Genomic DNA, 60286 nt, shown 5'->3' with positions numbered 1-60286 from the left:
TGCGGGAAAATGTGACAGGGGCAAGTCAAGGTTTGATGTTGTTTTAACTGATTTGTTTAACGCAAGGTGAATTCGCTTGGCTATTATTTCTATAACTTGTTTACACATAGAAGCTTGGTTGATCAATAAACCATCCACGTTCAATATTACAATATAAGCAAGGTAGTACTTAGTCTCTTTGTTAGTACCACAGGCAGCAGAATCATAAATTTGCACACCCCCCCCCCGGGGCCCTACCTCCCCCCCGAGCTTACCCCAGGGGTTCCAGATTGTTAAATGTACACCTATTGTGTATGGTTTGACTTTTCAACAACGAATATTGACAAAAATACACAGTTTGAAAAAATAACCCTCGTATAGGTATTATATACACAAGGTATGAAACGCACTATATGCCTATTGCTGAAAGATTGTGGAATAAAAGTTGATAATACAACAATAGCCTTCTCAAGACAACATCCGGTCTAATCCTTCTGCTTTGGAAAAAAACCTAAGTCTCATGTCCATGAAATAGAATTCAATCAACATAAAAAGATTGTAACAAACACAAATACATGTTAATCAGCGCTTTCCACCGGATTTTTTTCAGGCGCCCCGGTGCTGATAGGGGTGGCTTCGGGAGGGGTTTCCCCTTCCGACGTTGATTAAAAAAAAAAATTAACGTGTAAATTGACGTTCTGTGCTGCATTATAACTCGAAGAAAACATTGTCAAAAGACGTCATTTGGCGCGCTATGTCTCTTCAAGAAAACACCCCTCCAGCCATAAAGTCATTTATAAAGATAAATGTTTTAATTGTTTTAAAACTTTCCAGCATAGATAGTAAAATCCCGACTCGAACGATTCCCCAATACATCCGTATCAATCCGACTCTATTACTGCATACTAACTACTTTTCAAGTTTTTATTCATCACTCGATAATCCCGTTTATTCCATTTTTAAAAGAGCTTTCTGGTAAATATTGACAATAATTAAAGTTCTCAATAAGTTTTGTAACACAAACATTGCTATTTTTCTAAAGTATCAAATAAATTTCAGCGTAAGTGACTATTTCAAGTTTTGATAGAACATTGCCACTGAACATGTGTAAATCCCCTGCTGTGATGTATGCTTATTTATACAACGATCAATACACCCACGATTTCTATGCAAATGACGCGACGTTGTACATGCTGCATACTTTTCGCGCCGGTCAACTCAAAATAAATTTTCACTGTTATTTAAAGCAAGAATCTGTTAATGTTGAGTTAACATTAACCTTCAAAAATGTGTTTCGGATTACAAACATGTCGACATTAACGTTCTGGAGTGGGTTTCGGATTACAAATTTAATTATGCTCATTTGAGATTTTAACAAAACATTAACTGTTGCGTAATGAATTCAACAATAATTTGTTAAAACGCCTAACAAGTCGAGTATATGTTTTGACAGTATTATGTATGAAATGCACAACTTCCATGAGAATTACCGCCGGCTGCCATCATCAGTCTTCTAAGAAACTGGCCAAGATTTCTGTGGTAATTACATGTATGCCGCGAGTCGTCTGCTTGATTTAACTGCAGGTAGTGCCTGCTTACGAGTGCCTTCCCTCATACAATGCGTGCGCTCTCATTGGCCAATATTGATTTTCCAATACAGCGACGCTCCGCCTTTATAGTTGGGTAAAGAGATACATGACGTAATTGACAGAGGATCGTAAATCGGCTCTCAAAATTTTCGGCGAAGTCGATATTGCTTTGATCTTAAGAATGGCTAATTGCAGTAACTGAAAAATGTACACTGATCGGAAAATTTTTAGGCGCCCCGCAGACTCTGGTTTTGAAATTTAAGCGCCCCGGTGAGGGACCATTAAATGCAGGGCAACAGATAATATTTTTGGTCAATTAGTTTTCACTGCTAGCATTTTGTAACAATTACCGGTAGTTTTTTCCCTCAAAACTATTTGTCAATTAGTTTTTTTACAATTTGATCAAAACGTATATATATTTGTGGATCAGATTAGCGCTTCATGTTTGGATATTGATAATTCTCAGCATTTCTTATTCAAATTAAGTCATTATATATTCACACAGACAATGGTTGTTTGTAAATATTAGTACTAATTGTATATTGACAAATGGATGATGGAGTCATTTTGTTTAAACCAGTTACAACATTCCTGCCTTGCAGTCTCAGATCATACTCACATTGCCAAACCCTCTCAATCGATGACAAGCCAGTGGAAATCACGATGTTGTTAGTTTTTGAGACAGGGAATCGCAGCCGTGTTTAGTTTTTGAGAAAGGGAATCGCAGCCGTGTTTTGAGCAGAATATTTCAGAATATGTCACCTGCCCTATTAAATGCGATAGTATACTCTTCACAATGTCTTTTCCCGACGATTAAGGTCTCGTAACGAATTGTAAAATATTTGGCGCGCACGGCGTTAATGAAAGTTTCCTAACCTGACTGCGTTTAACAGAGAACCTTTTCCCGAACTTATTTCGGCAGAAGTAACTTTTTACATTGACACCGGCCCAAAACGGTGTTTAAATGAACTAACTGTAAATATTACGGCCGCACTAAAGGTTATAATACACTAATTATAATTAAACGCGGTATGGCGGAAAACGGAATAAATAAAACGACGAAGAATCAATATCAATTTGTTTTCCATTTTCATAATTGTTTTCTGTACGATTGATTTTTAATTTCAATTCGTTCTCTGTCAAATACAAATCGTAAAAACGATAAAATGAACCTTATCTGTTGCCCTGTAAATGGCCTGTGGAAAGCACTGGTTAATAACATCGACTACATAAAATTTGCGTGTTGTTTGTGTAGATAAATGCTCAAAACAAAAGGTTGATAAAAAACCCTTATCAAACCGAAAGCTGAAGTTTTGAATTTACAATTCAATCTATATTATAGAGGTTCCAGTGATATGACTTGTAGCATGATAGCTTAATTAGATACGAGATATATCTTGCTGAAGATTCCTTAGATAGTCGATGTAAAAATTAGCATAGTTTAAAATTAAGATAACTCTGCTTTTCCCATTTTAAAAACTTACACATTTTCATGAAATGTTGATGTGTTTAAAACTTGCATAAATATCATTATTCTGCTAGCACACCATTTAAAGTAAGTTGTTTTAATTTGCGCATTAGGGATATATTTATGATCTGTTTGTGTTTATGCCAGAAAATAGTTTATGATGCTCATTTGATCTATATGTAAGAGTTTCCATGAAAAATGCCATTTCCAGTTGCAACTCCCAGAGGGTTTCATTGGTGCATCCAGCAATTATTGGTTCATTTGTAATGACTTAAGTCTAAACCTGGCCTGGCTTTTTTTTCTACTGCATGCAAGTTAAGAACCATATCTTTAAAACTTCAATGATGTCATTTCCTGGAATTTTGTGAATCCCAAAGATCCAAGAGATAAATAAGACTTCCTTAAGCTGAATAATTCACTGCGATTGATTTCAAGATGGTAGTGTTGAATTGGGTAATTGTCAGAATGTTTTTGCAAGGACTTCCCTGTGTCTTCAACACGCCTGACATCATTTTGATATTGACCCGCTTTGGGCTAAGTTCTTTATTCTATGTTAATCCAAAATAATGGGTTTTGTCTTACATCATAACTGCGTGCTGGACCTTTGATATGTGTATGGATGTGTTTGCTATGAACACTATCAACATACCAACATCACCTCACCTCATTTTGAACTTGGGTTTGACTTTTATTGGACTTAAACTTATTTAAATCTGCCCATTATTCAATATTCTTAAGGTCTTAACTGTGGGTATATGTGTTTATTAAATGCAGCATCTTGTTTTCAGATAGAAATATCCAGGCATATTATCCAGCAGCTTGACTTGACTAAACCTCAAGTCCTAGAGAGGAGAAGAACTATTCAATTATATCTTATCAGTAGAAATGAGGCTACAAATATGCAAGCCTAGCTGGTATATAAGTGTATGGAAAAACCGGAGTTTATGGAACATCAGAGGTCAGTGTGTGTCATCCTTTACACATCTTGAAGAGTCGACAAGTATCAGCATTCAAACAAGATTTGTTATTGGAAGAAAACCCAACGTTTGGAATTCACGAGTTTGCACCAAAGGTGGATTGCATTTGATTCAGGTAAAAATATAATTGTGTGAAAACAGTTGATGTTTCAGCTTTAACACTTTTAGAAAGAAACATTAAAAATGATATTATTAAATGCCTGCAAACAATTATCACCAGGGGGCTGTTTCATAAACGACCGTACGACAATTTTAACTTACGAGAGAATTGTGTATCTTAATAAGTCGACGAACTAGCTTGCAATGCTCGTCAAATATATACGGCGCTTGAGATGCCAATGTAATTCATAAAGTACTGAACATTTATAAGCATATGATATGGACTTTATCAATTATCTTATCTTCGAAAAATGAATCGTATCGTAAATGTGTACTACGATGTTTATTGAAACGGTCCCCAGGGAGATAAGCCAGGGTATAAAAAAGGCTGGGTTGAAGTATACAATCTGAATCTGTGTCTTCTGTGGCTATGCTGATAGTTTGCACTTCCACGTTGTCATTTTTATTTTCAGGCTTTTAAGCAGGGCTTGCACTAAGCGGCGTACGGCCGTATATTACGCCCGATAATTGTTTCCATACGCCGATAAAAAAAGCCATGACGTCCACTGTACTTCCTTAAAATTGGTCATACGCCGAAAATAGCAACCCGTGACGTAAGCTGTCGATTAAAATAACACTTCAATCAACACTTCTTTCTGCCGACTCTATGTGTTTTGCACACGTCTCGATCAGTCTAAACTCCGCCTCCTTATATTTGCTACCGCCCGCAGGTGATTAGCATGTTTATTGTTTATCTAACGGTTACACAATTTACCCCCCGCGCGGATCGCAAATTGACCGTGTCAAAGCAGTCGCTTAAAATTGGTTGCTTTAACAACACACTCGTGTCTCTTCGCGTGCCATATGTTGTCTAATGATTAGGAGATAATTGCTGGTTTTGGGCAGACGGTACGGTAAAAGAAAGACGGCAAAAATAATTAAAGAAAAATAAAATTGATCAAAGTTTAATTAATTACGTAGATTCACTACCGTAGGTCCCGCGAGTTTTCACAGTTTGTTAATCCACCGATAATTACGAGTAATAACCATCTTATATAAACTGGAATCACAGTTCATTTTCTATACTAACAAGTCATTTTACTAGTAAGAAACATTCAGAAAACACATTTCCTTGATTAGATATAAATTATCCGAGTAGAATTAAATTGCTACGTCATGATTTTCGACATTGCAAATGGCTGACCTGTTGTAACATTCAACCCGCGTTCAGTTCAAAGCTGGCGATTCAAATTACAAGTAATGTTGGTTCAATAATGGAGAAAACATTAAATGGATTTACAAAATGTAACAAATAGTTGATAAGGTTTGTTAAACCAGATAACAACAAGGAAAGTTTGGATTATTGAAGTTTAACTGGTAAGGCATTTATTAAGTGTACATATTTCGGACATATATAGTATTCGGATAAACAGTAATTGATATACTCATTACTAGATGCTCCATCATGACCATTCATTAAGATTCATCATTGTGTTTTGTTGCAAATGCAGTCATAGGAATGAGGATAATAAAATGACAATAAATATGTGATGAAAATGTGCAACCGCACATATCTCAAATTACTTAAATGTGTTGAATGACTTAAATGTGTTATGATTACATAGATTTTAATGAGAATTTATTGTTTTTACAAATGAACATAGTAAAATGATGGAAATAATCAAAGTTTTGAAATTAACATGTTTTGTTTTTTAAGTCGATATTGTTTGCACAAACTTATACCCTGATTTTCCAAACTTCTCCCTATTTTTAAAGCCTAGGGTAGTCTCCGCCTTGTTGTAAGATATACATGTATCTAGTTACTTTCACAGATGTACAGTGACCCAAAATGGATGGGAAGAGTTTGTGATCATTTACGCAGTTGACATTCCGTTAACATCAACATTAAAGTTGTTTGGACTTCCAACATTTTTGAGTGGGACTTCCATAATTAAAGGGCAGGAAGTCAGGACTTCCAAAATTTATTTCTTAGTGCAAGCCCTGTTTTAAGTTTTTGCAAAAACCAAAATAAACTGCATTTCTTGTGTGTATGTCTTTAATATGACACATTATTGTAATATCATTTCTTTGTTAAAATCACACATTCATAAATAAATAGCCATGTCAGTATAAATGGCAGCGGGAACATCAATATTTAAAACGGGTGCTCAACCCTGCTATTTATTGCTAGCTGGAACACTAAGGGTGTATATTTGGGTCACTTGTGTATATTCGTTGTTCGGTTGATCAGTTGGGTGGTTGGCCTGCATTTGATGTTGTAAGTTTGTAAAACTCTTGAATATTTCTTAAGTGATTAAATTGAAACTTGGATTATGACGTCACCAGTAATTGTCAATGTGCAAGACACTCTTTTCATGTGCAGTGATCCACATATTTCTGAATAATGTGCCCTTGAGCTCAGCAATGGCCATGGTTATCGTAGAACATAGAATAAGTTTGTGGAGTGAACTACTTCTGCATTTCAAATAAGTCGCTTTGTGTGTTGGTCAGGTAGATAATATTATCATGTGCATGTCTTCAAGCAACAGCCCCCATATACTTACCTAAAGTTTTTCAGATTTTCTCATCAAAACAACAAACAAAAGTGAATAGCAATAGGTAAGATGCATTAGTTCAGTACATGATAGCCGCCTGTGCTGCCTGGTTAGTGTATCCGCATGTACTTTTACAAAACATTTGTATATTATAATTTTACAACTATATGTTTGATCATAAAGCTTCTTAGAGAAAATGACTTTTTGTGTATTAAAGCAGGGGTTTTTTTACTAAGAAAGTGACGCCGATATTCGGCGTCTTCCCCTACCAGAATTTTTCCCCTTAAAATACAATTTCCCCACCAAAAATATCATTTTTCACCAAAATATAATATTTTCTCTCAAAGAAATGTTTATTTTTCCTTGGGGCATTCGACAATTATCCAATTTGCACCATGTACAACGAATTCGCGCTCTCTCTCTCCAGACGAACACACAACATCTGGGAATCCCAGTTATTCTAAATATAGCTCTTAAATAACGTCATGTAAACTGGGCAACTAATCGTAATAATCATGTGACTATTTTACTGGATACCGGTCTTGCGCGAGAAGGGTGTTTCGTCAATTAATTACCGGAAACCAGTCGAATTTTCATCCGGGCCATGTGCAAGCCGAGGTATAAACGTGAAAACAGAAAAAAATGTCTCACAATTAGCGTTCTTACACAAACAAAATAAAACATTCGAACTCAAACGATACTGAACGCATCGAGGCATTTTTTAAGTAAGAATCATCGAAAACCGTTATAACCCAGCAGGATTCCGAGGTAATCAACATCGAACATTGTGAAAGTGAAAGTAGACAATCGGCAGCTGCCTCTCCTTTCCCTTCCAATACTGTAGCAAATCAAGATCGTCAACCCATTCATCATGAAATTGAAATCACAAAATTGACATCGTCCCCCGGCCCCAGTACAAAAATATAGTTGAAAACATTTCCCATTATTAGATCTACACCTGCAACTTTATTAAGGACTTTGACTTTAATACCTGTTAAATGTGTTTAAGAACAAAAAGGACAGAGACAAGTCTCTTTTGATGAGTTATAGACATTGAAATGAACAGTTTTTATTTTTTCCCTTAATATCTCTCTTTCGCACTCTTTTTTCCCCTTTCACCCAGCGTCAAGCGTCTTCCCCTTTCTCTAAAAAAAACCCCTGATTAAAGTTATTTACATTCAATAAATTTACAATGTAATGAACTTTTTTAATGGCTTGTAGCCGAAATCAGGCATGAAACTCAGAAACTGTATTTTTTGTATTTCACAAATACGAAGTTTGATACATGTATGAACCCAAACATAGTGAAAAGTATGTTATTGCCTTTAATACAATTCAACATGATTCCATTAATAATTTTTATTAGATATATATAATTAAATTCGTAAAAATATTTTGACTGTATTTATTATGCCCCCCTTCAAAAAAGAGGGGATATATTGTTTTGCACATGTCTGTAGGTCGGTTGGTCTGTCTGTCCACCAGATAGTTTCCGGATGATAACTCAAGAACGCTTAGGCCTAGGATCATGAAACTTCATAGGTGCATTGATCATGACTGGCAGATGACCCCTATTGATTTTGAGGTCAGTAGGTCAAAGGTCAAGGTCACAGTGACTCGAAATAGTAAAATGGTTTCCGAATAATAACTCAAGAACGCTTACGCCTAGGATCATGAAACTTCATATGTACATTGATCATGACTGGCAAATGACCCCTATTGATTTTCAGGTCACTAGGTCAAAGGTCAAGGTCACGGTGATTCGAAACAGTAAAATGGTTTCCGGATGATAACTCAAAAACGCTTACGCCTAGAATCATGAAACTTCATAGGTACATTGATCTTGACTGGCAGATGACCCCTATTGTTTTTCAGGTCACTAGATCAAAGGTCAAGGTCACAGTGACAAAAAACTTATTCACACATGGCTGCCACTACAACTGACAGCCCATATGGGGGGCATGCATGTTTTACAAACAGCCCTTGTTGTTTTATGTTATTGATTTAATTATTTCCTGCTGATATATTTCAGAAAAGAGCAATGTCATCTGTGAATATTGATGTAACTGGCGTTTCTGATGTGTCCTTGATACGAAGGGACGCTTGCGACATTTTCACAGCTGCAGTAGCCTCTGTGTATCCACCACAGATGGTTAAAAATGCCATTAAAGTCTCTCCTGACGGTAAGAAACCTGACTTAAACAAAAATGCACATGATTCTGGTGATAATATCTTGGCAAAGTTATTTAAACCTTTCCCACTTAGATACGTATTTTGACGTGTTTGTAGTATCTTAGAAAGTCAAATTTAATTGAAGACCTTTTTTTACTAGATTCAAGGTTTAAAGGCTTCATTTCCAACCCTAAGATACTGATGAGCAGCAAACAGCATAAAACCTGAACTGACTGCAAGTTACTCCCAGGCTGTTCTGGTTTTATGCTGTTTGCACATAGCATTATCACTTTGCTTCTGAGTGGGAAAGGGTTAACAAACAAAACATGCATTAAATGCTTGCTTGGATCTTCCTTGACTTGCTATTGGCCAAATTACTGGATGCGATCATTAATGTATACTGGTATTTCTAAGCGGCAAAGGAAATATGACTTACATTTCAAGGGTTTTTCATGTTATAAAACAGGAGCTGATTAAAGGTCTCCTCTCAATTATGATTTTATTGTCTTTAAAAACATGCAATTTTCCCCATCATTCAAAACTTACACCAGCTTTTTAATTTTCAAAAATCACAAGGCTAGGGTCTCTTCTGAATGAGAAAACCTCAGTGTTTATGTTGAAATAACTGCAAAATACTGTGTTTTTTCACACCTTGTTTTAATTGTTTACAATGCATTAAATGCAAGAATGTCAGAAAATAAAATTCAACAGTTCTGTCATAAATTTAAATAATTTTAAAATATTTTAACTACATACGTTACTAAGATTGTTCGGAAACTGTATAACCAGAGCACCAGATAAAAATTTGGTCCAATTCTTATTTACTCCCTATTTTAAAAATTAATTCTTATTTTACCCCCTATGTATAAAATTAATTCTTAACAATATATTACCAAATAATTTTTTATTAATTGCTTCAATACACCGCTTCGGTCGGCCATTTTGATTTTTTATGTAAAACAGTCACTGACACTACGGCTTAGGTCATAATGGCCTTTTGGTTGCCGTTAAAGTCATATCAAAAACTATATTTAACATTTAAATTTAATGACATTTTGAATACCGTAGGTATACAGTATATTACTTGTGTATAAAAATTACGATAAGTGTAATTAAAAAGGTACAATAAACAGTAATGACTCCAGGGCCCTCGTTTTGCACTTTTTACCGCCAAATATCTGCGGCTTCCCCACTTTTTTCCCCTTTTTCAGCTAAAAATTCATCCTCCAAAAAAACAACATTATTTTTATTTTTATTTTACACCTATGTTGCCAGCTGGTATCGTGCTACTAACCTTTGATTTAATGAAAATTTATGTAAATCACTTTAAAATATAGCATTTTTAGGTGTTGAATGGTTGGTGAAAAGATCTAAAATTCCCCTTTTTGCCCAAAACGACGCAAAATTCCCTCTCATGAGGGGTGTGGGTGGCTTCCCCTGGCGGCAAGAGAGGGCCCTGGACTGGCCTGCAATACTAGAACAGAATCGAGACCGTTTGGCCTTTCGACCGATCTTAGGTGTGGCTCTTCCTCACAGCAAACGCTTGAGCGACGTCGACTTAAAGTTGTAGTTTTAATTGAGCGCCTAGACGAGTCAGAACTGGGATGAAATGTTTACCGCATTCTATACATAGATGGTGACGTCACTACGTTATTGTCACCTCTATACTAAGACGCATCACATTCCCCTGGTTTGTGGAATTATGCTTCCGCCAAAGTAGTTCTGCGCAGGAATGAAAATGTTAATAATGAAAGAAAAGTGGTTCTTTATTGTGTGATTAAAACGGAATGTTGTTTAAAAAAATGTTATTTAATTATGTTTAAATGTGATTTTGAATCTCTATTGAGACTGATATCGATTATCAGAAGCACGATTACCTGAACTTCTTTCGCTTTCACTTTTCACTCGTAAAAGAAGTGCTACCCACAATTCCTTTCGCGTTAGTACACAGGTCAGTAAGACCGGTGTGTACACAATGATGTTTACCGTATATAATTTGCTTCTGGAAGATTTACGCACGTTCGAAAATTTCGAATTCGTGTTTTATTTTTTCAATGTGTAACTTAACACAAAGATTTTAAATCTAAATCGTTATTTAAGAAATAAATTTCGTTTTTACGCCTTTACGCATGTTATCTGGAGCACTGTATATAACCCCTTTAGAACTTTGAAAGTAACATATATTTAGCCCATGATTGCTTTCTTGTAGATTACTGAAGTTATTGTATGAAAGTTAAAGGACATTGACAAGGTCGCCATGTCATAGTGGATATGGTGTCCACCTATAGTGACCATGAGGTCAAGGGTTCTATTCTCCACAGTTGAGTGATGTTTAGATCTACCATTTTAAGTACTGGTTTAACCCAGGAAACAGAATCAATGGTGTCTCATTAAGCCTTTCAATGCAGTTAAGCTACTATGAATAGTTTTAAACTAATTTAACCGAAGGACATATATTTACCGCCCGATAGCCTAGTGGTAGAGCGTCCGCTTCGAGTGCGGGAGGTCGTGGGTTCGATCCCCGGCCACGACATACCAAAGTCGTAAAAAAATAGGAAGTAAAAAACTCCCCCCAAAAGCTAAACGTTGCGAAAATTTCCCCTCATGAGGGTAGCGACCCCATTCCCCTAAAATGAATTGAGGGCCCTGAAAGGTCAAGGTCATTCTTCAAGGTCAAAGGTCAAATATATAGCTTCAAAGCGGCGCAAAAGGGGACATAGTGTTTCTGACAAACACATATCTTGTTTAAAATGAAAACATCACGTATTGCATCCTCTACACCCCTGTTATTAAGCATTGTCAAATACACAAGTTTAAGCCCTGACCCAGCAATATTTTCAGCGGCGTAGGCCTTTTCATTACACTTCATAAAATGAGTGCGCTCAATGTTGGACAGTTCTGGGCTTTAGCACTGTTAAAAGCAATTTTTGTGACACAGCCAATGGGGAAAAGCTGTGAGTCATTAGATCTTTTAAAGACAAATTCACAAATTGGAGCAACTTTCTAAGTGCTGCCACATCTGCCATAGCATCGTGTTCATTGTATGTTTCACCAAGCAATTGTAAAACTAAATCAACTTGCTTCAAGGACTGCTTTGGATCTTGTTATATTATCTCTTATATAAAAACAGATTTAACTGGTATTATTGTTCATCAATTTAATATCATTTATTCACACCACATCCGGGTAATACAAATCAAGGTTACACTACACTAAAATATACTGAATACACTACAACTTCTCTCTTTTTCAGATTTTAAATATCGTTTTTAAACAAGAAAGTTCCATTTCATGATTTAACAACATAAGAGTCCAAAATACAAATGCTTTCTTTAAATATCAAAGTTATCTAAATACTACAAGAGTCCTAAACTGAATAAGCAACATCATGAAAAGTAAACTGAATAAGCAGTATTCTTGAAAAGTAATTAAATTGAAATGTTAAACAATTAAAACATTCTAAGACATCAAAATCATAAACAAATCAATACCCAAATACAAACATCATATTGCAGTTTAATAATTATTCTTTAGATTCATACTTAAGAATGTCTTTGTAAAGAAAATATAATAACAGTTCAATGTTTTCTTACATTGTAAATTTATCTCTAAAAAATAAACATTTCTATAAGTGCCCTAGCATTATTTATGCTTCACTTAAACTAATATTTTAACTATTCATCACACGCACTGTGTTGTTACATAAAAGTTCAGTTCATATTATTCTTTTAACCCATTTCAAAGTCTTGACTCGACCGCCTTGGTGTAAGGATTGCATCTGGGACCGGCTGCACCTCAGGAATCGCTTCGCTATGGTTACCACTATCTGGAATTCTGCCTAACGATATGTCGTCCTCTGATTGGTCGATGGTAGAACCTTCCTGGTTTCTGTTCAGAACGTTATTGTCCATACATTGTTTTTCAGACTGAATGTTTTGATGAAACTTCTTCACATGTGTCGAATTTCTTGTTCTTGTGACACCTGAAGTTGATTTTACTGTGACTTGATTGTTAAACTTTTCAACCAGTGTATATGGTTCGACCTCGAACTGTATAGACAATTTGTCCGTTTTGTTTTGTTTCAAAAGCACCTTGTCTCCAACTTGGAGATTGTTTGGAGTTGCTTTTTTATGTTTGTCAATGTAACCCTTGTTCTTTTCTTTCTTGTAGGTGTCGTGTTCTCGGATCTCTTCATCATTCATTGTGAATTGTATGTCCGGAAGTTTTGTACGCAACTTTCTGTTTAACAACAGCTCCGCCAGAGAAACTCTGTTAGTACTATGTGGAGTTGCACAATACGCTAACAAATAAATGTATGTCCTTATCTCGCGTGTCCAATCATTTCCTTCGGCTTGAGCGATTTTTAGTCTCTTTAACAATAATCTGTTCTGACGCTGGACTTCTCCGTTCGCACTTGGGTGGAGCGGTGTTTTACAACGATGTACAATCACGATTTCCTCTAAAAACGACTCAAATGTAGCTGACACAAACTGTCTTCCATTGTCACTAGTAAGGCTCAGAGGTAATCCATGTGTTGTGAACATACGTTCCAAACTTTCAATGACCTTTTCTGATGTCACTGTCTTCATGATGTCAATTTCATAGAATCTACTGTAGTAATCAACACATACAAATATGTAGTTCCCTGATGGTAGTGGTCCAAGTAAATCGATGTCTAAATCTTGCCAAGGACTGGCTGGGAGTGGAGTGGGGCTGAGAGATTCAGGCTTAGCTGGCTGGCTCACCAGCTGACAGCCATGACATGTTTTCACATAATTGTCAACATCCTTATCTATTTTAGGCCACCATACTTTTGTCCTCAGGTTCTGTTTTGTTCCAACTATGCCCAAATGGCCTTCATGAGCCAACTCGATACACTTCTTTCTCAAAGTTGTTGGTACCACAATTCGAGTGCCTCTCAACACAATGTGACCCATAGTGGACAGCTCATATCTTACTGAATTAAATTTGGTGTCCTTTCCCACTTGTCTGTATGTAATGAGCTGTGAATTTCTTGAATTTCCTCGTCTTTCGCTGCTGCTTCTTCTACTTCTCGCGTAGAAATGGCACTTGGCGTTGAAATTTCTATCAGAAACCATATGTAATCATCGTCTTCAGTACTTTCACTTTTGTGAACAAATTCATTCTTTTCCACTGTCACAAAAAGTCTGCTATGTTTCAACTCCCTTGTTGATATCTCACTCTGAATGTGTAGGGTAACAAGCGCAATACCCATCTTTGAATTCTCGCAGACAAATTGGATTTGGAAGAATATATCACTTCCAAAGGCTTGTGGTCTGTTAATAACTCAAACTCGACGCCATATAAGTACATGTGATATCTTTCACAAGCACAGACAATAGCCAAGGCTTCTTTTTCTGTTGTCGAATAACGTTTTTCAGTGTCTGTCAAAGTACGACTTGCATAGCTTATCACTCGCTCCTTTCCATTTGATTCTTGGAACAGCACTGCGCCTAGACCAACATTACTGGCGTCTGTGATAAGTTTCGTTTTTCTTCCTTGCTTGAAGAAACCCAGCGTTTCTGCGTAAGACATTCTTTTCTCCAGCTCATCAAAAGGAGTTTGCTGTTTGGATTTCCAGACAAATGGCTGATTCTTCTTGGTTAACAACCTCAATGGTTCGGAAATCGTGGCCACATATATCAGGAGCTGAAATTGACTAGACCTAAAAAGCTCCGCACTTCAGATGCGTTTGTCGGTTGCTTTGCATTTACAAGATCCTTCACTCGTTCTTCCGTTGGTCCGATGCCACGTCTGGATACGACATGACCCATGAAAGTCACTTTATTAGTAGAGAATTTTGATTTTGACAAGTTCACTGTCAATCCTCTGGCCTTTAAAGTGTCCATGCACTTTCGCAATTTCTTGTCGTGGTCCTCTTGACCATTTCCATGGACGATGATGTCGTCGGCAATATTCGCGACTCCTTCACAATGTTTAAACACTTGTGAAATTGCATTTTGAAACATTTCAGGGGCTGCATTCACCCCGAAACTTAAGCGTTTATAGCAGTATAGACCTTTGTGAGTGATGAACGTTGTAATCGGCCTAGAATCTTCAGCCAAGGAGATTTGATGGAAACCCATGTTGAGGTCTATTTTGCTGAACATTGAGCTGTTGTCTAGCTCAATTAACACTTCGTCAACTGTCGGAATAGGATGACATTCCCTGATGATTCCCCTATTTGCTTGTCTCATATCCACGCACAGTCAAATTTCACCAGATGGTTTTGGCACAACCACCACTGGACTAACCCACGGTGTTGGTCCTTTAGCTTTCTATATAACGTCAAAAGCTTCCAATTCATTCAATTTCTCGCTAACCTTTTCTCGAAGACTAATTGGAATTGTGTACATTTTCTGAGCTACTGGAACTACTTCTGGATCCACGTGTAACTTTAATTCAAAGTCATTAAGCTTTCCCAAACCCTGGAAACACTCTTTATATTCTTTCACAATGCTTTCTCCAACAACATTAACTGAATGACTGTGTCCTATTTTGAGAATACCTAGTTCTATGGCTGTGTCTCTGCTTAATAAAGCAGGTGCTTTATTCCGTACCACATTGAATGTCACGTTATGAATAGTTTGTTTGGTTCCTTCGATTGACACATTGCTTTGAAACTCTCCAATCAAATGTAACGGTTTCTTTGTTGACAGAACTCTCTGGAGGCTTTTCCATGTTCTTACTCTGCCGTTCACTGAGTTCCATGGTGTTCGCAACTTCTCCTAACTGGTCTTATGTCAACCCATCTCCCTTTTCAAGAAGCTTTGATCTAAGCCTGTGAGAATGGCACTTCTCTATAACTTGATCCCTGATTAACTCATCCACATTATCAACATGACAGTGTACAGCTTTAAGTCTTAGTCGAACAATATTAATATACTGATCAATTGTTTCTGTACCTTCTTGTTTAGTGTTCCGAAACTCGTATCTTTCGTACGGCACATTCACTTTTGGCTGAAAATGCATGTTCAGAGTTTTCACACACTTCTGATATGCATTGTCATCTACTCCTCCTTCCTCCGTCAGTGTGAAAAATACATCCTGAAGATCTAATCCAGCACAATGCAGTAATAGGGCTCGCTTTTGGTTTGCGTCTGATACGCCTTTACCAACAACAAACAGTTCGAATGCCTTAAGCCAACGTTCCCATTGTTGGTGCAGGTGAGTGGGGTTCGCGTTTGGATCGAATTTATCGACTCCCTGAAGATCTACAGGCTTAGCCATCCCGGTTTGTATTTAAACATGTACAGGTGATGATTTCGGCACTATCCTTGTCGCCAGATATTATGTTATCTTTTATATAAAAACAGATTTTACTCGTGTTATTGTTCATTAATTTAATATAATTTATTCACACCACATCCGGGTAATACAAATCAAGGTTACACTACACTAAAATATACTGAATATACTACAGATCTAATATTTATGCCCCTCTTCGAAGAAGAGGGGGTATATTGTTTTGCTCATGTAGGTCTGTCCGTATGTCCGTCCACCAGATGGTTTCCGGATGATAACTCAAGAATGCTTACTGTAGGCCTATGATCATGAAACTTCAAAGGTACATTGATCATGACTTGCAGATGACCCCTAAAGATTTTGAGGTCACTAGGTCAAAGGTCAAGGTCACGGTGACCCGAAATAGTAAAATGGTTTCCGGATGATAACTCATGAACGCTTATGTCTAGGATCATGAAACTTCAAACAGGGCTTCCGCTGTCGTTCGCCAAATTCGCCGTTGGCGAAAATTTCGCAAATTCGGCGAATAAAATTCTCGGTTGGCGAAAATGCTCGGCGAAACGTTTTTAAAATTCGGCGAATAAAATTCTCGGTTGGCGAAAATGCTCGGCGAAACGTTTTTTGCCTGTCAAGTACCATCCCAGATAGTAAACTCTTTAAACCGTCGACTGTGCGTCAATACATCATCGTGTTATTAACCAGAAAATTTGATACGCAGTCTGCAGCAACACCGGTCAGAACCGGTCATCGAAACAAAGGAAACTTGCTAGTGCATTGTGTGCTAGCAGTGACGTCACCATCTATGTATACAACGCTTGCTGGTGTGAAAACAAAAGGTGTTATCGAACATAATGTCAATACCACGGGCCTGGCAAAAGCATTTAACAAAAAACTATTTCTTCACAAAAACACATGAAATCTTGTTTCAACAGGAATTTGAGAGCATTTCTGTTTTATAGTTTCATTATTATAATATTTTGGGAAAGGTAAAGTTTGATTAAGAAACCAACAATTTCGGAAATAAAAACTATACCATTCACTCATTGTAATATATTTCGGATAAGTTAAAAATTCGGACATTTAAAGATACGGACATTTATGTGTTGGTTTGTTGTTGATAGTTTGTAAAACTATGTTTTATCATATTTCAGGCAGCTAGAATGGATGATGGCAATTATCTGGGCCTTTCTGTCAAAAAATATGCGTGAAAAACATTCATTTATTTGAGCCTAGAAACATCCACCACTTACAGAAAATGTTTTAACAACAGAAGCTGTCAAAGCTGATGTATATCATATCCAAATGACCAAATATAACTAACAATATGAAGTGAGAGGCTTTAAAAATAAAGCATCTTTAGTCTTGATCAACTGTTATGTTTTGCAAAGATTGAAATATGTGCTAAAGAATGAATATCTTTAATATAATGAAAATGTGCTTATTTTGTAAACAATGTGAACTGATCATGTGCTTATGATGTATGTACAAACTGATATTCTGTTATGTAGAATAAAAGTATAATTATTACATTGATGTATGTATATCTAGATGTTTGCATATCTATAAATGTTTTTTGTTATAAACTGATATTCTGTTATGTACAATATTTTAAAAGGATGATTATAGTAATAAATATATTTAAGCTTCATATTGTAGTTATTTGTGTTCTTACACCCCAAGACTTTCACAAGGCGGTCCTAAATGCTTGGCTAAAACTTTGGCTACAGTTTCTAAAATTTGGCTACAAAAAAATCCAATTGGCTAAAATGTTGGCTAAAGAAATTTTTGAGCCAGGGGAAGCCCTGCTTCAAAGGTACATTGATCATGACTCTCAGATGACCCCTATTGATTTTCAGGTCACTAGGTCAAAGGTCAAGGTCACGGTGACCCGAAACAGTAAAATGGTTTCCAGATGGTAACTTAAGATCGCTTACGCCTAGGATCACGAAACTTCATAGGTACATCATGACGCGCAGATGACCCCTATTGATTTTCAGGTCACTAGGTCAAAGGTCACGGTGACTCAACTTAGAAGAATGGTTTCTGGATGATAACTCAAGAATGCTTACGCCTAGGATCATGAAACTTCATAGGTACATTGATCATGACTCACAGATGACCCCTATTGACTCTCAGGTCACAAGGTCAAAGGTCAAGGTCACGATGACTCGGACACAGTAAAATGGTTTCTGGATTATTACTCAAGAATGCTTACACCTAGGATCATGAAACTTCATAGGTACATTGATCATGACTCGCAGATGACCCCTATTGATTTTAAGGTCACTAGGTCAAAGGTCAAGGGCACGGTGATTCAACACAGTAAAATTGTTTCCGGATGATGTCTCAAGAATACTCATAGGCCTAGGATCATCAAACTTCATAGATACATTGATCATGACTGGCAGATGATCCCTATTGATTTTCAGGTCACTAGGTCAAAGGTCAAGGTCACAGTGACAAAAAATGTATTTACACAATGGCTGCCACTACAACTGACAGCCCATATGGGGGGGGGGCATGCATGTTTTACAAACAGCCCTTATTTGAATATTGATAGAGAATCGATAAAAGTGCATTTATACAAAATATAAATTGCACTTACATTTAAACCCAGATTGAAACAAAAATTGTTAAATCAAAACGACGACCATTATGAACAAGTAAGCACACATTTCAAAACTTTTCAAGCCAATGTATAATTCTTTCGACAGCCACTCATATTGGCACTGGCTGCACAACTTATCCAATGAATGTCATTGTCCCAACACTGGCTGCACAACTTATCTAATGAATGTCATTGTCCCATCAGTCATTGAAACGCCTGTAACTTGTAAAGCATCTTGACTTATTGGAACAGTTGGCGTGACGTATGTTGCGAACTGACTACCAGACTGGACTTCCACCGATGCATATGAGTAACCTGCGGGATTTCCCTTCCTTCAACTGGAAACATAGTTGACATTGCAATCTAGGAAATTATTGACATGCAATATCACATTGTTTAAATATAGAAGAACAAAACCATGATGTTTTAAGAAGATTATTGTTATTTTTGACATATTATTTTGGCTATTATTCTAGGATTGGGAAAATTTTCAGCTAATTGGGCAAAAATACTTGTATTTTGAATTGGGAATGGGTCAGACATTCTGACCCGCAGGATTTGTATAAAAAGGCCTGCCAAACGTTGCCTAACTTACACTTGTGAGATTGGCGGTCAACATAGATAATTGGTTTTACAACACATTTTATATAATTTGATGTTTTCCATGTAATGATGCAAAAATTTATTGTTACCGCTGATAATCCAAATAATAGATTCTTATGTCATTAAATATTATTGAATTATATAAAACATGTTTTTATTTAAGATTTATACTTTGTAAATAATAAACCAAACAAAACGGACATGTCACGACTTCAGTTTCGATATTTACCGACATAAGCCTACGTCAACCGATCTTACAAAAAATTGCGGGAAATGATTACACTTGTACTACCTTAAAGTCTCTATAACGCTCAAAATCAACGAAAATTTTGAAAATTAATTAGTAAAATAAAGTAAACACCTAAACAATCAGTGTTCATTATAGCAATAGCCACAATTTCAACGCTAGATGTGGTATGATTACAGAGATTTTTGTGATACAAAATGCTCGTTTTTATTGATTTGTTACACAATAAATTCCATGTTTATTTCCTGCGAATATATCTATTAATATGACACACAAACACTAAAATGGTACCATGTTAAAACCATAAGGAAAACGAGCATTTTGTATCCCTAAATATCTATTTAAAATAAACATTTACCTATAGCTAAATGTATCAATGAATTCATTAGTTGAATGTATCTCCCTCAGCCAATCAAAAACACAGTTTATCACTTACAGTTAATGAAGCGTGCAGTTTAGCTGGCGAAGGTTAGATCGTCTGTACACTAATCACACAAGTTGACAGCTGTTTATAGCTTAATTAGGGGCATATGACAGGAAATACACAAGTGGTTTGAAACTGTGAGGGGCTCATTAAAAAAATCGTATCTAGCCTAGCTTGCAGCCAGCTGGGGGGGGTGGGCTTTAGCCTCCTAGCCCCCGACCTAAATACGCCTCTGTATTTTACCACACCACATCTGGGCCCTCTGGTGTTGAAATTTCGGCAATTGCCATAAGGAACACTGATTTTTAATTGTTTAACTTTATTTTACGAAATGTACCAATTTTTCGTTGATTTTGAGTAGTAATGTTACTTTAAATACACGTAATAATAAATTGCTATTAAGAAAATGATATGTTATCAAAGCAAGCGATTACTTTCTTTTCTATAGAGTACATGTACGAGCGGTATGATATGTTTAACGTATACTTAAATTATTTTTTTCTACTAAAGGTTTTTTGGTTAACCGGTTAATAACCAGTTACGGCAAACGGTTACCCAGTTAATATTTTTTGTAACCTTTTGCATCCCTAATTATAAGTACCAATAATGTAGTATTTGAATTTGAATAAATATAAATTTATGTTAAAAATAGTAACTAATAATACTGTAAAGGTATCATTTATAAAGCACTTGAGCAATGTGCAATAGGAAACTAAGTTTTTATGAATATGACTTTTTTAAGAAAATATTTTTTTAAATGTTTCTGAAGAAAAGCAACAGTTTAACTCCCCTTACCTCTGATAATTGTGGGGCAGTTGTCTGTTACTGACATAAGTACATGTATGTGCTCTTAGTAATGGTGAACTACATAACACAGGAAAGTGTGTGTTGGTAAACTGGGCTATGATATGTATATTAAGATACTGTTGAAAACAGCAAAAAAAATATGACAAATCATCTTTACAAATATCAATAGATTTTGATGGTTTTGTATATATTTTAGCTCACCTGAGCACAACGTGCTCATGGTGAGCTTTTGTGATCGCTTTTTGTCCGCCGTGCGTCGTGCGCCGTCAACATTTGCCTTGTAACTGTCCATAGGCCACATTTATTGTCCAATCTTCATGAAATTTGGTCAGAAGATTGGTCTCAATGATATCTTGGATGAGTTGAAAAATAGTTATGTTTGCTTGAAAAACATGGCTGCCAAGGGGCGGGGCATTTTTCCATATATGGCTATATATGGCTATAGTAAAATCTTGTTAACACTCTAGAGGCCACATTTATTGTCTGATCATCATGAAACTTGGTCAGAAGATTCATCCCTATAATATCTTGTACGAGTTGGAAAATGATGCCGGTTGGTTGAAAAACATGGCCACCAGGGGGCGGGGCATTTTTCCTTGTATGGCTTTAATAAAACCTTGTTAACACTCTAGAGGCCACATTTATTTTCCGATCTTCATGAAACTTGCTCAGAAGATTTGTCCCAATGATATCTTGGACGATTTCAGAAATGGTAACCTTTGCTTGAAAAACATGGCTGCCAAGGGGCGGGGCATTTTTCCTTATATGGCTATATATGGCTATAGTAAAATCTTGTTAACACTCTAGAGGCCACATTTATTGTCCAATCTTCATGAAACTCAGTCAGAAGATTCATCCCAATAATATCTTGGACGAGTTCAAAAACGATGCCGGTTGGCTGAAAAACCTGACCACCTTGGGGGCGGGGCATTTTTCATTATATAGCTATAGTAAAACAACTTTTACATTCTAGAGGCCACATTTATTTTCCAATCATCATGAAACTTGGTCAGAAGATTTTCCCAATGATATCTTGGATGAGTTCCAAAATGGTTTTGGTTGCTTTAAAAACATGGCCACCAGGGGCGGGGCATTTTTCCTTATATGGCTATATATGGCTTTAGTAAAACCTTGTTAACACTCTAGAGGCCACATTTATTGTCCAATCTTCATGAAATTTGGTCAGAAGATTGTTCTTAATGATATCTTGGATGAGTTTGAAAATAATTATGTTTGCTTGTAAAACATGGCTTCCAAGGGGCGGGGCATTTTTCCTTATGGCTATAGTAAAATCTTGTTAACCTTCAAGAGGCCACATTTACTGTCAGATCTTCATGAAACTTGGTCAGAAGATTCATCCCGATAATATCTTGGAAGAGTTCAAAAACATGGCTGCCAGGGGGCGGGGCATATTTCCTTATATGGCTATAATAAAACCTTGTTTACACTCTAGAGGCCACATTTATTTTCCGATCTTCATGAAACTTGGTCAGAAGATTTGTCCCAATAATATCTTGTTATCTCAGTTGAGCGACTTTGGACCTTTCTGGCTCTCTTGTTTAAAAATTAATTGGGTCATTTAGTATAACAAAAAAATGTTTCTGACTTGTGTGGTAAAACTTGTGGCAAACATTTCAGGTAACAAGCTGTGTGGTAAGACAAACACTTGGAGACACTTCTAACGCATCACTTAATCATATCAATATAGCTCCAGTATTTTTGATCGGATTGTGTTGAAATTTGGACCAAGAATAATTCAACACGTATCTGATAACTCCTGAAAATTTAATTGAAATTGAAAAACAACAAAATGTAAAACTTAACATATTAAAAACGTCACTTCAAAAGTCAAAATTCGCAGACTCGTACAACGTAAAATAATAACAATGTGAAAATAAAACGCATAAACTTACACGTCTTAATAACTGACCGGCTTGCAACATGCCGATTGAGCAATTTCGCTCATGAATATTCATAAGAGCCATAAAGTTTTTCTTAAATTAATGTTATGTTGTTCTTGTGTAAAAACTTACCTAGAATTATGAAATTGAAATTAAATTAAATTGGAATAAAATGAATATCGCCTTTTACTACACTTGGTGATTTTTTTAACGCAACACTTTTAAAACTTACATATCTCAGTAATGGGTGAATATTTTTATTTAAAATTGCACATGTGATCATTTGACTACAGTATGTGCAAGCTTACAATAAAATCATTCATCCGTGACAATCGGACGCTTTAGCAAGTTGGAAAGGTAGCCTGTAAAATGTAAAGTGCGCGATTGCGCTCCTGAATATGCATACAAGCTATATTGTTTTGTAAATTAATTTTATGTTTTCCTTATGTTAGAACCCATCTAAAATAATTAAATTGAAATAAAACTAGAATTAAATCAGGTTTCAACATTTTCACATGCAAAAATCTAGAACCACACCTACCCCACGTGCTGAAGCGTCCAATCGTCACGGATGAATGATTTTATTGTGAGCTTGCATAGAACGCAGTCAAATGATTGTATGTAAAATTTTAAATCAATATCTTTACTCGTAACTGAGATATTCAAGATTGAAAAGTGATGCGTTAGAAGTGTCTCCAAGTGTATGGGGAACATTACATTTTGCGGTAACAAGCTGTGTGTAGTAATACATGCAGGTAACATTTCTGTTTACGAGCTGTGTGTGGTAAATCATGTGGGGAACAAATATTTCAGGTAACAAACTGTTTGTGGTAAAATATGTGGGGATTTACTCGGGAACATTTCAGTAAATTAGCTTTTTGTGCTTAAAACATAAGGGGAACATTTCAGTTAACAATCTGTTTGGGGTAAAACATTAGGGGAACATTTCAGGTAACAAGCTGTTTGAGGTAAAACATGTGGTGAACATTTCAGGTAATAAGTCGTGTGTGGTAAAACATGTTGAGAACATTTCAGGTCACACACTGTGTGTGGTAAAGCATGTAGGGAACATTTCAGGTCACAAACTGTGTGTGGTAAAACATGTTGGGAACATTTCAGGTCACAAACTGTGTGTGGTAAAACATGTGAGAACCTTTTCAGGTAACCAGCTGACAGTGGATGGACACAACTATGCCCTCAAGCAGAACGTGTACGTTGTGGGGTTCGGTAAGGCAGTGTCTGGAATGGCGGCAGCCCTGGATCAGCTGATAGGCAAACACATTGTGGACGGGATCATCAGCATTCCGTATGGGACATTTGAGCTATTCACCTCCATTGGAAAAAGGTGATCTGATTGTGCCCCTTGGTACAAACAAATTTTGCCAAAAGTTTTTAACTCGGCTCTCAGCTAGATGTTTATACAAATGAAGAGTTTAGTGAAGCACTGTGAGGGGTATAGTGTTTTTTCTCCCTTGAGGTGGTTATTTAATTACATTCCTGATTAGTTTGAATCAATGGCATTCATACCTTATAGGGAAAGTTTGAAGGTTGAAAATAATGTCTTAGATGATGTAAGTTGATAAATATCAAGGTTATCATAGTTTTAAAGGTTTTTTATGTTATTGGAAAAGATGAAAATGTTACTTTTTGCGGTAAAGGCTGTTATCGGTATTTTGCGGTGAAAAAAAAACACTGAACAGAGAAGTCAGGGGGTCAAGGAGTTAATGATTTCCACTTTTAGTGGCTTATCAAGGTCTTTCCCCAAAACACAAACTACTGGTTCTACCTTCAAAATATGCTTGAGTGAAACACATACATTTCCATAGCTTTTGAAAACAGATAAGAGTTTAACACATTAGGCCCTAAGCTTTTGATGCAGTAGAGCAAAATATTGTTTGCTTAACTCTTTCAGTGCTGGAACCGAATTTTGAAGGCCTTTGCAAACAGTTTGGATCCAGATGAGACGCCACAAAATGTGGCGTCTCATCAGGATCCAAACTGTTTGCTATTCTGATAGTATTCTTTGAAAATTTTTTGAAGAAAATGCTTATTTTAGAAATTCAGCAGACGACATTTAAGCAGACGACAAATTTCCCAGCATGCAAAGGGTTAACATATATGAGTTGATCTCAAAGAATTAAGATTAAATGCATTTGTTTAAAGTGTCGTCCAAGATTGGCTTGTACTTCCTGCTTATATGGTATTTGGTACTGGTATTTGTTGTTTCAAGGAAGTCTCTTCTCTACAAAAGACAAGTTGTAGCAGGAAAGTACGCACATGCAGTTAACACCTTAGTTCTGACTGTTATTCCTCAGTGACCTGTGCGTGAAACCTGACAGCAAGATCCGGGTGTTCCAAGGGGCAAGGTATAACATGCCAGACGAAGACTCTCACAAAGCAGCCACTGCGATACACGAACTGGCAAAATCATTGACAGAGAAACACATATTGATTGTACTTATTTCAGGTAAAAAATTCAAAGTTTAAAATAAAGATTGTATTTTGAATTTCAGGTACAGATTTTAAAGTTAATGTTTTTTGCATTTTAATGTTTAATTTTTTGCAGCTGCTATTGTTTAAAAAGTACTTATTTAATGATTGCTTAAGGCAGAGATCTTGGTTTAAAAAATGTTCAGTTTAAGATTACCTGAATAAAATAAAAATGAAATAAAAATACTAAAAACTAGTTTTGTCCTAGAATCAGGCAATAAATATGATGGGGTCAATTTACCTATGCTGATTTTTCGTTGTCTCTTTTTCATGAAATCTAGACCAGTCTAATGAAGGGAACATAAACAAAATAGCCAATTTGTGAACCATTTTATACCCCTCAACTTATGTGTGGGTAGACTTATGACCAAGTTTTTATGGTTATAACAGTAGTAAAATCATTACGAAGAAAATGAACATTGTACATTAAGAACCGCTGTGGGTATGAGAACTATTGGTACAGGTATTGAAGTGTTGTAAACACCCATCGCAGCTTAAAATGTCTGTAGAAATGAGACTCATACCACTTGTTTAATGAGAATGGTTTTATATGATTGTATGTTGTTGTGTTTTTTGGAGCAAGTACATTATTTCTTTATGATAAAATGTGGGAAAATGCATAGTTTAAAAATGTGGTTTATGACACATCAAGTTTTCTCACATTTGGCAGTTTACATACACAAATAACTCAAGTATTTAAAAGTAGAAATTCTAATTGAAGTTAAGAAATTAATTTCCATTTTGTGTATATTTACTAGAGTGTAAATTACATTTGCCTGTCAACTGCTGTTGTTAGATACTTGAAATATCCTTTATACATGAAAATGATATACTGTTCAATGATATACTGTTCAATGATATACTGTTCAATGATATACTGTTCAATTCTGACCTGATTTTCTGCAGGGGGAGGATCTTCCCTGCTACCATCGCCCATTCCACCTGTAACCCTCGACGAGGCCATCAAGATGACCCGGGTTATATCTGAGGTCGGGGGCTCCATTGGGGAACTCAACATACTGAGACAAAACGTGGAGGTGCTCAAAGGAGGTGGCCTTGCAATGGTGGCCAGGCCAGCGCAGGTACAGCCTAATTTAATCAAATGAGTCATTTCTGCAAAAACTGGGCTTAATGCTTGTGCATTAAGTGATGTCCCAGTTTAGCCTGTGGGTGCATTCAGCTTTATGTTTTTTGTTTAGAGATCTCGAATTAAAGAACATCCAGGTCAGGCAGAAAGTGTTGTTCCAGATCAGCCTTACCGACTGCACAGGCTTATCTGGTGTGACACGCTATGCACATTCATTCAGCCCAGTTTTCTCAGAATGAGGCTCATTGTGTTAAATGGTTTGTTGGTACAATTACATGTCATTATTTTACTTTAATTACAGGAATGACTAAGGTTTCGGACACTCTAAGTTTTCGGACACCCCCTTTTTTGGCTAAAATATTTATTTTTCATGACTTAATTTTCAGACGTGTGCGTTTTCGTCTCTCATTAATGCTCTAAATTTTCAGACGGTATATTCTACAGGGCTATTGACTGTATTCGCTTATCTTGTGCAAACTGACTAAGGCCATAAAACCTGGGAGACGAATGCCTGAGGGCAATTGACCATAACATTTGCATAAATGGGTGAATAACAATGTATACGGGTAGAAAACAATCGCTTCACCTAACAGAATTTTAAATGATATCTTCCTATAAGTGAAGCAGTATGTTTGATGTTTTTACTTTTTAGTTTTGTATCATTTCAGGCAAGAGTAAGCGAAGCTGTGAAGTTGAGTTTTATTTTAAAGTGTAAACAATAGTCCGCATTGATTTATTGCATTTATTTTCTATAATTATTATTTTCTGATATTCAATTTTTGTCTCTAAATTTTCGGACACCTGACATTTTTGAATATTTTCTTATCTAAATTTTCAGACACGATTTAAAAAAAAAAGATTTTTAAGTGTCTGAAAGCTTAGAGTAATTTCTGAAAGCTTAGAGTAATTTCGGTATGTAATGTTGATGGAGGTTTTAAAATGAACCAAATGGTGTTTTGTTTGGAAGAGTTTGAAGACGTACCCCAAATCGTAAAAGGATTAAATGCCATTAATTAAAAATAAAAACAGTCTCAAACCAGATTTAAATATCTCAAGCATATACAAGTATATTGCCTTTTGTATGTACACTTCAACACCGTTATTTCGAAGTCGTCGGGACCGTTAAAAAAACTTCGGATTAACGATAATTCTAAATAAACATTTGACTGACGACTTCTTTGATTCTGTAATAATAAAACTTTGTGGAATTCGCATGGTTCGGTTGCACGCTACTATTAATAATTGTTTTACTTAAAAACGTAAACTAGTCAGATGGCAATAGATTTCTACTTGTAACAAACGAAGGAATAAAACGATTCTTGTTCCTCTTTTTATGTTTGTTCTCTGAGTACAGAACATATTAAATATAATAAATATGCACTTATTATCAGAACATATAAAATATAACGAATAGCACAAACTATCAGACCATATTAAATATAACGAATAGCACAAATTGTCATACATGTAAATACAGATGAATACATTTTCGGAAATGTATTAACATTTTTTGAAAATAAGACGCGATGTCTCCCTGAACACTAGACTTAGCAGCACTAAACTGGACGCGTGTAACATATTTCTCCAATGTGTCGAGGCACTCACTTTCGCCCGTGTTTGCTCGCAGAAGGTAGAGTTTATATAAGATGAATTTCATTGGACCACATTTACTCAGACCTAATGTAACACGTTAATTTGTTACTAAAGAATGCAAAACTACATAAATAGTAATTATCGGCTTTTGACGACATTATAAAATTAACGTCTACGCGCAGACGACAAAGGAGTAATTATCAGCTTTTGACGCGCCACGCCCAGACGACAAAGGTGTGAAATTTTGCTTACCGTTTTGCAGCTTTGACTTCGGATTAAAGATTGATGATTTGGTGCAAATTATATTGTCAGGACCGACACAATCACTTCGAATTAACGATTTTTTCGGTTTAACAAAGTTCGGACTAACAATGAAATTTTACATTAAGCAAAGAAGAACCAAATTCGGGACCGGAAAAATACTTCGAAATAACGGTGACTTCGGATTATCGGTGTTCGAAATAACGGTGTTGAAGTGTAATTGTTTAACATATGATAACTAAGAGAGATGAATGAATAATGTTTGCTGTTCAATTTGAATGTGTTTTAAAACCTTATCCCTGCTTTTGAAAGTCATTTCTTACTAATTGATAATGGTCTTATAATCTTTCTAACACTTAACGCCTTAATGTTAGCTTTATCCTATTTTTATGCCCCCCTTCAAAGAAGAGGGGGTATATTGTTTTGCACATGTCGGTCCGTCCGTCCGTCCACCGAATGGTTTCCGGATGATAACTCAAGAACGATTACGCCTAGAATCATGAAACTTCATAGGTACATTGATCATGACTCACAGATGACCCCTATTGATTTTCAGGTCACTAGGTCAAAGGTCAAGGTCACGGTAACTAGAACCAGTAAAATGGTTTCCGGATTATGACTTAAGAACGCTTACGCCTAGGATCATGAAACTTCATAGGTACATTGATCATGACTTGCAGATGACCCCTATAGATTTTCTGGTCACTAGGTCAAAGGTCAAGGTCATGGTGACTCGAACCAGTAAAATGGTTTTCGGGTGATAACTCAAGAGCGCTTACGCCTAGGATCATGAAACTTCATAGGTACATTGATCATGACTCACAGATTACCCCTATTGACTCTCAGGTCACTAGGTCAAAGGTCAAGGTGACTCGAACCAGTAAAATGGTTTCCGGATGATAACTCAAGAACACTTACACCTAGGATCATGAAACTTCATAGGTACATTGATCATGACTCGCAGATGACCCCTATTGATTTTCAGGTCACTAGGTCAAAAGTCACGGTGACTAGAACTACTAAAATGGTTTCCGGATGATAACTCAAAAAAGCTTACGCCTAGGATCATGAAACTTCATAGGTCCATTGATCGTGACTGGCAGATGACCCCTATTGATTTTCAGGTCACTAGGTCAAAGGTCAAGGTCAAAGTGACAAAAAACGTATTCACACAATGGCTGCCACTACAACTGACAGCCCATATGGGGGTCATGCATGTTTTACAAACAGCCCTTGTTATTTTACTTTTACATACATTGTTTCAATTGCTCTATTTGTTGAGCCCTCTTGCCAAACGCTTGATATACTAGTAGCAGTCACAATGATCCAGTGTGCAGTATGTGTAGGTGTGTCATCATGTGTGTCCAAGCATGTCGGGACTGTTACTGAACTGAAACTTTGTCATTCATTGTGCAATTTCGAAATAACTTTCCTCAAATTCACCATCATAAGACACTCATCGTACACCCATCTCCCTGCCTCAAAAGTCAATATCATGGATAGGCTTTTTTGCCTATTTTAAGGTTGTTATTGGGTCATAGGCGTAAAGTATCTTTTATCCTAAATCCCAAATGGATTGACTTTTTGTTGTTAAATAATAAAGATGATTTGTCTAGCAATAAACACTTTTTGAGTTTTACTGATATTTTACTAGTAGGTTAACTAGTAGGTTTAAAGCCTGGTTTAAGCTCAAGGTCTCAATTAAGGCCAAAAGTCAAAATAAAGTACAAATGTTATTGACTATAAACTTAACATGTTGCACACAGGCATTTAGGAAAACTATGTGACATATTACTAAATGTTGTTAACATGAAACACAGAGCTGATCTTGAAAACCAACTTTTTTTGCATGTAGTAGGATTAAAAGGATTAATAAAATAATAGATGTGTATGCAATAAAGATGAAGTTTAGTTCTTTTGGCACGAAAGCAAGCCTCAAGATCGTCTGTTTCTGATATTTTTATCCTAATTTTCTCATCAGATCATTGCAGGTCTCTTTCCTGATCTGTATCGGTATTATCCCTGAGATTTTCTGATGTTATTAGCCGGATTTTTTTTCGAAAAAATCTCGGCTTATAGATTGATGTTGTCGGGCGGGCGGGCGGGCGGGCGGGGTGGCGGCGTGCTCGAAAATGTTAAAGTTCTTATTTCATGGTATAACTTTGGTATGCTTGGACCTAGAGTCTTCAAACTTGACATGAAGGTTGGCCAGGATTAACAGATGACCACTGGTCATTTCAAGGTCATTCATTTGAAGGTCAAGGTCACTGTGACCTTCAATATAAAAAATGTTAAAGTTGTTATAACTTTGGTATGCTTGGACCTAGAGTCTTGAAACTTGACATGAAGGTTGGCCATAACTAGTTAGTAACCACTGGTCATTTCAAGGTCATTCATTTGAAGGTCAAGGTCACTGTGACCTTGAATGTAAAAATGTTAAAGTTGTTATAACTTTGGTATGCTTGGACCTAGAGTCTTGAAACTTGACATGAAGGTTGGCCAGAACTAGTAAGTAACCACTGGACATTTCAAGGTCATTCATTTGAAGGTCAAGGTCACTGTGACCTTGAATGTAAAAATGTTAAAGTTCTTATTTCATGTTATAACTTTGGTATGCTTGTACCTAGAGTCTTCAAACTTGAAATAAAGATTGGCCAGTACTAGAAGATGACCACTGGTCATTTCAATGTCATTCATTTGAAGGTCAAGGTCACTGTGACCTTAAATGTTAAAATGTTAAAATTGTTATAACTTTGGTATGCTTGGACATAGAGTCTTCAAACTTGACATGAAGGTTTGCAAGCACACTTAGATGACCACTGGTCATTTCAAGGTCATTCATTCTAAGGTCAAGGTCACTGTGACCTTGAATGTAAAAATGTTAAAGTTCTTATAACTTTGGTAGGTAAAAATGTTAAAGTTCTTATTCCATGTTATAACTTTGGTATGCTTGTACCTAGAGTCTTCAAACTTGACATAAAGGATTGGCCAGTACTAGAAGATCACCACTGCTCATTTCAATGTCATTCATTTGAAGGTCAAGGTCACTGTGACCTTCAATGTTAAAATGTTAAAATTGTTATAACTTTGGTATGCTTGGACCTAGAATCTCAAACTTGACGTAAAGGTTTGCAAGCACACTTAGATGACCACTGGTCATTTCAAGGTCATTCATTTCAATGTCATTCATCTAAGTTTATTTTCTTACATTTGATAATGAAATTGATGGAAACTTCAAACAATATGTTACTAATTTGCTAATAAAAAAATTGAGATCAAACTTTCCTAATTGTCAATTCAAGTTCATATTTGTGACCTTAAATGTTATTGTTGTTCATGTATATGCATGCATTCAAAACATAACACAAGGTTTGCTCATGCCTTGAAAAGTACATTTCATTTTGACCTTTGAACAATATTTCAGTAATTTAAGTATTGCATTGACAAAAACACGAAAGGTACTTTCCTGTCATTTAAATAAAAAATCCGGCTTCAATGCGGTCATCTCCGACCGCGGAACTCTTGTCCTTGCGTTTTAATGGTATTATCCCTGATATTCACAGGAGTTATCTCTGATTGTTACTGATCTTATCCATAATAATTATCATTGCTATCACTCCTCATTGCAAGAAATAGCACTTTTTGTTGCAGGTGTTATCCCAGGATATTGCATTATTATTATTGCCTTGTTCCTGCTCTGTACAGGTGTTAACCGTGATTTTAATATATGTGATTACTGAATATTGCAGATGTTACCCTTGATAATTGCAGGTATTTTTCCTGATAATTGCAGGTGTTATCCTTGATTATCGCAGTTGCTATTCCTGATTATTGCAGGTGTTATCCTCGATTATTGTAGGTATTATTGCAGGTGTTATCCCTGATTATTGCAGGTGCTATTCCTGATTATTGCAGGTGTTATCCTTGATTATTGCAGATGTTATCCTTGATTATTGCAGGTGTTATCCTTAACTATTGCAGGTGTTATCCCTGGTATTGCAGATGTTATCCCTGATAATTGCAGGTAATATTCCTGATTATTTTAGGTGTTATCCCTGATTATTGCAGGTTAATCCCTGATTATTGCAGGTGTTATCTTTTCTTATTGCAGGTGTTATCCTTGATTATTGCAGGTGTTATCCTTGATTATAACAGGTGTTATCCTTGGTTGTAACAGGTGTTATCCCTGATTATTGCAGGTATTATCCCTGATTATTGCAGGTATTATTCCTGATTATTGCAGGTGCTATCGCTGATCTTGTCGGATGTGATAGAGGACAAGCTGGAGATCATTAGCAGTGGTCCCACCACTCCTCTCCTCAGCTCTGCCAGACAATGCCTGCAGATACTGGAAAGATTGAATGTCAAGGTCATTAACCCTTTCACCCTCAGAATCAAAGTAAAATTTGCATATGCAACCAGCATAAAACCAGAACAGCCTGTGAGTAACTTGCCGTCTGTTCAGGCATGCTGTTTGCAGCTCATCAGTACCTGTTGATTGTAAACGAAGCCTTAAAAACTTAATCTAGTAAGAAAGGAGAAAAAACAGTCGAAGTGTGTATCCGAGTGGTACAGGGTTGAGTTACTTAGTCTATATGCTATTACTTCAGTCAAATCTATCTATTACAACCATTGTATGAACTTGAGCTTGATACTGTCTTTATTTTTAGCTCAGAACTATTTTTTTAACTCTTTGTATTTCAATTTAAAGTTAATACAGTGAATACATTTCCTTTTGAACTTTTAAATGAAATGCTAAGCTATGAAACAGTTAATTAATAAGTTAAATAAAATTGTCCAAGAATTATTGGTTATCAAAAAATTTTAACATGCAGCATAATAGTACCTAAATGATTGATATGCTCCTAGAATTATTGTTAATAAACTGAATTTAATTTACAGCATAATTATGCCCCCCTTCGAAGAAGAGGGGGTATATTGTTTTGCACATGTCAGTCGGTCCGTTGGTCGGTCGGTCCCTCCACCAGATGGTTTCCGGATGATAACTCAAGAATGCTTAGGCCTTGGATCATGACACTTCATAGGTACATTGATCATGACTGGCAGATGACCCCTTTTGATTTTCAGGTCACTAGATCAAAGGTCAATGTCACAGTGACTCGAAATAGTAAAATGGTTTCTGGATGATAACTCAAGAATGCTTTCACCTAGGATCATGAAACTTCATAGGTACATTTATCATGACTGGCAGATGACCCCTATTAATTTTCAGGTCACTAGGTCAAAAGTCAAGGTCACGGTGACTCAAAACAGTAAAATGGTTTCCTGATGATAACTCAAGAATTATTAGGCCTAGGATCATGAAACTTCATAGGTACATTGATTATGACTGGCAGATGACCCCTATTGATTTTCAGGTCACTAGGTCAAAGGTCAAGGTCACAGTGACTCAAAACAGTAAAATGGTTTCCGGATGATAACTCAAGAATGCTTACGCCTAGGATCATGAAACTTCATAGGAACATTGATCATGACTGGCAGATGACCCCTTTTGATTCTCAGGTCACTAGATCAAAGGTCAAGGTCACGGTGATTCAAAACAGTAAAATGGTTTCCTGATGATAACTCAAGAATTATTAGGCCTAGGATCATGAAACTTCATAGGTTCATTGATCATGACTGGCAGATGATCCCTATTGATTTTCAGGTCACTAGGTCGAAGGTCAAGGTCACAGTGACAAAAAACTTATTCACACAATGGCTGCCACTACAACTGACAGCACATATGGGGGGCATGCATGTTTTACAAACAGCCCTTGTTGTAATACATATTGAAAATTTCCTACTATTCCTGTTAATTAATTATATAATAGATAGATTTGACACAGTTATCCAAACAGAATTAATATTGCCAAGTCAATCTCTACAGGACAAAGTACCTCGGTCAGTAGTTGAACTACTCATGCGCAGTGCATCGGACAAGAAATCCCAGCAGGAGGGGCAGCAGCAACACAATCTGAGTTACGAGTCACAGTGGAAACACGTGCAAAATGTGATCATAGGCAGCAACACCATAGCAACTGAAGCAGCCAGAAACCAGGCTAGTCGTCATGGATACGTACCTGTTGTTCTGACGAACACATTGCAGGTAGTTGTTTAGAGCAGTTTGTTTATAGCTATTATAGCTACAAAGCATATTTTTAAAACTTTTTTTTCTTATCTTTTGATATACACAAGTTTTCAAAAATGCATAAGTGGTTTAGAAAGATCTTGGCTTTCAACAAGTTCAGATGATTTACAAACAACAAATTGTTTGAATTACCTATATCTATTTAGATGATTTAAAATTATTGGTTATGGCACTTCTCATTTGATAGACCAATGAATTACAAATCAAAGGTGCAAGAATTCAAATCATGGCCTTTAAAAATTACTTGTTTTGTAACTTGTCATGACATTATTTTTACGGCTATTTCTCCCCTACCTAGTATTCGAGCAGTGCAGCTGTCAGTCTCTTAGTATGTGTATTTAGTACAAGTAAATCTAACTCAAGACAAGTGTGAGTTCGTAAACTGACCTCCATAATGTTACTGAAATACTGCATAAATTGTTAAAAATCCAAATTGAACAAAACCTTAAAAGCATTGGGCTCTTTTGTGTGTGAGATAAATCAAATGTAAGTCTCAAAATTATGGAAATAATGTTAGGTCGTTTGAACTTCTTAAAACCATATCTTAGCAATTAAAACAAAGCATCACATACTTTATCATGAGCTTAACCTTTCAATCAATTTAATTTAATGGAACAATTGCATAGTGGATATGGTGTCCACCTAGCAATTGGTCATGGTTTCGACCCACATTTTGGCAGCATTGTTTAGATCTCCCTCAAAGACACCAAGTGCTGGTTCGACACAGAAAACAGACTTGACTTAACCTTAATAAATAGGTATAAACTAAACTTACCTTTCATTCAGGGGGAGGCAAGCAGGGTAGCCGGCATGTTTGTCATGCTTGCCAAGTACATCATGCTGTCTTACGGGAACATGGCTCCAGACAAGGGCAAAGGTCAGCTGGTGGAAGCTGAACTCGAGCTCATCAAGGACGGACTTAAGAAATCTGATCTACAGAGGGTGATCGCTGCAGTGTCACAGGCGCAGAACAGTCACAGCGGCTTGTGCGTGATCTGTGGTGGGGAAACTACGGTCATGGTCAAGGGGTCGGGAAAAGGTGGTCGGAACCAGGAAATGGCGCTGACTTTCTCACTGGGCTTAAAGAACATGATTGAAGGCACTGCCTCGCACCCGACCCATAAACAGTTCTCAAGTTTCCACGTGGAGTTCCTAAGTGCTGGAACTGACGGTCAGGATGGGCCAACAGATGCTGCAGGGGCTGTTGTGAACAAAAGATTGGTTCAATTTGCCAATGGTCATGGTTTAGACGCCAGTGCATTTCTCAAGAATAATGATTCCTACACATTCTTTAAGTCACTTAAAGATGATTCTCTTCTTGAGACTGGACTAACGGGAACTAATGTTATGGATATTCAGTTGTTGATTATTAAATTTCTAAGCAAATAGATGATAATTATTAAGCCGGACTACAAAAGAATATTTTTCTTATGTAATGTTGTACAACTGTAGATATTGTGACCACATATAAATATGGTGTTTCAACAATATGACATCATGGACTCTACAGCAAACATGAAATGGCTGAAATTTTGAAGCATTCACCATGCACATGAACACAATCCTGTTGACGATCAAAAATAAGAATACTATACACTTAGTTCTGTTTAATGTGTTATTTATTAGCACTCTTGAGCACAACGTGCTCATGGTGAGCAATAGTGTTCACCCTATGTCTGTTATCAACGTTTAGCTCCTGCAATCCTAGGGGCAATATTTTCCCATCTAATCTTGGTCTTGAACTTGAAACTTGGTCAAGATGTTTATCTTGACAATATTTTTACTGAGTTAGAATCTGTGTCATGTGCATTCAAAAACTTGGTAGTCCGATTTAATCTTAGAATAACCACTCTAGAAGCCACAATAGTGACTAAATCTCAATGAAACTTAGTCAGAATGTTTATCTAGACAATTTTTTTTTAGGAGCTCAAATCTGGGTAATGTGTGTCAAAAAAACTAGGTCACCAGATCAAATCTTGTTGTAAAGGGCAAATGTCTGACTAATATTGATAAAACTTTGTCAGAACGCATATCTGGAAAATAATTAGGCCAAGGTTTTATGTTTGTTATGTGTGTCACCACTTAATAATGTTAGAAAAACACTCTAAGCACTCCTGAAGTCACATTTGTGGTTCAATATTGATTGACTTTTGTCAGATTTTTTCTTGACAATATCTAGGCCAAGTTTGAATAATGGTCAAAAGACTAGGTTACCAGGTTAAATGAGAAACCCTTATTGCCATTCTAGAAGCCACGTTTTATACTCATTATTGATTTAACATGGTCAAAGTGTTTGACTTGAAAATATCATGGCCATGTTTCTATCCAGATCGTTGCATCAAAAGCTATTTTTTTACCTGGAATTCGGGTGAGATCTGATGGACAATTATGGCCTCTTCTTACTCAATTGTGTTATTGTGTTAAATCGGTTTTTTATACACAGTTCCGTTAATTATGTTTCTATTTAGTTCAAAGTTTCGCTGATGTCAATGTTTAAAATACTGTTAACAAAGCTGGATTTTTTATTTACCTCCTCTGAGCACATAGTTCCCATGGGGGGCTTTAAGGGTACAGGGTTGTCTTGCAGTCCTCTACTGAATTTGTTCAAAGCATAACTGGGGTAAACTGTAACTGTGGTAGTACATTCAACGAAGCAGTTCAATCTCAGCTGGGGCCAGAGTTTTTATTGACATCAAAACTGCAATATTTGTTATCTTTCCTCAGTCAGCTTTCTCACTCCTCTGTAGCACATTGGTGGTTCATAGAACCACGGAGCGTATATTGACTCATCTAGAGTCCGTGATAGAACTTGGAGGAATTGTGGGATCTGTTGGTAACAGTTAAAATAGTCTGACAGCAACATGTTTAGCTCATATGAGCACAACGTGCTCATGGTGAGCTTTTGTGATCGCTTTTTGTCCGTCATGCGTCCTCCGTCGTCAACATTTTGTCTTTTGAACACTCAAGAGGCCACATTTATTGTCTGATCTTCATGAAATTTGGTCAGAACATTTGTCTCATTGATACCTCGACTGAGTTCGAAACTGGGTCATGCTGGGTCAAAAACTAGGTCACAAGGTCAAAAAAAAGAAAAACCTTGTGAACACTGTAGAAGTCACATTTGATGCCCAATCTTCATGTAACTTTGTCAAAATGTTTGTCTAAATGATATGTTGGTTGAGTTCAAAAATGGTTCCGTTCCGTTGAAAAACATGGCTGCCAGGGGGCGGGGCAGTATTCCTTATATGGCTATAGAGAAACCTCGTGAACACTCTAGAAGTCACAATTATTGCTCATGAAACTTGGTCAAAACATTGGTTTCATTGATATCTCGAACGAGTTGGAAAATGGTCCAGATCGGTGAAAAAACATGGCCGCCAGGGGGCGGGGCAGTTTTCCTTATATGGCTATAGTAAAACCTTGTTAACAATCTAGAGGCCACATTTATTGTCCAATCTTCATGAAATTTGGTGGGAAGATTTGTCTCAATTATATCTTGGATGATTTCGAAAATGGTAACGTTTGCTTGAAAAACATGGCTGCCAAGGGGCGGGTCATTTTTCCTTATATGGCTATATATGGCTATAATAAAACATTGTGAACACTCTAGAGACCTCATTTATTGTCCAATCTTCATGAAATTTGGTCAGAAGATTGGTCTCAATGATATCTTGAATGAGTTCGAAAATGGTTACGTTTGCTTGAAAAACATGGCTGCCAAGGGGCGGGGAATTTTTTCTTATATGGCTATATATGGCTATAGTAAAATCTTGTTAACTCTCTAGAGGCCACAGTTATTGTCTGGTCTTCATGAAACTTAGTCAGAAGATTCACCCTAATAATGTCTTGGACGAGTTAAAAAATGATGCTGGTTGGTTGAAAAACATGGCTGCCAGGGGGCGGGGCATATTTCCTTTTATGGCTATAGTAAAACCTTGTTAACACTCTAGAGGCCACATTTATTGTCCGATCATCATAAAACTTGGTCAGATGATTTGTCCCAATGATATCCTGGATGAGTTTGAAAATAGTTCCGGTTGGTGGAAAAACATGGCCGCCAAGAGTGTGTGGCATTTTTCCTTATATATCTATTATAGTTAAACCTTGTTAACACTCTAGAAGCCATATTTATTGTACGATCATCATGAAACTTTGTCAGAAGATTTGTCCCAATGATATTTCGGACAAGTTCGAAGTGGTTCCAGTTGCTTGAAAAACATGGCCACCAGTGGGCGGGTCATTTTTCCTTATATGGACTTATGAATCTTCATGAAACTTTGTCAGTATATTGTTTAAATGATATCTTGGATGTGTATGAAAATGGTTCTGGTCTGTTGAAAAACGTGGCTGCCAGGGTACCCTGTTCACTAGTCATGAAAGTTGGTAAGAACACTTTGTTCTAATGACATCTTGGGCTGCACAGAACAGGTCAGTTCCTTTGAATCTCAGGTGAGCGACTTTGGGCCTTTCAGGCCCTTTTGTTTTCTTTGAAACAAATTCCATTTTATTTGTATGTACATGCTTATTGCTTTAAATACATTGTTAGTTTTGAGATAAACTTTTTTCTGGCCTTATGTTTTCACTGTTATCAGCATGCTTTACAATAACAATTGAACATGGGGTATACCGTTGGGCAAAATTCCACTTTAGTTTAAGTTAAATCTTTTCTCATCATGTGAAAAAGCCCCCTTATGCATGTTATTTGGAACAGCACAAAATGAATTAATATAAGACTTAGTGAAAATGCAGAAACCTTTTATTATGACCTTGTCCTTTCAACTAGAGCATACAAGTGGTTAATAGGGATTTTTTTTATTTGCATGATAAATTAAACAGATTCAGTACAGACAAGTTGTATATAGCCCCACTTTTACTTTTACAATCTAAGTGTACCTTAACCTTTGAGCTAAGGACGCATTTCTTAGACACGTTGCTGGCAGTATCCACAGGGTAAACTTAGTAATTAGGTATTTTTATAGTGCACAATGATTGATGAAAAAATCCAGAAAAAATCAGATAGATGCATCCATACATAAATACTGAACCCCACTTGTTTCCAAGCAAACCAGATTAATATAAAATGATTATCAGAAATTTGAATAGAAATTAATTTATAAGGATTAGAAATTTCAATTTTTTCTGTAAAATTTATGGTCAAATAACGATGAAGTTCAATGAGCTTTTTGTTAAATGCATGTTATCACAAAATAAACACAATAAATTTTAGTCACATAAACAGAATATTGATAGCTAAATATCAAGTTTCAGAAAATATCATAATTTTTTTTCTATTTCAATGATTTAAATGCAACATTATGTGCGACACCCTTAACAAAATGAAGGTTATATACGTCATGAAACTTTATGGGATAATATATAATACTAAGGAGAATTGTAATATATAAAATTATGAACCATACACATTAACATTTATTGCCTTGTTCATCCATCTTTATGTCAGTCTGTCAAAACACACAATAAGACTTATATTGCACTTTGGTTTATGTTCTTTTAGTTCTTGGTACATCCACAAACAAAATTCATTTGCTGGGGCTTGGAGGGTGGGGGATAACAATTAAGTTAATTCACCTGTTTTCAACAATGTGGTGTTTACTTAATAAATGGTAGCATGCTTCAGTATCTTTGTCAATATTTGATGCAGTATACTATTTCTTCTTTAAGAGTAACTGCATATATCTATGACATATTAATGCACTAAAGAAAACATGTTTGTAAAAGATGTTTTATTTTTATTCTTATAAAGTCATATAAGTCCTGATCCGAACTGATGTGAAATTCCACCGTTTTTTTTTTAATTTTGATTTGGGAACCCGACCGATAAAAAAGAAAATTACAGGTTTGAGCCCTAATCTATATACACAAATATTGACGGAATAATACAGATTTTATCTTTATTAGTGTTTTGTTGCCCCCTTTTGTCTGATGATGTCCTCCGTGTGAAAATACGTGCACTGAAATCTGAGGAAATATTTTGCAAAACAATAGAAGCTTTGAAATACTTTTCAAAAGACATATTTGAATGTAAGTAATTATACTGTTTCTGATGAATTTCAATAAATATATTGATGAATGAATTTTTTTTAAGTCAGAAACTTAAATGCAACTTTAATTTTTTTAAATTGTTTTTCACGAATTAAAAAAGGTAAGGAGGGTTTTCATTGTAATTGATTTCTGATAGTACCATGTTGAGCCCATTGTAAGAGTTGTTCTTTTTGGCAAGTGGTATTGACTTCTTACACTAATATTTAGATCAGATTACAAAAAATATCTCTTTCATATTCACCCTTTTTTAAAAGATTTATGAAAATATACATGAGATGCATTTCAGGATATATTGACGATAAACGGTACAAACAATTACAAAAGCGCTACACATTATAAATCACTGACAAACACAATAGCCGATTCATTGATAATGTCCGCTAAAGCTTGACTAAGATATTTATTTCAACAACCATGCCTCAGTTTAAACTTTCAAGATGTCAAAATCTGTGTAATCCATACCCACTATCTTGCTTATACCGTTCACTTCCTGCCTGCTAAGAGCAATCTTTTTTCTATAAACAATCTAACGTAAGTGCACATGCAGAAAAATATTTTAACAAATACAAATTATTTTGTAAATACTGATGAAAAAGACTCAGAAAAAATTATGTGTTCAGTATGGTAAATATAAATTTAATATAAATTTAAATGTGACATACATTTATCTTTGATTGAAGGGATACAAGTCACACCTGCTGCACATTACAAATATTGAAATGCACAATTTACTGATGAATGACAAAGTTACTGAACAGACAAGCTGATGAAAGTATGACAATTTTTGACGTTTCACTTCTAATTAGTGTGACCTATAACTATTTGCAAATGACGCAGGTCTTGCACTCATCATGCCATTATAAATTTGGGAATTTTTTAAAAGTTATTGTAAATGGCGTTATGAAGGACAAAGTAACAGTCAGAAGCATCTTGTGTGTTCCTTTATTTGAATGTTTACCTCTTAGTTTTACCACTAGAAACGAGTCTTACATAACACACTGTTCAACCATATGGTGGAATCCTATTCAAGAAAGCAAATGAGTGATACAATTACAGTAAAAATCAGCTGTATTATTAAAAAAATCGATATAAAATTAACCTTTCACGTTTGATCTTTGAAACAAAGACATAAGTCTTACACCAAACTTGGTGCTTCCACTTATGATTTTTTGTTGCAACTTTTTATAATATTGTGTTTTGTGCTTAAGGTGGCCTTTGACCTGATTTTTTTTGCCTTTGAGCTAAAGACACGGGTCTTACACGGACCACTGTCTTTAAAAGGTGATTAATAGTAGTAAGTTCTTTTCATTTACAATCCATAATGATGCCGTAACAATGCAGACAAATTGTAACAGACGTATATTGCACCCACACACTTATTATAACAACTGTATAAAACTTAGCATAAACTGACTTCATAAAAATTTAATGCACTTTGTGTGTTTGTTTTTTTTGGAATATATATGGTATCATTCAGGAAGTGACGAGATACTTCAGACGTCTGACGATTGTTCACAAATACCCGAGTTATTAAAAGTGACACGAATTGTTCCAAAACACCTGAGTAATTAAAAGTGACAAAAATGGCATCAAATTTTGAGGCATCTATTTCGAAGGGATCCGATTTAATCTATGACTATTCGTGTGATATCTGTGACGAAAATGAGATCAACAAACAAGCGGACATGTATTGTGAGAAATGATCAAAGAGTTACTGTAACAGCTGTATGCAACACCACAATCAGCTCTATAAAAAACACATGGTACTTGGGAGAGCAGATTTGATCCGGTGGCCAGTTACCACGGCAACTGATGATCCACTAGAACTGTGCACAAGGAGCACAAGGGCAGGAAAATGGAAGTCTTCTGCGAAGATCACAATGAGTTGCTGTGCACCGTCTGTCATCTTCAGAATCACAAGTAAGTGAACTGACACTATCTAAAGAGGCTTCCCAAAACCAGCTATAAATTATTGTGCAATATAATGCACCATGCACTAAGACATCATGTTCATTTGCATCATTAAACCAGTGTTTACATGTGGATTTTGTTTGTGATGGTTTTGATTAGGAAAATCGGTTTGTTCTTTTATTATTACTGTCATTAGCTTGAGATGAGTTTGACTTCTTCTTAGCGAATACCGGATCCATCTGTTTTGTTCAACAATTTGAATAAAATGGATATGCAGTTTCGTATCCAGTAAGGATACATATAAATTGACACAGAACAAGTTTCATTCTTTACTGATATATTTCGCTTAAATATGCTTTTTTAAAGTGGATATGATTTAAGTATATGAGTTATTTAAAATGATTGTTATACATGTAATTTATATTTGAAAATTATTATTGCTCTTTAACTGCAGTACCCATAATATTGAGATGCAAAATAAAAATAGAGAATACATAAAGAGAATAGAATGTATAAAAAAAATCAAATAACACATATCAAATAACATTCAGGAGTTTAGAAGTGTAGGAAATAAATTGTCAGTGCAAAGGACGAGTGATTTGTTAACTCACATCTATTCTCCTGATAGTGGGTTATTCGGCAATAAACCATGAAAGAAACATATTAGTTCATATTTTATACGACCTTATTTGGACTATGCCTCATTCACAAAGATAATGTCTGATAACTATATATCTCTATATTCCGGACATCTTCCTACAACATGCATTCGCTCGCGAGTAAGTGATGATATCTGACAATATCAAAACAAGATGGAACCATAATCATTCATAATTATTTAGCATTTCAGATGAATCGAAAAAAAAATCAAACAAGCAATAAAAAGTCTGTCAAATTGATATTTGCTTGAATGTAACTTGAGAACAAACACTTGGACAATAGAAATAAAATAGTGCATAATGTGGTAAAACAAATCAAGTTTGTAATGATCATGATTTAGGAAAGTTTATGAACATTTGTTTCACGGTCATTTCTTCAGAACTAATTTTCGGTCCATGTTTATGGCAGAACAACACACACATGATTGTCTTCGTATATAATGAATAAGCTTCATATCAAGTTAGAATTAACATTGTTATACATCGGTACTATCTTTATTGATTATAAACATGTGTTTTGTACTTTAGCTAAGTGTGATTTAAAAAAAAGCACTAACTAACAAAAGGCTGTTTAAACACATATTAAGAATTATTAGGATCACTCTTTCAGTAAAAAACAATTCCACTGTTTATCAAATTATGTCATAAGATAAGAAATAGGGGTAAAACATTTTCAAATGGAAATATTTGAATAGACAAATTTGTTGACGATTGTGTCAAAACATATCACACATAATTAAAACCAGTCCTAGAGAAATGACCGTTCAATACACAATAAACAACTGATTTTTTATTCAGACAGTGTCGTCACGTGATACTTATAGCTGACAAAGTGCAAAGCCTACTTCAGAAAGGAGATTTTCAACAACTGTCAGCAAATCTTGACTCACTACAAGGGCATTTTGTTGAAAAGAAAACTTTTTTTGAAGGATATATGCCGTCCACCGAGAAAACCTTCAAGCAAATTATGGAAGAAATAAATGCTTCGCGCCAGAACATAAATAATTATTTCGAACAAATGGAGAAAAATACCACCCAGGAGTTACAAACAGTGAAGACATCTGTGCATGATTATGTCAAAACATGCAACGAGTTCATAGGAAACACACATACTGTACAAAAAGAATTGGTGAACGTAAATGACAAAAGTGACGCTTCTATTTTATTATTGTACACACAAGGCCTTAATCATTGCCTTAAGGCAAAGGTAGCTTTAAATAAAATACCATTTTGAAGTGAGATTCACTTATATGCCAGATCCAATCATAGCAAGAAGTCTTTCTGCTCTCTCAATGTTACAAAATATACAAAGACACACAGGAATTGCAAACTAAAAATGACACAAATCCTGAAGAAAACCAAGTATCCGATCCATCTATCCAGCCTGTTGCTGAAAGACAGTTAAGTGATATTATCCAGCAAAGTCTGGTGTCGGATTCAGAATTACTTTTGACAAGAAAAACAGATATTGCAAGGAAATCATCATATGAGAACATTCAAATATCCGATTTTGGAACCAGATTGCAAGACAGGTCTGACCCAGCACACATAACCCGTCAAAATTATGAAAATATGGAAGGTAAGTTTGCCAATCCTTATCAAGAGATCAAAAGAGTAAAAAGTTATCAACAGTATTTAGTACAAATGACTGATGACTCCTTCCCTTGCAGTATAACCAGCATTTGTGAGATAGCTCCCGGAAAACTTGTCATCGCAGACATGGATAACAAGAAAATAAAGTTGCTAGATCGGACTTACAAGGTGGTATCCCAACTTGGCTTGAATGGTTCACCAACGTCATTGTGTGGTGTTGACCCCAATCAAGTTGCGGTTGCTTAAGGAAATCATGAATGTTTTTTCTTCAAACTCACCAACATCAGTTTGGTACAAGTCAGGACATTTAAACTCAAACACCAGTGCATGAGTATTGCCTATCACCAGGGTAACCTGTATATAACATCCCAAGCAAACCTGTACCAGTACACTGTTGAAGGAAAACTTTTGAGCAAGATGTACCAGGATATATCCGGGCACTTCGAATTGTAATTATGTTGTGTCTTTGTTTCAAACTAAGTAGCTTATGACCCTCTATGTTCTATGTTATTATGACATATATTACATTCTTGTATCTATGACGGATTCATTATACCGCTAAAATCTCAACTTCTACACTTTATTTTTGTATAACACACTTATTTGTATATTATTTTGTTACTTGAACTTCAAACCTATTTCTTTTTAGGAGCTTTTTTAAAGTTTTATATTGCCGCCCCAAAAATATTCCAACATGAAAAATGTTCTCTTTATTTCTCTTTTATTTTCAGCCATATCCTGTGCAGTAAGTCCAGATGGAGACAGGATATATGTGGCCAACAGGATGAGAAATACATTAGTTACCCTGTCAAGGGATGGCACAGTGATCTCCACACTGACTGACCCGGCACTAGACTGGAGACTCTTAAGTGTCCCGCCTGGTCTCCATGTGATAGACATGGGGCAAGTCCCTGTGTGTGGAGGCTTGTCTCACACAGTCTTTATTGTTGACCGAGATGGGAGACAGAGATTAACAGATGTTATTGCCGAGAAAGATGATGTTAGGAAGCCAATTGCAGTATTTTACAGTTCACAAACAGGCTCACTTATCGTCGGAATGATGGACAGTCACAGAATGCTGGTGTTCAAGACCCAATAAATTTGGGTTGGCTTTTACATGTTATAGATGGAATTTAATATATTTAAAAACCATCTTACATATAAATACTGTTTGCCAATAGTGTCAAATGCATATTTAACATTTTAAATTTACTTTAAAAAATAATAATATAACATTAAGAAATGTTTAGTACTTTATTGCTCAAACTTTCTGCATAAGAATTCTACCACAAGGGTCAGGGCCTTATTACTTAATAGCATCATACAAAAAGTTAAAGGAACAGATGACAATTAAATAATTCTAAAGCAAAAATTATTTTGAATTTCTAATGCTTAAGTTAATATTTGTTCAAGCGAAAATGATGAATATGATTTTATGTGCTGTGCTTAGGAATGTGATTTCTGTATAAAATGTTTAACACTTCTGATTTTGCCCTTTTACACTGCTTATTTTGTCCCTTTTTACTGCTGATATTGCCCATCTATACTGCGGATTTCGTCTTTTTACACTGATGACTTTGTCCTTTTAAGCTGCTTATTTTGCCCTTTTATATTGTAGGTTTTGTCCTTTTCGCTGATGATTTTGTCTTTTTTCACTGCTTATTTTTCCCTTCTTACACTGATGATTTGCCTTTTTACACCGCCCGTTTTGTTCTTATGTATCGTATTTGACGTGAATATAAACCACGATAACTTCTTTCAAATAGTCATGTGCTATATTCATTTTGAATTATTGCTCGGGACACATATAAGGCATTTGACATTAAATTGTGTCTTTGTCTTTTGACAAGGTCATACAGCTGCTAATAAGTTAAATTGAATTATGTTTTGTAGTGCTGAGCAACTACCTAAGCAAAACAATAATATCTGTGAAATTGATGGATACACCCGGATAATTTGGTTAATATGCCAATGGATGGGGTGATTGTATGCAATTGAACTAAAAAATAAAGCAAAATGTTCCTGACATATCAAAATACCCGGATGTTCGTGCCATTATGGAAAATGGGCAATAATTCCCTGAAAGATCCCGAGACTGCGACAATATGAGAACTCCATGGTATTGGAGCTGCCAATAAATGGCTAATTAGTTATCCAAGGTATCCTAATTCTTTGCACATATCCAAATTTAAGGACATATTAATATCTCTGAATTTTTTTTATATGAAATACTGCATATAATGTGTGATACATTCATATGATGTAAGGTCCTGCGCTTATTTACGGAAATTATATATTACTTCAAAATGTCATACTTGTAATAGAAAATTGCGGTAACAATCATGGGATGGAGATGACTTAAAATTGTGGCCTGATTGTTATCTTATAAAGACAATGCATATGAAGTTTAATCAAAATCGGATCATTACTTACTGAGATCTTGCACAGACTGGAAAAATGATAGAAAACATGAAATGTTATTAATGACAGAGCAGGCAATAACTTCTTGAAACTTATTGATAGTTGAACAACTGACAAATATGCATAAATAACCCACTTATAGAGTTGCTGCATATAAAGTCTCCTGGAATTCGGACCATGACTGTCTTAGATTTAATTGTCCCAACGTTTGATAGCTTCCTGCTAGCCTGATGTAGCAAGTCAATGATGAGCAAGTTCAATATTGAATACATTACGTATATCTTTATGCCATAACAAAAGATTGTGAAAATCAAAACATTTAATGATTGCAAACTTTTACAAATGTAACGGTAACTTAAAAATAATCTAAAACATACCACACTGGAACAATTATTTTATTTATACCTGCATAATAATTCCTGATATGATTTTGGCTTAAACATTTCGAGTACTTGTGTATAAATAAAGGTTATCAGGTTAAATCTATTGAATAGATTGAATAAAATACTGAAGAAACTAAGTAACGCCCAGGTTACATGCAAAATGTACAGTGCAACTTTTATCTATAACCTCAACAATTTAAAGCCTAAAATCATATCAACAAATATGACTCAAACTCCGTATCTGCTATACCTTTTGAAAGATCAGTTGGTAGAGCGCTTGGCTACAAATCCGAGGATCACGAGTTCGATTCCCGACTTGGACGCATTTCTTGTGTGGAAAAAATTCGTCATGAAATCCTTTTTGAGGGTGATTTAGAGAAGCAGTTGTCGGTAACGGGTATAGGTATGTCTGCTCTCTCCCGTCCTGTTCAACATTTTCCTTGAGAAAATAATGCATGAGACTCTCCATGATCACCACACCTCTATCTGTATCGGTGGAAGACCCATCTCCACTTTGAGATTCGTTGATGATATTGACCTCATGGTTGGCACCAGCAATGAACGTCAATATCTCACCAGCAGACTCGTTGAAAGAGCAAGAGCATACGGAATTGAAGTCAGCAAGGGAAAGTCGAAGATCATGGTGAACAGCACGACCAACACCAGCACATGCCATCACCATGAACGGCGAAAAGCTAGAAGTGGACCGCTTCAAGTGCTTGGGCGAAACCCTGTCCAAGGATGGAACCAGAACCGCTGAGGTCAGAATAAAAATTGCCATGGCGACGGCAGATAGACTGAACAGGTTTCGGACAAGCAGGTACACAGGCTTCCCCACCAAGTACAGGCTCTACAAGTCCCTCGTAGCCGCCATCCTACTGTGCGGCTTCGAGACCTTGAGGCTTCACGTTGACATAGGACGCATGATATAGGCATTTGAACATAAATGTCTTCGAAGACTGCACCGCGTCTCCTATCACATCACATGTAGCTTAAGGTCATGATCACACTTACACGGTGAATTTTGAGCCAGTTTTTCATAGCCTCTTGCATCTCATATGCTCTTTAAATAATCAAGAAACTGGCTTTAAATAACTATATAAAGTTTTATCAAACTCTCAGCATTATAGTTCCTGAGATTTTGCACGGACATGAAAACTACTTGACAAAATAATGGCGGTAAAGCAACATTAGAATATGCTAAATAGTCCATTGTCAAAGCTCATTAGAAACAATAAAAAAGCCCGTTATTGCCCAGTCTGTATCAAACTTTGTCAGAAACTGAGATAGTTTTTCGTAATGATAGTTCGTCCGAAAAGCTTAGTTATGTGGGTCCAAAAGTAAGATCAAAAAGTCTCGATCAGTTAACACTACCAATCAATAAATTGAGCATATTTTAAACATAGGTCAGTAACATCCGCAGAATCTGGCGCGCAAAAACTAGCAAAATTTGGATCCATGACATCTTAGACATTCATGATCCGAAATTAATTCAACTATTTATACAGCATCTCAATTATGGTAGTCATGAACATATTGTAAGGTAGCTATACAATCATATTTTTTCAGGAGTTATTGCCCTTTAATTATTAATATGACAGTTGTTCTAAGGTATCTTCCATGTCCGTGCATGATCACAGGAACTATTGTGAGGCGAATTGGATAAATTTATTACGCAATGTTTTAAGTGATTTTTTGCATACTCTGTTAATAATAATTAAAATTTATATTTTGGATTTACACAATAATTTACAAATGCCATAAAAAGGAATACAACCTGCCAGAAACAAATACACTTTATGTAAACAAAATGTGATTTGGCAGAGAATAATGTTAATTTCTGAACTAAATTATATTATTTTTATTTAAAACTTATAGAAACAAAATAACAAAAGGGAATGTAACGAAAGTGGTTAACACACACTTTAACACATCGATTAATATAACATAAATAAATACGATGAATAGTTGTTCAATTATTCAAATGAATGATATGTAGAACGTGACAAAGACGTGTTCATGGTCTCCGTGATTTTAAATAAACGTGTGCATATAACATAAAATATCAGGCGTAAAAATAAATAGAAATATATTATTTTTTATTGTAAAAATACACGTTTGATCATTGGAGAGTAAGTTGGTTCCGTTTTCCTAGTTCCTTATTGAATATCCAAATAAGGAATAAGGAACCGTTCCTCATTCCGTATTCAAGCTAAGCATATTCGAGATAATGTTTTAAGATGCATGCAACTCTTCAGTAAATCAAAACAAAATGACTCGAAGACCTTTAATTTATGTATTACGTCATATATTCATGTTTTTTATCGCGCTTGCATAGGACTTCTTGTTTAAACCGAACCGGCATTTTCTACTTCGAATACTAGCTTAAAATCAACAAAATCTAAAGTATAAAACAATATTTTTTTCATTTATGTGATATTAAAGTAAATCTAGTACATTTCAACTTGTTTGTTTTTATTTATAATCCAGTTTCTTTTTCGCGGCTTAATTAGGAAAATGGAACCACGTCCTTATTCTTTATTCAAGCCGAATAAGGAACCTGTATTTTCTTACTTTATCATCAATAAAATTGATTCACAGTTGTATATTAAATACTGATTGCAATACATTTCTACTTAGTTTTAAGAAATGATAATTCGGTTCTTTATTCAGTCTAAATAAGGAATAAGTAACTGGTTTCATTTTTGCCTTATTCAAATCGAATAAAGAACTGTAATACTCTTTCTATAAATTATAAATCAAAATGAAACAAGGAGGCAAATGAATCAACGAAAATCCTTTTAAATGTGGGTAAGGTATAAAAAAAATTACTAAAAAAAAATATACTAATTACAGTGCATTTCTACACTGTTTTATTTAATGATAATCTTGCTTCTTATTCGGTTTGAATAAGGCATAAGGAACTGTTTCCTTATTAAAATCGAGTAAGGAACAGGCATTTTCTTTCTTCAAAATACATTAATATGAAAAATAATACATCAAGGAAAATAAATGAAAATGTAAGTTGGGAATGAAACAAAATATATATTGCAGTACATTTTTCTTTGTTCTCTTTTATAACGATAACCCAGTGCCTTTTTAGCATCTAAATAAGGAAAGAGTAGCCACTTGCACTTATTAAAAGTAGGACTAGAAACCACCGAGAACAGTGCTATTTTGTCGGTTCCCGCGACCTTTAATCATGTGCTATGTTGAAGGTCGCCGGATGTACCGTTAGCATCATAGAACGAGAAAACACGCTTTCGGAGATAAAAAAAATCTATTGAAATAAAAATACCCAATTACTGTAGTTTAGATTTTTAATTGAAAAAAAACAACAACATACTGAGGCATTTCGATGAAACGTTCTAGTTTTCTAGAGGTACTTTGGCCGCTGCTTCTGACGCAAACTCGCTTTTATGGTGACGTCAGTGATGTCGCACTGATTACAACGCTGTCCGACATATTGACATTCGGTGCGAATAGAAGGCGCAACTGTTACGCTAAGAACGGCGAAGGGCTGCTTACTATCAAGATCACCGCCGTTTTATAGAACCGACGGTCAAAAATCGTGTGCCGAGGTTGAAAGTCGCCGAATGTACCGTTGGTCTGCATGAGCGAGAAAACCAGTATTCGCACTCAAACAAATCTATGAAGAAATAACCCCTTTTAGGCTTGTATGCGCGCACGTGTTTCAATAATAAAATAAAATAAAATATCTCGATGAAACGTTTCAGTCTACAAGAGGAACATGGACGTCTGCCTCCGATGCAGTCTTGATTTAATGAAGACCTGTTGAAATCACTTTGCATTCTTAATCATATCCCTTCGTAACTATTTACATATTAGAACGGAATGAGATATCTGAAACATGTTAAGTATTCAGCTATCATACAGTCTTGGCCAAATGTAAGGGTAAGATAAGACTTCAAGAACTGTATCAGAGATTTAAATGACAAATCTTACATAAAACTTCGCCAATAATAAGGCATATGAAGCTGTATTATGCGAGAATGATTCGAATTTAAGTATCCGAAATTATGGCCTCTGAATAAGGAATTTGTAATAAATTAGTTCCTTATTCAGAAGCCTGTATTTCGGATAATCGTTTTCGAATATGTTATTTTTTTTAATGTTGTATGTGTTATTTACGCTTGATTTGTTATATGGACGTATTCTGTAACATTTGTATATTCTATTTGACGATAAACACTGAAAACAAGTATAATGAAGGAATAAGAAAATGGTAATTTCTTACTCAAACATAAATTAAAACTAACCAAAGAATACCAAATGTCAATGAAGATCATGATTTATGTTAGTTCGAAATTTATCATATTTATTTTAATACATTTCTACCTAGTTTGATTTAATGATAACACAGTTCCGTATTCGGTTTGAATAAGGAATACGGAACGGGTTCCTAATTCCTTATTCATATCGAATCAGGAACAGCTATTTTCTTACTTAAATAATTATTAAAATGAAACAAAGAGACCAATACCTTCATGAAAATCATTGCAAATTTAGGTTGGGTATCAAAAACATTAAATGAAGTACATCTCTACTAAGTTTAATTGCATGATAACCTAGTTTCTTATTAGGATTGAAACATGAATAAAGAAACTGGTTCCTTATTCCATAGTCAAATCTATTAAGAAACTGGTTCCTTATTCCATAGTCAAATCTATTAAGAAACTGGTTCCTTTTTCCATAGTCAACTCTATTAAGAAACTGCCATTGCCTTTCACACACAAACATAAAATGAACAAACGAGACAAAACCACCGATGAAAATTATTGAAAATGTAGGTTGGGTATCAAAAATAGTAGTGCATAACTAGTTTTCTTATGATTACCCGTTTTTAACGCGGCAAAAAGTAACCAGTTGCACTAACTTCGGAAAAAATTAGGACGGGTTACCACAAAGACCAGCGCTTTTTTTTTTGGTTTATCACGACCTTTAATCGCGTGCCAATGTTGAAGGTCGCCTGATGTACTGTTGGCATCCAAGATCGAGAGGACGCGTTTTCGGAGATAGACGATGTATTTTAATATAAACACTAATTCAAAGCTTGTGTACGCATTAGTTTTTTTATTGAAAAATAAAATACGGCATCTTAATAAAAACTGTACCGACTTCGAGAGGCCTTGGATCGCTGCTTCCGGGGCACTCTCGCCTTTATGATGACGTAAGTTACTTCGCACTGACCACAACAAAGTCCGAAATATAGGTAATGCCTTTGTTATTTTAGTGTTTCAGCCAACAATAAGTCGGTGTCATACAGTGTAAATACCCCAGATGAGAAACGCAGTTATCACAAAAACATCACAAAGTCTACACATGACCGGTACGTTCCTATATCTTTGAGGTAAGCTCTATTTAAGCCTTTTTGAGTCATTTCGCCAAGACCAACAACAAAACTTCCATGCAGATACAGCAATTCTGAAAAAAAATGAACACGTTTGTATATCAGACATATGTAGGATATTTATATTTTCTTAGCATTATCAGCATAGTTTGACCAAATTGCAAGCTAGTAACCTACAAGTAATCCGAATGTAATTATATTATACCCCTTAGGAAGGGTGTATACAGGAGTAATTCTGTCGATTGGTTGGTCGGTTAGTCGGTTCGCCCGCATGGTTATTTGGAGCGAATTTCTTTCACATATCTCAATATTTTTTTATGAAAACTTGAAAAGGAAATTTACATGTTTTTCAAGATTGGCCTTTTTGTGTTTCATTAGATATAAAACAAGTACGACGGTTTCGTACTTAATACGGAAATGTTACGTTGATTCTTCAGCTCTTACACAGACAGAACCGTATCCTACTGTACACGGATCAGTGATACTTTCAGAGTGATTTTACTTCCTAACATGATGGTTGCCACTTAATTCACAAGTATTTATTAGTACGGCAAGTGCCTACGGGTCCTTTAGTTCCCGTTGACATCCTAAATAGGTCAATAAAGGATACAAAAATACAAAGTAGTCATATTTCGATTTTTTTTTCTTATCTATATGAACCCAGACAACAGATGTTTATTGATATGTCCATTTGAACAAGGATGTAAACCATTACATACAAGGTATTTTTTCACCAATTATATCTTCCATTAAGAGTGTTAAATGATGTAAGATCGTTTCCAGTTTTCTGTTTTTTATTTATCTGTCGTTTGGTTGAAACAAACATCATATCTTAAATGACGTTAAAGTTAGACTTAATTGTTTGACAGTTTGCCGTCACAAACGCCTATAGACCAGATTATTGTGATTGTTTAGTTATATAGATATCAGCCGTGAGTCGTCGAATGTGAGAACAGGTCTGGACGTTTCCGAAAAAATTCATTCATGTTGGTCCTTACTTAATCTCAAAGAGGTCTGAATGCATACCAGTTTTAACAAGACGCAGTAAAGATTTAAAAAAAGTCAAATGGTCGGCAGATGTTTAAATTGAGTGTGTTAAGTAAAGTATCATATGATAACACGGATTTAATAAAATAAAATCATTCGATTAAAATATTTTTATTGCTTGTGTATATGTGATTTATGAAACCAAAATGTTTATCGATGTAGGCAATGCACAAGAAGGAATATTAGGTGGTTAACATGAGGATGAATGTCAAAATTCCGGTTTCGGTGTCCGTTTTCGGTGGTCATGGTCATATTCCTGACTGCAGTTGGGTTTGAACTCATGTCAGTCTAGAAGAACCTATTGCAGTGTAGGATTACCTATTACATTGTAGGATAACTGTTCCAACTGGCTATGCCGCACATGTTTCCCCTGTCCTTGGCCATAAGAATGTAGCCTTTGTCACCCCAGCCTGTGCCCCAGTTAAAATGGAAATAATGGCGAATGCTTTTATGAATACCAGTTTACCAATTTAACTAGTGTATTTTATAAACACCAGCTCGAATAAATAACGGACATGCGAATTTGTATTAAGACGTGCATAAGCTTGATAAGAAAATATGTATTGTATGTACCCGTCAAAAAAGTAAAACTGTAGTATTGTTGCAAAGCATGCAATGCTTCGCATTCACACATATATAGACACGCATGTAAGATCATTTAATAGTACCATAAGTTGTTTCAATGTGAATCTATAACTTGAATAACAAACAACTCAGAGAAGTTTTACGTTCGTTCTTTTAGTAACAAACTTGTCAACACGCTAAAATACCAGTTACACATCGATAAGCTGTAATATACAGAACACGAATATGCAGAATGTCAAAGTAAAATACACCATTGCATGGACACTAATCCTTAAGCGCCTTTGAACGTGCACTCTTGCATGAAAAGGGCGCTATATAAATCCGGTATAATAATAATACTAATAATCCTCATTGTTTTGATGTTTGTCCTCTAATCCGTAAAACATGTATTTTATACCAATGATAAAACAGTTTATTTTGAACTATGTTTAATTCAGAATCAAACATTGGATCATTTCGCGTATACCTATTTTTGATGATCCAGTAACTGCCATCGGAGGAGGACCCGTATCCGACGGCGACCATGGCGTGATTCGTTTGGTCCTGGCTACAGCTTTGGCGTGTATAGATGCCGCTACGATATGATCTATAAGGTAAGTTTTAATAGCGTGTTACATTTCGATTGATCGCACTCTTCACTTAAAGGGTTCGTATTCAAGACCCTTGAAAACTGTTATTGAATTCCAGAAAAAAAAAGATTTACACAAGATCAATTGTTTGTGTGGTAATTGTACTACGTAAGAAAATGCAAAATAGAAAGCTTCATTTAAGATATGCTCATGAATTCTAGATTTTTTAGATAAACTCATACTCAAGTGAAAAATCTAAAAATAAATATTTGAAAACGTCAAGAGAAGTTCTCACTGAAATCCTCGCTCACTGACGTCCGCATGTACAGCTACAGGTCCCACGCTGGACAAAGCGCTGGCCAGGGAATGCTCGGACTTGCCCACGTTCTTATAGCCACTGATTAAGGCTCCAGTGCATTGACCGTTCCCGTGTCGGCATTGACCTTTCTGTAGGGCAGAATTCAGAAGCAAATTTACACATTACACGTTTTGCGGCGAAGCTTATCTTGAACCAATGTAAATTTATTGTCGGGGACCCATGTTTGCTCTTAAGCCATTAGCTTTCATTGAATAGACCGTGTAAAACGTTAGGCTAACAAAGTTTCACAACTCGGAAGTAGTAATTAATTAGAATACTTATTAAATCATTAGACAACTACCTGTGTCCTAACTGTGTTACTGTGTCCTAATCTGGATAACACACTTATTTTGGAAATTATGACACATATCTGATAAACTTTCAGTTTTTTTCTTTGTATTAAAAAAAAATATATTACATAATTTATTTTTGGCAAACAAAATATTAATAGTATTTATATTTAAAAAATAGCCTTTAGATTAAGCTCAATTTGCTAAACGCGTAAAATTGAATGCCAATAATTTTCAAACTATTCACTATAAATCAGTATGTTTGTCTTTATTAATCTTTAACAATATTAATTTATTGATTTATTAAAAAAATATTACAAACATAAAATGAGTTGTTGCAGATTCGCAAACATTCGATTTAGTCATGATATTTGTGAGGAAACAGTACTACTTAACATTTACCATGCTTTAATATAGCAATAATATGCATCTTTTGACGATTTAAAAACCTGAAAAATATAAAGCGTTGCAACGCGAAACGATTGAATAATTGGGAGAGTTCTGTAGTTGTCGTTATATTTTGTGAAACTACGAGGATTGCTTATATATAGCATAACATACATCTGTCATTGTATGCGGAAGGATAGGCGAGAGGTCTAAGTGGGAGACTTTTTACTCCGGGACTCCAGGGGTCAGTGGTTCGATCCCTGTTGAGGGTTACTTTTCTTGTTTTTTTTTTACTGGAAAATTTTAGAGCAAATGTTTACATTTATCAATAGAAAGCACTTAATGACAAACTTCAAAACATGCCAAAATCATGTGAAAAGGCCCCTTTAAGGGTGTGTTAGAATTTTGAATGGAATTGCTATGGGAATTGACACCAAATCAGCAAACATAAACAATGATAAAACAAACGTTGATACATTTATCTTCTAGACTTTGCAATCTATAGATCAGCAAAATTAATTGACAAAATATTTGTATAAAAGCTGTGGCTAACGAATAGTATACTGGTTCTACTTGCGGATATGTAAAATGTATCTACATATGACATATTTTTCTTTCACACCATACCATTTTACATATTATATATAATCGGTAACAACACATATATTAAATATGGTAAGCATTTGTGCATTTAATGTCGTTCAAAATATTCATGTATGAAATACAGACAGAGAAAAAACGACAAAACATTTATGAACTTAGACCATGTCAGTAAAGACACCACTGTTTCAATATGTCTAGAATACAGTCTCGTATATTAAACAAAACACATGATATATGAGCTATTAAATGTCAATGCCATTGCATGAAATCCTTATAATTCGCATATTTGCATGAAATATCTGTATTGCATTAAGTATGATTCGAGTTTATTTATGACGCAGATGGACATGTAAAGAATAGGTAGCGTTTTAAATTACTTATCTTGGAGGGTACTGAACCTATTTTACACCGTGTAAATAAAGTCTTAATTCTTAATTAAAAGAAAAACTTTGTGAATATATTATGCATTGATGATCGCTTTTGGGATTCTATCATGCATCAATACAGGTAAAGCCAAAGTCTCACTATTGCCAGTAGAGCCCCGGTCCATCCCGGTTTGCTAGAACCGGGATGATTCGAAGAATGTTTTTTTACGCGGTCATACTTTTTCCCGGTGCTGTCCCGGTTGAAGCCGGTCAACAGCCCGGCAGAGTCTCGATCAACCCCGGACTAGCTACGGTTTAACCCGGTTAAGCCCCGGTAATGCCCCGGTGGAGCGCCGGTGAAAGCCGGAAGCGTCGCGGCAGAGCCCCGATATAGCGTAACTCCGCCGGCACTCACCGGGGCTATACCGGCATCAGACTCCGGCAGAGCTACGGCAACGCCCCGGTTTAACCCCGGTCGTCGCCGGTAATGCCCCGGCGGAGCCCCGGTGAATGCCGGTGTCGTCCCGGCAGAGCGCCGGTTTACCGATGTACCGTAGCTATACCGGGACTCTTCCGGCATTTACCGGGGCTCTACATGGGCACCACCGGCGCGTTGCCGTAGCTCTGCCGGGGTCTGTATAGGTGCCGTCCCGAATGTTCCCGGTGCCGTCCCGGTTGTTCCCGGTGCCGCACCGGTCGTTGCCGGTCTTTCCCGGAGGTATTAAACATTTTAATACTTTCCCGGTGGAGTCCCGGTAGAGCCCCGGTTCATCCCGGATCACGCACCGGGGCTCCACCGGCATCATAGTGAGACTGGGCCTCAAGACTTATAAAGATAACACAAAGACAACATATTTTATTACAGATCAGTGTTAAGCATTATATTTGTAAAAATTTTACATTAAGAATTAGAAAAAGTTTGCAAGTAATTCACCATTATTTAAATAATGAAAAAAAATCGTTAACAACACTACCTTGCAAAGAGATTCCTCAGTTCGCTGATCGGTATAATGGCCTCCTTTGACATTTAAACCCTTCAGCCTCCGGGTTCTTATCGTTAAATAGGCCTCTCCAGCTTCCGGTGACAATTGAAGACAACGGATGACCGTCAAAAAGTACTTCGTTATCGTTGTTTTTGCAATCGCATACGTTCTTTGGTCCCGCTCTTACTTTAATGATGACGAGTTCTTAAAAATGACCTGAATCGAGTCAATAGACACTTTAACATTCACTAGTATGCTGACGCTCATAGTCCAATAAAAGACGAAGGACCCAGATAATAAATGACAACTATGTATAAACCTCTTTAATTGTTAAACATCGAATATGTCCGGAATTATCCGAAAGATAGATATCGTGTCTAATAAGAGTCATATAGGCTTGTATCATCCAAAAAGCGATCCGTGTATTGTTATGAGGATGACACACACTTGCGTTGTACTAACACCTAACGTTGTACTAACACCTAACGTTGTGCCGCAATGTTGATGTTGGGTTTGATTTTCATGAAAACATAACGTAAATAATACAAATGTTGATATTCTCAATATGGACTGTGATAACTTTTGTTATCTTCTTAGTCATCTGTCTCTTTTTACAAAAATCCTCAATGTTGTAATATAATCATACACAATTCTATTGTTGGGTTTACAAGCATATATAAGATATTTTGGTTAATCAATGTAAGTTAAGTTCAAAGATCTATACTTTGATTTGAGAAACGACTGTTGCAGCCAAAATAACTATTAAAATAGCTTAAAAACTATCACGATAATATTCCAAAAGACAGAAACTATCAAGATAAAAGTCAATTACTATTTTCTACATTTTCAGTATTGCTTTGAAATATATGATGTCATTTCGTGTCGTTAACTCTAACAATAGCGATAAACGATGTATTTTAGATTAAAACATCAAACTTGGAATGAACATAATTTGGGTCGATTACCTCAAAGCTTCCCATTCATGATCTGAATTTATTTTGTAAAATTATATCTATTCTTTTGTACCATAAGCACTTTCCACGTCATTTTTGATTCACAGTGATGGTACGTTTTATCATTGTTATCATGTTTATAAGCAAGTGTCTACTTTTCTTTATTTTTCTGAATTCATAAAAACACTTGGTGAAACAGCATGTTAAAAATTGTTGAACAGATTATTACAGAATTTGTGTTTTATTCCAACTTTACATATTGTGCTTAATTTAACATTATATTGAACTGTATGGGTAGCTATATTTTCAAATAAAAGCAATGCAAAATGCATTATTTTTACCGAAAGTAAACCATAAAAGCACACTGCTCATACATAGGTTTTGGTATACATACGATACTGTTTTCAATGTACATTAAATACCCATTTATCTACACTTGTGTATATTCCATACTGTATCGTCAACAGGTAGCCAAATTTCTTCAGCTAGCAGATGAAATGGAAAAAGAGCCAACATACTTTCCGAATCAAAGTACTGACAGTACTGGTGTGACGATGCTTTTGAGAGGATGGATATAAAAGCATCAAGTTAAGTTTATCTACATCACCACAATCACCAAAATTGTGTATGTTGGTACGAAAAAAAAATTTGGTACAAACATTTTGCGAAACAAATTTGGGTATGAAAACAAATTTGGGTACGAAAAAATATTTGGGAACAAAATAATTGGGACCGAAAAAAAAAAAAAAAATGGGGATGAAAAAAAAATTTGGTACGAAAAAAAAATTGGGTACGAAAAAAAATTGGGTACGAACAATTTTAGGTACGGGAAAAAAATTGGAGGAACGGGAAAGTAGTACCTGTGGGGAACTTGACCCCCACTCGCACATTTTTGGCCCTTTCCGTCAAACATCAGATAAGTTCCTCGAAGGCCATAGTATGAATACACATTTCGGAAGCGGTAATGCGGTCCTACCTACGCGCGTCAAAATGTTAGCGAAATATGTACACAAGTCTGTCAGGAATGATTGAATTAACAAAGAAAATCGTGTATTGATGTAAGTTTTTTGAAAAAATGTGCAGAAAATATATTAAACAAGAGCTGTGTTTGTGAAACACAATGCCCCCTGATGCGCAGCTTTGAAGCCATATATTTTACCTTTGACCTTGAAGGATGACTTTGACCTTTCACCACTCAAAATGTGCAGCTCCATGACATACACATGCATGCCGAATATGGAGTTGCTATCTTCAATATTGCAAAATTTGACCTTTGACCTTGACCTTGAAGGATGACCTTGACCTTTCACCAATCAATATGTGCAGCTCTATGAGATACGCATGCACGCCAATATTGAAAAAGTTATGGCCAATGTTAAAGTTTTCGGACAGACAGACAGACGCTTTATATTTGACATTTGACCTTGAAGGATGACCTTCACCTTTCACAACTGAAAATGTGCAGCTC

The 60286-nt window shown here is 35.8% G+C and overlaps 2 protein-coding genes across 3 annotated transcripts; both read left to right on the top strand.

Annotated features, from left to right (window-relative positions):
* The first annotated feature begins 7411 nt into the window (after nt 1–7411).
* LOC127880825 (glycerate kinase-like) lies at nt 7412–38847 on the top strand. The gene is made up of 8 exons (XM_052428273.1): nt 7412–7435; nt 8700–8850; nt 23857–24040; nt 25011–25162; nt 26092–26267; nt 32370–32495; nt 34017–34235; nt 35064–38847. Exons 2-8 carry the CDS (start codon nt 8709–8711, stop codon nt 35664–35666), a joined length of 1602 nt encoding a protein of 533 aa, XP_052284233.1. The 5' UTR covers nt 7412–7435; nt 8700–8708; the 3' UTR covers nt 35667–38847.
* A 2973-nt stretch (nt 38848–41820) lies between these two features.
* Nucleotides 41821–46259, top strand: LOC127880833 (uncharacterized). Of its 2 annotated transcripts, XM_052428291.1 has the most exons (3): nt 41821–42260; nt 43709–44489; nt 45235–46259. In XM_052428291.1, the coding sequence occupies exons 2-3, from the start codon at nt 44483–44485 to the stop codon at nt 45600–45602; spliced, it is 375 nt and encodes a 124-aa protein (XP_052284251.1). In that variant the 5' UTR covers nt 41821–42260; nt 43709–44482; the 3' UTR covers nt 45603–46259. The 2 variants fall into 2 exon arrangements, with proteins under 2 accessions (XP_052284251.1, XP_052284250.1); XM_052428290.1 differs by lacking the exon at nt 43709–44489.
* Nucleotides 46260–60286: the final 14027 nt, after the last annotated feature.

The sequence above is a fragment of the Dreissena polymorpha genome, chromosome 5 (genome assembly GCF_020536995.1).
Source record: "Dreissena polymorpha isolate Duluth1 chromosome 5, UMN_Dpol_1.0, whole genome shotgun sequence".
NCBI classification, from domain to species: domain Eukaryota; kingdom Metazoa; phylum Mollusca; class Bivalvia; order Myida; family Dreissenidae; genus Dreissena; species Dreissena polymorpha.
This window is presented reverse-complemented; position numbering and strand designations above follow the sequence as displayed.

Excerpts from the sequence above, each read along its gene's own strand:
- LOC127880825 (XM_052428273.1), top strand. The coding sequence starts at position 8,709 with ATGTCATCTGTGAATATTGATGTAACTGGCGTTTCTGATGTGTCCTTG. Across the intron at positions 26,268-32,369 it reads TGGTGGCCAGGCCAGCGCAG|GTGCTATCGCTGATCTTGTC; the intron begins GTACAGCCTAAT and ends TGATTATTGCAG. Across the intron at positions 32,496-34,016 it reads TGGAAAGATTGAATGTCAAG|GACAAAGTACCTCGGTCAGT; the intron begins GTCATTAACCCT and ends CAATCTCTACAG.
- LOC127880833 (XM_052428290.1), top strand. The coding sequence starts at position 42,068 with ATGCAACACCACAATCAGCTCTATAAAAAACACATGGTACTTGGGAGA. Across the intron at positions 42,261-45,234 it reads TGTCATCTTCAGAATCACAA|CCATATCCTGTGCAGTAAGT; the intron begins GTAAGTGAACTG and ends TTTTATTTTCAG.